Below are 72,089 nucleotides of genomic sequence, written 5' to 3' on the forward strand. Positions count from 1 at the left end.
AAAAGTCACATAAAATAAAATGTCATATTCTTGTTTTAAAAAAAATTCTTACAAGGCTCATTCCTCTCCAGTGTTTCATCAATCATCTGTGTTTTCCTTGCAGTCTGTTCTTGGCATTTGTCCTGTACACTGGAACTAAGATCTCTCGGGGACACATTCTCTGCATTATGACAAATAAACACTATCATAAGACAATGTCATAAAGAAATTGCTATATGATTTTTGGCTACAAAATTAAACACAACAGCATTTATCATTTACATGTACAAATCTCCCTGTTATCAGTGCCCTAGGGGCGCTGAAATATATGATTTGCATTGATGGCAATTACTGTAAGCACACATATAAAGTTAATGTCTTGAGTCAGAACTTAAAGGGCTGATGGACTTTATTTTGGGGTTAAATGAACAGCCAGAAATGATTACCACTTTCTGTCTCATGACTGACTAATAACAAACTTTGATCACCTGTCTTTGAAGTAACATAAAACTTTAAACTGTGCTAATCTAATTTAGGCTTATTAGCAGTTTATCCCCACAAAAGTTACACCATATCACAAGGATGATTAACAGATGCTAAGAACTTCTAACATAAACAGTGTGCTGAGCATTACAGCTCTCTAAACTAGTCTGGCACATCTGATTGGCAGTATAGCAATTTCAAGTCAACTTCAGTGCTTTTAGAATATAATCGCAGACAATGACCCAACACAAGAACAGTTCATTAAAGATAAAAACAGCTAGTAGTAACAAGCATTAGACATGCCAAACTGGAATAAAATAGTTTCAAAGAGAGCTCAGCTTAAATATGTGTGGAAACAGCCATTCATTTTCTTGAATTGTTTACACTGGAGTCCATGGAGAGAAGACTAAATTTTCAACCAGTATTGTACCAAAATTAATCCTTTCCAACTGAGAAAACTAAAATCAGCTCCACTACACAAATAAAGTGCTATACAATAAAATTATCTTGCCTACATTAACATATGGAATTAAGGGCTATGTGCCTTAACCATCCTGTATCTAATCCTTCTTACTGCTGTTTTTTTTCAAGAGGTAGGATGCTTCAAATGACTTTCTATTTGGACTTGTTAACAGTAATAAATTAGTTTGAATTTGATTTACCTAAAGAGACTGATGGTCTCTAATGACTGAAAACAATGGGTATGAATCCCAATAAGTGCATTTCTTTTTAACTTCCAAGTTTTGAAACTAAATCTGATATTATTGAAAAGCTTTGTTGCATGTGTCCAAGTGTGCATGAGTATCACGAATGGAAGATGACTGAATCTGCCTCTAATGCCATCAAGATATTTCCACATGCTACATCTGGTTAACATCCGTAACTACTAATTGTTTGATTTGTTGAATTCATAAGCCGTTTTAGTCCAAAAGCTCAAATTATGATATAGCTGAACTGACACTCGTTCAGTGTAATCTTAACATAAATCACAAAGCCAGGTTTGATAAAAATCCATGAATAAATGTTAGTGTTATCTACATTGACCTTGAAATCAGTGCCGGAGTGCTGATTACTAACTTGTTTATTGACATGCAGCAAAATTCAAAGTCGGGTCCATTAGTATGCTTTTTCGATTGTAGAGCTTTATCATTTTTATTCTGGACCTGTTTCATGACAAAAGAAGTCCTTCTGCAGACTTCTATGATGATATATTTCAACCTCCTAGATTTTTAAGACATCAACAATAACCCTGATGTTGGTTCATCAGATTTTCATCAAGGACCAACCACATATTGAAATATGCATTTCAGTAAAAACCAAACATCAATTCAACCATCATCAAAGGAAGTTGTGATAACATGATTTTCAAGATGGTTTCTGAAACCACAATGATGGAGATGAGATAAGCGCAGTGTTTATTTAGGACTTACTACAAATTGCAAGAACTGCTGAAGTGCAAACACCATGTCACGATGTTCATATATTTATGAATAGTCTCAATAAGATCTTAAAGACTACCTCAATGACACCCAAAATGGCAGTCAGATTGACATTATTTTCAGTTAGAATGAACAACCCTGTCAAAACAACCAAGTTACTCAAACCCCATGTCAACACGACAATCCATTTATCATTACTAGCAATACAAATATTTTAAGACGACTGTCACAGTGGTTATGTTGGAAGTCAATGTGGCATAACTTCCATTTAGGAATGGCTATAGATTGTAAGAAGTATTTCTATGAAAACATTTTGTCTAAACAGCAATTCACTCAGGTACAGTAACAATAACATGATTTTCAAGTGTGATAGCCATAATGTAGGTTCAAACAGCACCATTTTTTATTTGCACCAACAAAATCTAGTAAAAAAATAAGTATCTGCAAAAAATCCATGTTGAAAGGATCATTGTAATAATAACATTTTCAAGACTGCCACCAGGACTAAATGGCACCACTGTCATTTAGGAACAACTAAATCTCAGAATCATATTGTGTGCTATTAGTTTCAACTTACTTTTTTCATCAGAGCTGAAATAACAAAAAAAATGCCAAGAACACAGGTTGTCAGACACAGTACCATTGCATAAGTTTGACTGTTATGCAACCAATAAAGCTACAAATTAATTGTACTAATGTATCACGATTATATGACTGTATCAGAGTTTTCTTTGAAAACCATTTGAAAATAAAAGCTGCTGAAACTACAAGTAGAATCCAAGGTAAACTTCATATTATCATGCTTGGAGTACCTTTCAATTGCGGTTTTGCATTCATGGGCAGTGATTTGACATCGGTGTAAGTGTCATCAGCTGTGGTATCAGATGCTGTTGATTTCACATCAGTCAGAAAGCTCTGTATGCTACTGCTGGCTGCTGGCTTGGTTTTGGGACTTTTCTCATATTGGGGAAGAGGTCCAAACTGTGGATAGTTATGGAACCAGAAAGGGAACTGTTGATATGGATGATCACTTCCCTGACTGGGTTCACTGGTGTTTTGCATCTGGGCAACAGATGGTGGTGGCATCCAGTAAAACTGATCTTGTCCATCACTTGCTGGAGGATAGCCCATGCCCGGTGGGAAGCCTGGGGGTGGCATGTATCCATACCAAGGGTCTGGTGGAGGTGGTTGCAGATTGGGTTGATGTGGGTTCTGCTGGCTTCTATTTTGATCTGGCTTAGTGTTCTGGCCTGGGCCAGGCTGTTGGTATCCATATTGACCTTGATAGTCCTGACCTGGGTATGGGTACTGCTCCCATCCAGCACCATAAGGGCCTGGAGGTGGATGAATAGCACCAGTATCCTTAGGTTGCTGATCCTGATTTGGATTGTCTCCCCTACTCAATTCATATGTCTGTTGATATGCAGTGCCTTGGATACGATTTTGAGAATGGGGCCATTCAGCAGATGCAGTGTTGACATAAACTGTTTCCAAATGTTCTTTAACTGGCTTCTGTAATTATTAAACAAAAATACAAAAGTCAACAATTCATGATTGTCCAATAAAATTTGCCAATACATTTAAGATTGTTAGTTATTTAGTCAACTTTTAGACCACAATTTCAGACTTATGACTGAAACATTAAATATCTTCATGAAAAAAATGATAATACTTATGGGTAATCATAACAATAAAACCTTTCAAGATGTTAAAAGCACTTATCATTTATATTCTATGGTATTTTGTGAACCACTTTTTATGAGACTTCTGATATGCATAAAACTGTAAATCTGATCTTTCCTTTTATTTATATTCTCAACATCATCAATATTATTTGTAGCAGTCATAAATTATTATCAACAATACATTGGCCTTAATGAACACCTCCAAATAAAGCACACATATTAACTTTATGTTTTTAACCTCAAAATCAAGGACACCTGTTCACAAAGGCCAACATTTTATAATGAACAGAGTGTTCTGGATAGACATGTTTTGCTGTATGACAATCACCCAAGAAACTGTTTACTTTGAAAAATGGCTGTGAATATTAAAACCTGCAGTATGAAAATTACACAATTATTTATTTAGGTTCTATGCACAATTCAAAAAATGTTAAAAGCTCAAGTAAAGAGGGGCAAGAAAAATACATTTCAGGCACTAGCAACTCAGTAGTGGTCCATATATACCAAGAATTTAAATTTTCAGAAAAGGTGACCTGCCTAGTGCAAAGTGACTTGAAAATTGAATTTATCCTCGTGAAATCTGATCTTGCTCCAAACATAATATCCCAATATGAGTGAGTAAATAAGAAAAAATATGGAATAATTTAAAGAATTTACATTATATTTATTTTAACTTTTTCGTATTCTTTGAATGTAGATAATTAAATTTTAAAAAAATATAAATGTAAATAATATAAGTAGATAGATATGTAGATGAGAAAGGGTTGGAAGGTAGATAGAGTTAGAACAGCAAAAAAAGTTCAATTTTTAAGTCAGCTTGCCCAGAGCAAGTTGATTTTTATAAACTTGGTAAATCCCTGCATTAGAGTTAGCTAACTTTGTCAAGTTTCCTGCTCTTTTTCAGTTGATGAAACTGATTAACCATCATCAACTTCAACAACAATAATAAATGTAAGACCAGTGGTTCCATACTGTTTCAGGAATGAGGACCCTTTTTAACTTCAAAATATTTTAGCAACCACCACATGTTAACAGTCATAAATGTAGACTCCCTTAACACTATGACCTCACAGGGGTCTGCGGAATACAGGTTGAGAGCCACTGTGCTAAATTGTTTGTAATGATTTATTTATACTTGCAGGTGAAGGATTTGTAAACATCTCTTTCTCCATTTACTTAACAATTATCATCTAGTCACAATGCAATCAGTGACATACATCAAAGTATCTGACAAGCCAACTTTTGAGATTGAGAACACTTTTTTGTAACAATTTAATAAGTTTCCAAGCATTGAGTAGGTATTGGTATCCTGCAATTATGGCATAAAATATGCTTGTGGGTGCAACATTTTCAAGAACATGATCATGTTTTGAACAAAAAAATCCTCCGGGTGGTTAACTGTTAGAGACGAGTGCCTGTGATTTAAAAACACACCTGTCAAAGATATCTTATATTATTAACAATTAGCACTTCTCACCTTAAAATCAACAACATTTCTCAGAACAATATTTAACATTTAGCTGACTCTTTTGAGTCAGAAAGCTCACAAACTGCCTCAGGCTTGGTAAGGACCTGAAAGTTGGCAAATCCGAGATACATACAAATATTAGGATTAAAATATGTATTCCGTATTTGACAAACTTACTTTAAATTACTAAATATTTACATTATCACATTACAAGAAAATGCTTGACTGGCCATGACATTGGCTAAAAGATGGAAATGACAAACTGCATATGAATGAAACTGTAGCTATTCATGTAATTGAAGAAAGTGGTGCGTATACATATAAAGGTACTGATACATGTACTGTGGCAAGATTATAGGATACAACACTTGCAGAACATAAAGTATTATGAATGGAGCATGACCCCTTTCTCCCTCTATCTAAACTTTATGGACTTGCTCATGGGCAACTACCTTTAAAGCTTGAGCTTGTCCTGGAACAAGCCAGGATATTTTGATATCACCTGCATTACATGAATTCACACTCAGACAAACAGTAGTACCCTCTGGTGATTTGAGGCTGATGGCTGGAGTCTCCTGAAGCTGTAACATGGCAGCTGGAAAATAGAGGTTACTGTATTTCATGTATTTTTCGTACCCTTTAATTTTTCGTACAAAATCCAGTTATCAGAATCATAATCATAATTTTTTGTACATATCACTGTATTTTTTGAAAAATCCATTAAATTATCGTACATAAAATTTCTACTAAGAAGATTTACCTTTGCAAAAACGATCAATAACATTGTATTGCCATTTTGATTTTACAAAAATTAATAACTGTTGGTGAGAAAATATAATGATTGATGCATAAGCTCTCTTATTGTCATTACAATATCTAATGGTGTTTATTAACAAATGGACAAAGGACTTCATAGACCATACCTTTAAATATTATCATTAATTAGTTCTCTTTATTAATTCTATCACCATAACAAAACACCACGTGCATTTTAAAATGAGTTCAGAAGCCCTTTGATGTTTTCTTATACAACAAAAATTACATCTCAGTACATGCTAAAGTGAAGACCACAGAGCCTTGGTCAACTACTGGTAGTCTTATTGTTTCAGTATAGTCACACAAACATAAAATATAAAAACCTTGTCATTTTCTATCGTAAATTTGAAAGTCACGGACTCTGTTAACTCAATTAGTAAATATACATATACTACCTTTTAAGTGATTGTTCTGTTTTGACTTGGATATAATTAACCTTTAATTGCAAATCTATTCTACAATATATCCCTCCATTATCTTTATTGGTGAGTTCAAATAACAAGCAATGCGTATGATCGCTTTTCCTTATAACAAATTCTGTATGGACAATAGCTTCAATAGCACATTGACAGATTTTCATTTCCTTATAGACAGCCTCATTTCCCTATAGTGACAGCCTCGCTGATTTGACCTATTCTGTTGATTCTTGCCCTCAATCTGGTTTCAACTGGAATAATCAAAGCACTAAGCATGTTTAATTACCCTGTAAATAGCACTGCATAGCCATGTGGTTGTTGTGACAATGTACATCATAATTAAAATAAGAATGAATTGTTCATTTAGCAGTGTTTACTGATAATGGAATATAGTACGGTTGCAATACATGAGGATTATCACAATCATCAAGCAACTCAAAAATAGCAGTCTCTTTTCTCTTTGCAAAAGCTACAAATAAAATTGCCCTGAATAAATACGGTCTTGTACATGGACAAATTGTTATTCACCTCTCTCTCACATGCACACACACACATGAACACGCAGGCTCACGTGCATTAACTAAAACATGATTTCAAGATCTTTATTTTTTTTTATTGCAATCTGATAATGAGATTATTGCTGCTGTAAAATTACAAGTTGCACTTAATTTCTTGACAATGTGGACTCGTATCATTGCATACAATTTACCAATAAATAATACCTGTAACTAATACATGTTCAAACCATCTTAATTATTTTGCTAGTCCTGCATGTAAGACCTCAACCTCAATTTATGTTTTGACCTTTGTGCACACTAAAACATAATAACATGTGATATGTCTTACATGTAGGACTATCATTTTGCCAACATTACACAACATAACAGCTACATATGCTCTGAATGTAGATGAGCTTGCACACTGAGACATAATCCTCCCCCCCCCCCCGGTCACTAATAACAACAAAAATCTTTGCGAGTACTTTTCTTTTTAGTGTAGTTAGATTCTGGAGTTGAGAGCAGAATTAGACAGAAAATATATGTCTACTTTGTACATTTGTACTGTTAGGTTGTTGAGTAGTGTGTGTTCCATAGAATTTGTTCAGGTATGATCCCTTTATTTTTTGTACACGGTCAGAACCGCAAAAATGATAATTATTTATTTTACATATAATTTTTCATACACTGAAATCAATAAGTATTTTTTTATGTACGAAAAATTACATGATCTTAACAATGGACTATTATGTTAATTTTCTTTATTTCTCAAGGGCAACCAGCAATAAAAAGGTGAAATTAATGTCAGTATTTGACGAGGTGCTCACTACCACTTCTTCTGTCATATATGAGCTGCTGTTAATCTAGTCTGAAAGAAGCATTTATTTATCAACAAGTGTAAGGCACAAGTCAGAGTTCTCAACTGCATACTGTTTATCCATATTGTATATCCTTGTATCTGATTTGAACACACTTTTACACAAAACCTTTAAAAAGAAACCTTTAACTGAAAACTTAAACACAAAAACATTAATACAGAACATTGACAAAAGAATTAAACACAAAAATGTAATATGGAAGGCATATATAAACTAACTTTCAAGTCAAGTCCAAATGCAAAAAATGATATACCCTAATCTGCCATGGCATAATATGACTGCAAATCAGGATTCATATCATCTGTTCTGCTCCTCAGTCCTAACAAACTGCATAACCCAGATCTGCTGGCAAATTATGTACTGACAGATCTGCATCTCTGAAGTTTGCAACTGTACTCGACTTAAAAGCAAAACGAGAAAATGAAAACTCTAATAGCGCATATCTAAACAAATATGGAAGAAAATGTTACAAAAATAAGTATTCCAAGGATAGGTCTTCCTGACCTGAATTAGCCAGCTTAAAAACAGCTGTAAAATCCAAAAGTAATAAAACCATACATATAGGTCAGGTAAGTATTAAGATGAAAGCAAATTTCTTGAAGATGTCAGTAATGTTCCATGGAGTTTCATATCTATAGATGATGCTCTTGCTATATGGACCCAACTTTTAATACCGGTGGTTGATAAACATATACCTTTGAAAACACACAGTGTAAACCTTGACTTCCAATCTGATTGGTTGACCCTGGATTTCCAACCTGATTGGTATTTTAGATGCATGAAAACCCGATTATTCAAATCTGTAGGTCAACAAGCACATTACAAAATATGGAGAAATAAGTAATAAAAATGACCAATCAGGCAAAGAAAAATTACTTTCAGTAAGCTTTAAAAAAATAACTGCAATAAGAATTCTATGTGGAAAGTTTAAACAAGCTAGGTGAAGTAATCAATCCACAAGGTCATCCAAAATCTAGCCACATTATTGATGAGGATAGTGAAATAGCAAATATATTAGCATATAGCATCCATAATTAATGAACCAGTGGTAAACTCAAATCAAAGTGAATGAAGAAATTTCTCTTCAGAAAAATTCCACCATGAAAAAGGATTCAAATTTATGCAAACTATTGAAACAAGGAAATCAGCAGGTCTAGGTGAAATATTGGACCATGTCTCCAGAGAGCTGCTTCTATAATATTTGACAATCAGTTACCATGGGGCAATCAGTTATCATGGACCAACAATGGTACAGATCCTGATGATGGGTCTGGATTTGAACAGTGTGGATCAGCCAGACGTCAAAATACTGGAGAATTGGTATTCCCAGTAACTGGAGCTATCCCACCACTATTCCCATATTACTCGGGTCCAGTGCAAAAAAAATTCAGAATGGTGGGACCTGGAACTAAACAATTCATGGTCTAAGCAAAACTGGAGATATCTGCAGTGAGGAGGAAATATGAAGATGTGTAGATTAGCATCCTGAAGATTGATGGAGACTGCCAAATTGGATGGTCAAAGCACATTTTGGATTTAGAAGGTGGTCCCCATCTTGAAATGTTCTTCGAGAAGAAACTGGTTTAAAGAAGAGGGTGAATATAATGTGAAACTTTCCACTTTTCTTGGTGACCAGAAAGATACGGAATAGACGGTGGGTGACTTATTGTTCAGGATCCTCTTGACTGCCCCTCTCTGTAAAAGGATGTGCAATTCCTCCCTTAGTTTTCAAAAGATTGGATTGGTGAAGAAAGATGAGGGTCTGGGAAAGAGGAGGTACATGTAGTTCCAGAAACTGAAGTCAGTACCCCTTGTCCACTATTGCAAGGGCCCAAAAATCAACCATTATGCTTGACCAGACCATGTAAAAGATGCCTAAGCAAACTCCAATGGGAATGTCTGGGAGAGGGATGTGTGGCAGGAGAGGGCTCAAATCTCATGAGCTGTCCCCCACCACCTCCTGTGGGAATGGAAGGACACTGTGAAAATTGTCTCCTTCATTGGACAGGTCTGTTTTTCAATTTCTGGGAGCCAAATAGATGAGGAGGAGGTCCATTTTGAGGTTGCCTATTGAAATGGGGCTGTGCCTGCTTGAAGAACTTGTCAGCAGGCTCTTAAGGGTGTTTTTTATTTTACACTGACAGGCTTCCTGGCCCATTTTGATGGACCAAGATTGGATGCTAAGGATCCAACAAGTCATGAGATGCCATAGTAGGAATGAGACAGATTCTCAGCTTCAAGTGGAGCAGCCCTACGGATGTCTTTACTGTGATTGTGTAGTACCTTGAGGAATCCTAAACAACATCATGGTGGATGTGAAAAAGTTACACAGACAAAGCCATAGAAACAGAAAAGCATATGCTGAAGGGTGGCTGGGGTTAATGATGCTTCTCTCAGCATACGAAAAGAATCAGCTGAGAAGAGGTAAGCATATGAAGCACTCATGGTGACAAGCAGTTGAGATCTGAGATCTTTTCCAGACTGGAAAGGATCTTTTTGGACTGTGTGGCAGGTTTTCGGTAAAAAAATCATATCTCATCTTCCACATCTAATAGAGATGAAGAAGCGGATGTAAAAGCAGGCATCACTTGTGCTTCCTCCATGTAAAACTCTATTAGAGTCTACCATAATGGAGACAGCATCATCAAGGACATGCAGAATAGTGAGTGTACAATATTAAAATAATTGAAAAACTTAATAATAATAATAAGTGTGAACCTGCATATTGAGGTCACCTGTGTAAAAAGGTCAGTTTAGCTTTTTTTATATGGGTGGCTGTATTGATAAGTTAGCCTGTATCAGATATAGTTTGAAGCTTTGCCCTGGAAATAAGTGTAGTTAATGTATGGACAAATGGATGGACAAACAAAAAAAAAACAAATAGTGGAAGTAATAAACTGGGAATACATCAGGCATAACTACAGATCACCAGTCCAAAATGAGTATCAAATTCCTGACACACACACACACACACACACACACATATTGATGTGGATGGACAGACAAACACACAGGAACATTTTGAAAGTAAAGAACTGTCAATAGTAAAAAGAATATCTAGTCCACTAGTCCAATATGAGTTCCAAGTTCATGGGGTATATACCTTGAATGGCTGGAGAGTTAAGTCCTCAGTGTGAGTGGATAGATGGGTGGGTGGATGGATGGATTTTGATTGATACAAAATTCAGTGTGATCCCGCTGAATGGAATACTGTCCACTCATTGGTTAAAAGAAAATGACGCCCTGCATTTATTTATAAATTATTTTTAGTTGGCCAATGAGAAGGTAGTATTCCATCAGCATGTTGATCTTGTATATTTAAAATGGGTGCAATCATGGCCATGTCGAGCAGTAGCAAGGGAAAATGGTCTGACATTCCTTTAACGTATGATAGTAAGCTGAATTTTGGATATGTATACAAAGTCAAATGCCTGAGCTAAACATTGATACCAAATTTATTACACTACACAAAATATAGCTTGATAACAGCGTTCATTCTTAAATGGATCATGCGAGAAAGGAGAGAAGTGTCCTCCCTTGTAGTTATATAGTACATGCATGACAGATCAATTGTAAGTAACGATTATATGAGCCCCTGTGTGTGAAAGTGATACAGAAGATGCCATCAAGCTGACAATCACAAGTATAATATGGTTCATCCCTGTGTCTCAAACACCTTTCATAATATCAATCAGAAACAAAAGAAACCTCATCATATTTACCACAGACCATGACCTTGAGGATATGACCTCAAACATTGAATGCAACATATCTTTCAAGTCACAATAATTATACCAAGCTTTATCCATATTTCTTAGATAGCCCTTAGTTTACAAGGCAAATGGGCAAATGTGACCTTGATTCGATCGATGCAATATATAAAATATTCATCAGTGACCTTGACATTCAAATTAAAATCCCCAATGTGGTAAGTGACACACCTTCTAGTGATGATATAAAGCTAAACCAAGTTTCATCCCTTCATCTCGTATGGTTCTAGAATTACCAAATGAAAAGGAAAGTTTAACAGAGGAATTGAACACATAAGCCATCACATGGAGCCTGAAGACCCCAAAAGTGGTACACAACTCATCTGATAATGATGCCAAGCTGCTTCCCTTAACCTCAAACAGCTGCAAATTTATAAGTGGAAAAGAAAGTGTCATGGAAAATATAAGATACTGTAGCTTGACCTTGACTAACAATATGATATGTGAAAGAACTTTTAGTGATGATATACAAGTAGACCAAGTATCATATTTTAATCTCAAACTACCTTAAAATCATAAAGTGGATAAGGAGGTGTGATGAGAGCATAAGGCCAAAAAAAATATTTGAGTTTCCGTTCAGCTGATCATCTGCGTTTTTCATTGCCAACCCTAGCACATGTTTCCCCTAAATAAAAAAAAATTATAAATAAATAATTAAAAAATCCAGACATTGATTTGTGTGTCTAACTGAACTGGTTTAGCTCAGTACTTGGAGAACTTAGTACATTATAAATACTAATCATTATGATATATATAATGTTTTTAAAAAACCTACCTACCCTAATTTTAAAACTAGTGCAATAGGAAACACACAATGGAGGGGCCCTAAATATTTAACAACAACCTTGAAGATAATAGGATCCCTTATGTACCAGCATACCAAGTTTCATCCTTTAATCTCAAATTATTTTAAAGCAATAGCATAGATGGAAAAATTGATAGAAAATGCAAACAATTTAACCATAACCATGATCTTTAAAATAGCATTCACAATGTAGCATACAACACACCTTCTAGTTATGATGTATAAGAAACCTAGTTTCATCCCTTAATCTCAAATGGCTTTAAAGTTATAAAGCTGAAACAAAAGTGTGATGGACAGACTGATGGAAATTTGGATACCATCACTGTCTCTTTTGAAAAGAAATCAGGAGGCATAAACTGAATCTGAAGAAATTTTAAGTGGCAAAGGCACATATGTACCACTAATCCACAAGTTGCAAGATATTTCAAAAGAGATACCTTCGATGGATGGATGGATGGGTATACAAACACATTCTAAAATATTCAACTTGAAGAACTGTAATCACAAACGGCACATAAATCCCATCAGTTTACTTCAGGATACATTAAAATGATTCTATGTTAGGCTTCGGAAACAAAAATCTGCATGCATGTATGCATGTATAGAACAACAAATAAAAACATAACAATATTGAAAATGAAAAAGTGTGAGTAGCAAAAGTCACATCTTGGCTACCATACCAGTAGTCCAGTAAAGTGTAGCATGTTTCAGAGAGATACTTTGAATGGTTTCACAGTTAAGTTCCAACCATGAAAGTGTGGATGCACCAGGAAACATGCAAAAACATAAAGAATATCTAAACTGAATAACTGTGAATAGCAAAACGTACATCTGAAACATGGACCAATATATGCACCAAGTTTGACAGAAATATTTTGAGAGTAGGGCATAACCGACTTTTGATCCGGAAATCGGATTCCACCGGATAGTATGAACTTCCGATTAATCGGAGTCGGACAAGGCAGGAACGACCGATTCGGATAATAAAAATAATAAAGTTGAATTTCTATAGCACCGTGTCTAACACTGCGTGTCATTCGATAGTGCGTTAATAAAGTTAAATAAGAAGTCAGAAAAGTCCAATATGGTCAACACAACGGGGTGAAACGATAATACTTGAGTTAGACCAAAAGATTTAAATTTATTAAAATATATAATACAGTCCTACCCGTTTATGTCAACATCCTCAATAATGAAGGCATAATATTAATACATTGACACATGCTAATGAGGTATTAAAAGAAAATGATTCTTACAATCGTAAATATAAATAAAGTTAATAAGGAAACTTTCACAGCACAATAAACTTGTTTCAATCACCGATCACTTTGGAAAATGCAAGAATCGATCAGATTTCATTGCTTTTATTTAAGTCGCCGCAAGAGGCCAACTTTATAGGACCAAACAAAAGCCTGTTTTATTTTTATTTGACCGCGACATTAAAGCATGGCGGCAAGATCAACTAATTGTTGAATAAAGTACAGGATGGAACTGGCTGCTTGCCGACATAAATGATTAAGGCGGGAAAATTAAAGCCTGGCGGCAAGATCAACTAATTGTTGAACAAAGAATGGGTCGGCACTGTGGCTTTGAACTTCGTTGCATTTTGCTATAGTCCTGCCATATCCTTCCCCTTGTGACATCGGTGTGATATGCAAAACGTGTGTAACACGGTTTAAAAAGTTAATTTGAAAAACCTTTTAATTTAGCATTTCCGATTAATTGAATCGTATCCGGAATCGGAAAAATTTCATGCCCAAAATCCGGAATCGGAAATCAGTAGAAAAATGCTAATCGGTTATGCCCTATTTGAGAGGTTAAGTTTTTCCCACCCAAAATATCCCCTTGGCAGTGTAATTGTAACCTACATTTTTTTAACCAATTGTCCCATCCAAAGAAAATATTAAGAGCCAGAGTGGCACAAAGTGACAAATTAAAATGTTATCGTGTTATGTTCCAAATATGCAGTGAAATAGAAAATATTCCACATGGAAATGAGAAAAAGAAGACAATTTAGAAAAAAGTGTATTACTTACTGATACCACAGATCTACCAAGGGTTATAACAATGGGGCAACAGTGGTAGAGAAAGAAATGGATCACACTATTCACAGTGGATGAATTGGATCACATTATTCCCAACACAAAGTGAACTGAGTGAGGGGTTATCTGATATTCTAAAAGAAAAAAATATATTCCTACTTTTTCACCCCTTGCTCCAGGAAGTAATATGTCCTAAATTGGTGAACCCACTGTATGTGATGATGTTATATTCTAAATAGGAGGTGAATTAGCCCAGTGGTTATTGATATATAAATAATCAAAGAAAACCTTTTTCCTCAGCTTTTAAATGGAAGTGACTTCCTAATTACAATTCCTAACCCCAATCCTGGGGCAGGTGTGGCTAAGGTATTTCACTGATAGTGAAAAAATTCTGAAAAAATCCATTATTGTCCCAGAGCAACCAGCTTTGAAAAACTAGTTGTCCAGAAGATTTTTCTCATTGCCCAGTAAATCAGTCTGTCTAATACATGTAGAAAGTGTCACCTGTGCTGACACACACATTTAATGTGTTGGAGATAAGCAACAAAAGATAATTTAACAATTTCCCTTTTTGATGGTAGTCTGAAGTCCAACAAATCTGCCCCCAATCTTACATAATACTGATATGTAACCAAATGTGGTGTCTAGATGTCTATCAGCTTTCCATTAGTTGGCCATCTCATGGCTAGAAACTTACCTACCGGTATATTTTGTTTATCTAAGCATATATCACTTCAGTTCATGTTATCGTTAATCTGATACTATTATTCATTGTATCTGAACATGGAATTTTTGTTGCATCACTACCTTACAAACCAATATAGTACATGCAACAACAAAACTGATTCGTTGGATTCTTAAAACATGCCTAATAGCTCACGTTAGCCATTTAATGAAACAATCATATCATGCCAGCGCCCATTTCTTCCACTGAATGTTGGAAAAGCATCTTAGAAGATCACAGGCATTCAGTGTGTGTCAAGTCAAAGATGAAAAACATTACTACCATACACAAAAGACAAGCATTCACTAATTTGTGGGGCCCTGGATGGCCAAGTGGTAGGTCACATCTTTACAGATCTCTCACATATGTGACCTGCATGAGTTGGAGTCTCACACCATAGTCCAATGTAGGTATGACAGTAAGAAAAAAGCAGTTGTCAGTAGCTTTCTGTGGGTCAGTGACTAACGTTCTTCCTGGGTTATTTCCCCATGTTCTTCCTCCACCAGATCTACTGGCTGCCATGTATAGCCTATCATGTACTGAAAAATGACATTAAACCCACAAAACAACCACTAATTTTGTTTCTTTAAGGATTTACCCCATAGGGACAAGTAGTATTGACCTGTGATTACTTAATCAGATAATGAGAAACCAACTCATCTGGGTTGGTGTGGCATTCATACCAGAAGAAAGTACCGTATACTGTACCAAACAAAAAATTATATGGTGATATTTGTGAACTGCTAAAGGTATTCAGAAAGGCAATTTAATGACCAAATGGAAGCTGCCAAAAAAATAAAATAAATTCAATTACAATTTTTAGCATTATCATTTTTTTACAAATATTCTTTGGTTACCTGACCAGGATTTTTAACATTGGGAAAAATGGTTACCTAACAATAATATCTGGTTATTCCAGACTTCCAAGCAATGGATTTTTCTACCATTTCACTTTTCATGAATTAATCAAACAGACGGAGGATTAAGTAACTGACACTGAAATGAAGTTAAACCTTGACGAGAATTAGCTTAATTTTAACAGTGCTTTGACATAACAATTTTTCTTTACCTACTTTTTCATATCGCAGATGAGATGTGATATGATCAGAATAATTAGTGTTCATCCATTAAGAAACGAAATAAAATGGGCATCTGCAGGCAGGTAGACCAAGCACAGGACCTCAGGAGCAAGGGAAATCACCTATTTAACTGCCGTTCAGTCTCTGCTCCTTTTCCAGAAAAAGTGCTAACAATAAATTATGCAACTGTCATCCTGAGCAGAAAAATTAATATACAAGTTGCTTCAGAAATTGTGAATAAATTTTAGTTGTTTGTCCCATTATAATTTAATTTTTTTATTATTGAGAATTCATCTGAGACAGCTGATGCACATACAGGCACTCAATTTTGTCAGTAAAAAAGGAATAGCTATTTAAAGCCTCCTCACCTTCTACAAATTAGCAAATACAAGGTGATTAACTTGTGTGGTTTGAAATCTGCTCCACCCCCGATGCATGCCAATTCCATGCGGATTAGTTTTATCCAGTCGGCATGCTCAGCCATTGATCACATATATCAACAGAAAGAAGACATTCCAGCTTTGTTCACCATGTGTGATTCAAGTACTTTACTGAACATTAAACAACTTTTACACAATGTTTTGATATTGATTCACAACTTGTATATTTGTGCTCAACTTTAGGGCTATACTTCTGATGTGTTTTGCAGGTAAATATGTCACATTCAGTTCTTATTGGTGCTTATTGTTTGTTATGTCCAGAGTAAAGTGATAATCACAAATCAGGACTGTACATTTTATTCACTGTGCGACGCCAGAAGCATTGGCAAACTCAATCTAAATATACATGTCAATGGAAAAAGCAAAATAGAAACTTCATGCAAAAGTGGCTATTAAATGATCTGTAAAGTACCATAATCATCGTACGTGGGGAACAAGTTCGGAAGGTTTCCATTTCTGCTGAGATATGTAATCAGAAACTGAACATTCCAACACCACAACAAATTAGCACAGAATCAGCAAGGGGGCTGATTCTAAGCAGCACAAGTTATAATCTCTTGTTTAAATATGCAGAAGGGGAGTGATATTGTTGATAATTTCCTTTTTCCTTCATATAAATGAGTTTTTGTGTCCAGGGCAATGTTTTGCATCTGTAGAAAGTAAAATGTGATGAGTTTGGTTATTAATAACCTGTTTCCATACTCAGACTTTGTTCTAGATAAGATTTTCCATGCATAAGAAATTTGCAACATTTCCTTGTTTAGATAAAGCAGTAATACCTTCAAAATGTTACAGAAAATATTGAAAAATGTTAATAAAATGTTTTAAAAGCATTGATGCAGTGTGAATCAAAGGGCATACTGACCAAAATGAGTCTGATGTACCTTATTAATTGGAGCGCCCTGAAATGGTCTAAAGAATTGAATAAAAATCAGTGACACCTAACAGGCAGTTTGTTTGGAAGTATTGTCTTTTATCCTGTCAATGATAAAATGGCATATAGACAGATTATAAGTCTATGTCTGTTTGTAATCTGCGTTTTAGAAATACATCTGATATGTCAACACATAAAAATTGGCACCAGTCTACCAATGACAGACCTTCTAAAGATTAATAATAATAATGATAATGTGGACTTAGTACATTGTCCATATGTGACCCAGGTGCATGCTTGTTCTGAATGAGTGATCGATCAGTGCATGAGGCCCATGAACGGGACAATAACATCTAGCGCCTAACACCTAATAAAAGCCCTAGGCGCTCGCTGTATCATATTGGGACAAATGACAACTTACTCATTTTGTCTACGCCTATGGTGGCAAATACAATTCGTAAGAATTGTTGTATCTGAATGTTTAAGGTCTTCATGTCTGGTAAGCTGTCATTTATTTTATTGTGTTGCTAAATACTGAAATACCGGTGTGTGAGTTGTGTACTGTATTTGTCTCATTTGTAGTATATTGTATACCAAAGTATTTGTTCTATTTTAGTATCGTAAAAAAAGTATTTGTTCTGTCTCATTGCAGGTTGTCTCGTATCATTGATGCTAAATAAATCCCATGACCTGAGGGTGTTGTGTTCACTTCTTTCTTTGTACAACGCCAGGCTTACACTTCGAAGCTCTAAGAAGATCTTTGATCATGGCATGGAAAGTGACACATACTCGTTCTGATTCACATTATAAAAGTGCCATGGACTTTGTGAAATGTTTGTGAAAATAAACAGAAGAAATGTAATATTTTATACAAAACAAAAAGTAAGAAAGTAATAGTGTTTTCCATTTAAAAAATATATGAAAATGCTGTTTCAAACTTTACTGTTTTGTCATTTATGACATATTATAAAAAATGTTTTAGTCAAATTAGTACCTTTTTTTTAAATATTAAAATATAATATCTTTATCAGGTGTCTGACCTGAAAGCCTGTAATTATGAAAAGCTATTCTTTTGCTTTCAAATAAGCAGTCGTGCTATGCAAGATGTCCATCCTTTTTTTTTAAAACTCTGGACTATGATAAAGGATGAATGTGAAAGTGAAGTGTTGCATTAACATTAGGAAATGATTATGTTTCTAAATTCCGAGATTAAGGTCTTCCGAACTAAAGAAAAACAAAATCAACACTTAACTGTCTTAATCTGGGTAAGATCTTATGTAAATGCATCGAAAACATAGATACCTTGTTCATCTTCAAACAGAAATACGTGTTTTCCACTCTTCGCAACATGGAAGTCCAACACCCCTTTGAAGTACTCTAGAATTGCGTTGGGCAAAACATTTATTGGCACACCGTCTATACCAAGACACCGTCTTGCGACATCGTTAGGCTTCAAATCTGCCATAGTTCATGCAGTGTAAAACATAATTAAACACTGAAAGGCTTAATTTCAACAACGGTGCGACGATAAACCAATACTACGATCAGGTGACACCAACCAAGGAAGTAGTTAGACTTTATTTTATTGGTTCCCTTTTTTTACGCCACATTTCATTGGCCATTGCTTTACTTGAGGTAACACAGCACATACATGCGGAATTTCTACTTTCACTTTGATAAGCACACCGTTTCTGAAAACTAGTCACGTGTCGTGTCATTAGTAGAGGGATGAATTTCTTAAAATGACATAGTATAATAAATAAAGAGTCTATATATCTGGTCCTTTCGCTAATCGTACTTGAAGCACACAAAAATGTGTTTGCTATATATGAAGTACGCACTATTTTTTGGCCATTACTTAGCTTTTTAGATGTCGTAATGGCAATGGCATACAACAATTAAGAGCCAGCAATGAGGAAAAAGGAAAAATCAATAAAAAAAAATAAATTAGGTGTAAAGTTCACAAGAGAATTGACGAAAGTAAACATGAAGTGATTTAAAGCACTGGTATCAAGAGCACCACCCATAACAAGGGAGGTAGAGCCCAAAACCAGAGATATCTTCATATCCGGGCTCCCTCTCGATGTGGATAGCGAAGTATTAGTTGAAAAGATACTACACAAATTTAGAGTAAATATCAAGTGACAAAAAATGGCAACGGTATGGAGGTAACAGACCATTAAAATGGGAGTAAGAATTATTACCGTAGCAAAGGAAGACACGAGCAAAATCCCAACATTCTTTTATGTACTGAGATTTTTAGTCAAATCCTGGTATAAGGATTGTGAGAAGGAAAGAGCATGTACATGATGCAGAAAAGTGGGACATGCGCCTAAAGATTGACCAAACCCTATGTCCCGAAAACCTATGCTATCGTTGCAGCAGCAACGTTGGCACCAAATGAGGGGGAAATGACGAAGATCCAAAAACCCAAATCCCGATTGCAGATGATCAAACAACAACCCTAGGGACAAATGCCCAGATTACGACACAATCAGTAATTGATACAACGGGAGTTAGCAGCGCACAGGTGCAACCAAATGACATTACAAAGGGGGACAGATCTAGAGGGGGATGATTTCCAACCGCACCCCCCCCCCCAAAAAAAACCCCTCTAAACCAGAAGTGGATTTGAGGAGAATATCCTAGCAACAAATCCATACTTCTTGTTTCAAATTGAGGATGGCAATCCCATAGAGAACGACGAAACTAGAGATGAAGTAGGTCCGGTGGACTTAATGGGGGTTATACCCCTCACGTCCACCCCCACCCCACCCACCCACCCCCCCAAAAAAAAGAAGAAACACCAGACTGCCTCATTAGCTCCTCCCTGGAAGGAGAGTAGAGCTTGGATGACATTGGACAAAACAAAACCCAACAAACAGTAATTCCGCCAGTAAAGACCAAAATTGTGACAAGAACAAGAAAGAAAAATAGACAAATGGACGAAACGGAAAACGAAACAAGGACAGACAACAGCAATGATATGGAAGGAAACGGACTTAGACTCTGACCTAGACAAAGATACCAAAGAAGTATTGACAAAACAAAAGACGAAACAAGCTTAGGGGAAATAACCGAAGAGGAAGTACAAAAATCTAAAGAGGCTCTGGGAATAACCCAGAGGCTAGAGCCCTACTAATTTATAATAAATAAACTCTAATCCAACAATTTTAAGATAATGCATACATGTGAATATTATAAATTACAATGATGCGACCCCTGGTAAAGTGTAGCCATAAAAATGGAAGTGGTAAACTTCCGAATTGCGACTAACAATAGTAACGGAATAGATAAAGCAAAAGTAGAAAAACTTACCAAAGAAACAGACTTTGATGTGATCCTGATACAAGAAACGCACAATGGAATTTCACCAGAACTAAAATATTTATTAGAAGACAAGCTAAATGCAATTGTTATCTGCAACGATTATATAAATAAGGACACTAGGGTAGAGTAGTTACAACTGTACAAAAAAAAATTAAGAAAAGAAGAAAGAAAACAAATGGAATGAGTTGGGAACTTTTTGATGAGGGTATTTTTTTTAAAGGGTGTATAATGCATATTAAAATTTTAAAAAATGGCATATAATAAACGTATATATATATCAGCAAATAGAAGCAAAAAACAAACAATTTTTGAAAACCTATTTACTTATTTACAGGAATACTCAATGGAATTAAAAAGAACTTAATTCTAGGGGGTGATTTTAACTGGGTAAGAGATGAAATTGACAAAATATCTGATCTGACAACAAATGATAAGTTTTTCAGAAAAGAAATGATAAATCTAATAAACAAACATAAAATGTGCGATATATATTGGAAACTCAATCTAATAAGAAGGGAATATACCTATGAATACAAATATGGAATAGCAAGCAGACTAGATCAATTCGATGGGACAAATTTTAATCCAACAATATATAAAAATGCAAACATAACTGATTTTAAATTATCTGATCACAAAATGGTGTTTGCTGAACTAAAAATAAAAAATAAAACAGTTGTAAGTGGGGACCAGGACAGTGGAAAATAAACAATAAAAGTTTAAATGACGTAGAATTTACAAATATAATAAGAAATGAAACTGATGCCTTTAAAAATGTAAAGATTCCCGATATAATAAAGGAATGGGACATTTTAAAGAAGATAATAAAAAGAAACGCTATACAACATTCAAATACAGGGGCAGAGAAATTTAGAAAAAAGATAAGAATCAATTAAAAATAAATTTAGATAAAACAAGGAAAGTAGTGAATAGGGATACCCTAGGGACTAGGGCACTTCCATGTTAAATTAGAGAGTTGTACCCTGGGGACTATGTAAAATTTAACATTAGAGAAAAAAAGTTGTACCCTAAGGACAATGGGAATTAACATTGGGGAATAGTTCGTGGGACTGTCTAGGGACAATGGGAATTTAACATGGGGAAAAGATCGTGGGACTGTCTAGGGACAATGGGAAATTTAACATGGGGAATCAATCGTTGGACTGTCTAGGGACAATGGGAATTTAACATGGGAATAGATCGTGGGCCTGTTGAAAATTGAAACAGAGACGGTCTCTATTTTTTTGTTTTAAAAATATAAAAAAAAAAAAAATATTGCTAGGCAAAGAAAGTCAAGGTCTTTTCGAGAGATAGGAGTGGCCCTGAAAAGGGCCTTTGGTTTTATGTTAATATTAAGGTATATTAACATAAAGGGCATCTGTGACTTCTTCTTGTCCTTAGGCTTCGCCTAACTGTAGGACCATAGACTAAAACTCTTTTGAGGCATCCTTGCCTTTCCACATAGACTCTTCGTATCCATAGGCTGGTGTCGGTCCTATGGACAACTGCTCACTTGGATCGGACATACATTGGTATGTCCATCCGGAACATCATCGAAGACACAAGCGTGGAAGATTGTACGCCGGTCCACATGCTGAGGCGCCGAGAACAGATGAAGGAATGCAGTGAACTGCACTTATTTATAGGGAGAGGAAGGATTGAAACGGACTGAGTTCGTTGACCAATCCAAACACGCGTTACAAAATTCAGTCAGCCCACATCCAATCCGAAGAGAGCAGTCTGTGACGTCACGTGGTCTATATAGATTCGCTAGCGCCTGTGCGCAGTCAATTCATGCAACAGTTTTTTCTCAACATGACGGAAACTCAGAAAACGATAAATTGGGGTGCACCAGCCGTGGAGACCACCCAAGGGAACCCGGATTTACTTTCAGAAGAGGTGAATTGGGATTTTGTGGATTTTCTTACCTCGCAAGAATTTGTTCCGGAACCTTCGTCACCTTCTCCTTCATTACCGCACGTGGAGAATTTTAGACAGAGACAGAAAGAAGAATTGGAGAAATTTATACAACAGCAAAAGGAAGCGGAACAAGCTTTTCTCCTACAGCAACAACAGCAAGAAGAAGAGGTAAGAAAAAAAACAAGAAGAAGAAGAAGCAGCAGCAAAGAAACAAGGGTGTGAAAATCAAACGGTCACGGTACTGTTAGACATTTTAGCGGAGTTAAGAAGTCTGAAACAAATGTATCAGACTTCTTTATTACGACCGAAGAGAATACGACCTTCCCGAGCTAAACACTCCAACCCTGTGACTAAGCCTACCTTGCCACCCTTAGTGATTTCAACCAAATCATCATCATCATCATCATCAACAGTACGCAGTCCAGAAGTAGGCCTTGGCCGTGGCAAAGGCTTAAGACAGTTAAAGTTGATTGCTTAAACTCACCCCTACACCAAAAAAGGCCCTTTCCAGGGCCACCCACGTCTATCGAAAAGAGATAGACTTTCAATTCCCAACATCCATTCAAACTCAAAAGAAACATTTTACCCCTATAGTACGTGTGTATAAGTGTGTGAGTGTGGGTTCTTATTTTAAAATCAAAACCCAAAGACACTTACCTTTTCATACCTAATTTATTCTTTTATAAATATTTACAATCCAATTCACAATTCACAACAGAGCACTTTAAAAAGTTCATAAACTTCTTCTGTCTCATTGTTCACTCTCTCTGTTTTTTCAATTTCTTCACCGTTATAGTCTTTTCCTCCTCTTCCTCTTCACTTTCTTCCCTTCTTTTTTCTCCTGTTTCTTTTTCTTCACCTGTCTGCTTTCTTCCTCTGAAGAATCCCTCTCTTCTTCTGACTCCTCTTCAGAATCCCTCTCTTCTTCTGACTCCTCTTGCTTCTTTTTTGGGCAATCTGGAGACCAATGTCCTTTTTCTTGACAGTAATAACAGGTATCTTGACTTTTGTCTTTTCTAGCCCCTTTTTTCTTTTTTGACGGTCTGGACACTCTGAAGACCAATGCCCTTCCTTCTGACATATATAGCAAGTATCTTGACTTTTATCTCGAAAGAAAGGTGAGTAGTCCGACGACTGGTCTGAAGAGAATTTTCGGATGACCTCGCAAACTCTGATGAAACGTTCGATTTGTGTAGTCTCTTCCATTGTTGTGCTCGGTTTGAGAGTTAAACGAAGAGTGGAAGGACAAGACACACACCCTTTATATACGCTGGTCTGCTATGACTATAAATTAGTCCATGATGTTTAAACTTTAGTCATTTGACTTTTTGCTATTAAGATGAAACGATCCAATTCCTTTGAGAAGAAAGAAGAAGAAAGTAAGAGGCAGAAACGTGATCTATCGCCTCGTACCAGGGCTGAAGTCTTGGCACAAATTCATGCGTGATTTTGAAGAGGACATGAGTGAACCAGAATCCAAACCCTCTAAACAAAGTTCACCACCCTTAGTCAACCCTGAAAAGTACTATGACATTCGAGAGACGGAAAAGCGTTCTTCTAGAAAATTTAGAACCACGGCTTACAAATACACGGTGAAGTTTAAACATTTCAAGTCCGAAGTACCGTTAGAGAAAGCAGAAGGGTTCATTACCGACATGTGGGATTCTTTGCTCACCACACTCAAGCGACAATGTCAACCCAAAGAAGACGATCGCTTGAGACTTTCCATACAACACGACGGTTTGAAATCCCTTGTTTGGATCGAGTTTAGCAGCCCTGCAGAATTGACCGCTTCCAAAGTCATGGACAAGATTCAACACGTACAACAATCCAATGACCAATTTGACATCACCGATGGAAAAGCCACACTGGACATGACCCACGTCTCTCCTCCTGAAGGGACTGGACGCAAAAAGATGTTATTGGTGGACGAGCTTCGCAGCACCAAAACAAGTCTCGTCCGAATTAACAACCCGCAAGACCAGATGTGTTTAGCCAGGGCTATCGTGCTGGGACGAACCTATGTCGACAAATACGACACGGTAGAATGGAAAAGAGCCTGGGAGAACATTCGAAAATCGGACCGAGCCAAACAACGAAACGAAGCAGAACTCCTGTTGCAACAAGCCGACTTGCCCAAAGACAAACTCTGTGGCATTCCTGAGATGCAAAAATTTCAAGATATCATAGCTCCACGCTACACCTTGAAAGTGTACGCTCAAGAAGTGCGCGGGCCTCTGTTGTTTCAAGGCCAAGACTTTAAAGATGGAAAATACATTCACGTCTATCATCACGATGAACATTTCGATTCCATTACCAGTATCACCTCATTCCTGGGATACGGTTATTACTGTGAGAAATGTGACTATGGTTATAATAATCGAGAGCAACACAAACATTGCGGATCGAAATGCTCAGGATGTTTGGCCTCTCCACCCTGTCTAAGCGAAGGGCAAGAACCAGTGCATTGTCCAGCTTGTCTGCGCACGTTTGTCAGCCCTGCCTGTTACCAACAACATCTGAAGAGGCAAGGTTCACAGAAGAAATGGGCTTGTCAACTGCTCCGATTGTGCCCTACGTGTGGACAAGGTCTATGTACCAACAGTACTAAGGCACACGTATGTCGAGGAAAGAAAAAATGTCACATTTGTCACCGAATCGTGGACTTGGAATACCAATGCTACGTGCAAAAATATCAAGCCCAACCAGAGAAAGAGAATGGTCACATGAAGAAGAAAGGCAATTTCATCTTTTTCGATTTCGAATGCATGCAAGAGACCGGTATTCACATTCCTAATTTCTGCGTGGCTCATCGAGCGTGCGAGAAGTGCATTCAAGAACCTATCGTGAGTCATTGCCCTCACTGCAGTAAGATTCCTGGAGAACGTGAAAAAATCTTTCGGGGACCGAACACGCTAGCCGATTTCGCACAATGGGTCTTAGACCCCATCGACAAGACGCGAAGCCTAGAGGACATCGAACGTTACGGAGATTGTCATCGTCATGCCACGGTGATGGCTCACAATTTCTCCGGATACGATGGACAGTTTCTTCTCAGATACTATACAGAACATGGCACCTGGCGTCCTAAAGTCACTTTGAACGGAGCCAAAATCATTTTCATGCAAGTGGGACAAGTGCAGTTTAAAGATTCGATGAGCTACTTAGCCATGCCTTTGAGTCGAATGCCTAAAACGTTTGGAATGACAGAAATGGCTAAAGGGTGCTTTCCACACTTTTTCAATACGGAAGCCAATCAACATGCCGTTCTACCCCATTTGCCTGAGGCTCACTATTACGACCCCGACAACATGCGTACCAAACAACGAGAAGCTTTCTACGCTTGGTACCAGGCTCACGCCTCGGACCCTTTCGACTTTGAGGAAGAAATGCTAAAGTATTGTCGTTCCGACGTGGACATTTTACGGCGATGCTGTGGAAAATTTCGAGAACTGTTCATGGAACACGGAGGGGTCGATCCTTTGAAAGAAGCTTGCACCATTGCCAAAGCGTGTTCCTTAGTGTACCGGCAACGATTCATGCCTGAAAACACCGTGGCTGTCATCAGTCCTCAAACGACCAACTATGTCAAACGTCAATACTCGGTCAAAGCCCTACGCTGGTTACATTACTTGTGCGACAAGGAAGACAAATGTATTCAGCATGCCCGCAACGGAGGGGGCGAAAAGACCATTGGAACGTATTCGTCGATGGCTGGGATTTAGAAAACCCCAAGATCGTATACGAGTTTAACGGTTGCTTATTTCACGGATTTCCCGTCTGTTACCCTGATCGTGGCACTAAAAATCAGTTTTTACAACGAACCATGGAAGACTTGTACCAGGCCACTTGTCAGCGACGCCTAAAGTTAGAACAGGAAGCATACCAAGTGGTGGAAATGTGAAAACACGAGTACGATCACCGTTTGAAAACCGATCCCGAGTTTATACGCCTCGTGCAAAGTTACCAGTTCATGGACCACCTGAACCCGAGGGATAGTTTGTAGAGAGGAAGGACCAATGCCACCTATTTGCTGTACCAAGCTGACGCAGAGAAAGGAGAAGAAATCAAATACTTGGACGTGTGTTCGCTGTATCCCTACGTGTGCAAATATTGTCACTTTCCTGCAGGACACACGCAATTGCTAACGGAACACATCGACCTGAAAAACATTCGACAATACGAAGGCTTGATCAAGTGCAAAGTTTTGCCTCCCACGGACTTGTACCATCCCGTCTTACCTCACCATTGTCAAGGCAAACTGATGTTTCCTTTGTGCCGTACTTGTACCAAAACGTGCAACCAAGATCAAACTTGTCATCACACCCAGGAAGAACGGGCCTTGACGGGGACGTGGGTCAGCGTAGAATTGTTCAAAGCTTTGGACATGGGATACCAACTGTTAGAAGTGTACGAAATTTGCCACTTTCCCAAGACACAACAATACCACAAGGGTGACCCCACGCAGAAAGGCATTTTCGCAGACTACGTGGATGCCTTTTTGAAACTGAAGCAGGAAGCCAGTGGCTATCCTTCCTGGTGTCACACTCCTGAAGACGAAAAGGCATTCAAAGAGAAATATTATGAACAAGAAGGTATTCCTTTAGACCACATCGAGAAAAACGAAGGCAGGCGATCGTTTGCCAAAGTGATGTTAAATTGCTTGTGGGGTAAAATGGCACAACGCCCGTGTTTACCCAAGACGGAGTATTTGACAGAACCTTCCCGCTACTTCCAGATGATTCACGACAAAACCAAATTCATGAAACACGTGGACGTCGTTTGCGAGAATTTGATCTTGGTCAATTACGAAGAAGATCTGGACTTTGCAGAAACCGACCTCTTTGGAAATGACATCATTGCGGCTTACGTGAGAGCTCATGCTCGCTTAAAATTGTACGAAGCTTTAGAACTGTTAGGGGAACGTGTCCTGTACTTTGACACGGACAGTTGCATTTACATCGATCACCCGAGTCAACAGCACCCTGACATCGAAGGAGACCGTTTAGGAGCCTGATCAGCCGAGTACCCCGACGACAAGATTCTAAGTTTCGTCAGTGGTGGTCCAAAAAATTACGGCTACGAATACCGGGACAAACAAGGAGAAGTGCACACGAAGTGTAAAGTGAAAATATTGACTCTGAATTATCATTATCGTACCAGTCGAGTGGTGAACTTTGACGTATTGAAAGAAGCCTTGCAGTCTAGAGAAGATGAACACTTTAAAGTGACCACCTATCAGCCCAACAAGATTGTACGTTTACCCACTCACCACATCGTCAGTCGACCCTTGGAAAAAGTCTATCAAATCGTGTACCAGAAGCGAGTGCGATTCCCAATCATTTCACCTTACCGTATGGACATGTCGGTATAAAACATTGGTTGCAAGTGGATAGCCACTCACCGGAAGCATGACTTCGCCACAACAAGAATCGAGTGAGAAACCCGATGAGATCTCCAAGTTCAAACCCTACCATTTTCCAGTCTTCTTACCTGACTATTGTGATTGTGCCCGTCGATTGGACACATTTCAAAAATGGCCTACGGATAGGGAAAGACTCCCTTCTTCGCATGTTTTAGCTAGAACAGGATTTGTCTACTTGGGACCTGAGTCAGGATTGGGATACGAAGTACAGTGTTTCGCTTGTGGACTGATGTTACGAATGGATCTATGTATCTATAAAGATTCAGCTATTCTGGAACATACTCGATGGCCTCCGCGCTGCCCTTACCTTTCTATGGCCTTTCCCCCCATTACACTACGGTACAATTATAACGGCACCTTAGAGATGGTACCTTCCAAAACAAGACATAAAAAAGGAACGATGTACAAGCTTGAGACTGCATTGCGACTAGTATAAAAAGGGGCTATGGTCAAGATCGATAGTTCATTGTGACTAGCAAGACCAAGCGAACAAGATGAATACTTTCAGAGAAACACAAAACAAGTTCAGACAGGCACAATTCAAGTTTGGGGCCTCTGAAGTGCAATGCGATTGTGAGCCTTGCGATGGGAATGATGCTGTACGTTGTGACCTTAGCGATGCCATAAAGCATCATGGGAACTTTAGTGCCACTACCCCTATCATGGAAAGTGATGCTGTGTGTGTCAAACCTGAGGGATGCGAAAGCGATGCCGTTCGTCCTCTTGGACACTTTATTGGGTTTCGTTTTAAATGTGGATGTCCACCTTCACGTTTACCCCCCTACGGATGTCATCCAGCCCTGAGCAAACTCCTGTCCATGTCACCCAACCCTCATCGAAACGAACCTGTGAAAGACGAATACTGCGACTTTGAAAATCGTCTTCAATCGTTCAAAGGAAAATGGCCTAAGTATCTGGGAGGACCGACCCCCGAAGAATTAGTCAGAGCTGGATTTTTCTACCTGGGCGAAGGGGATAAAGTCAAGTGCTTCAGTTGCGGTGTGTCACTTCACCACTGGGCACTACAAGATTCGGCCTACCTAGAACATGCTCGATGGTCACCGAATTGTCATTACTTACCCTTAGTGGGACCGAGACATTGAAGTAACTTACCATGTCGTTGAAGAAGAAACCAAATTGGTTAGGAGTTAACTGTTGGACGTCACCGAGACCAGTATTTAAACTTCATTTCAACAACGATATTGAATCATTACATAAAGAACTGCAAGAGAAAATTTACAAGGAAGTTTGGCAGGGGCTTGCCAGAGTGAAATCTCAATGGGTGACTGTAGAACTTTTGTGCCCAGAAATTCACAAGAGGAAAGTGAAAAAAGTCAATCAATGTGTTAGATTTATCTGGGTCAAGGGTGCATTCATCCTATTATATTACTCTAAACCGTTTACATCAAAAGAGTTCAAAGAGATTCTTGGACGTTACCCTGAATGGCAGTGGTCAGAAAGTACTCACTATGTGGATTACTTTTGCTCTAGGAGAAGATTGTGAATTGTACGGACTGACCTATTCATGGATACTTTGCTAGAGAACATTCGTCAAAATACAAGTGAAACGTAAAGAACAATTGCATCCGTTACGTCACCGGTGTTTGAACCACTGGTACCTGAATGCTATACAAGGACTGATTCAGCTGAAAGTGTTCCATTGGACAGACATTGATCAACGACCCCTGGTTTTAAAAAGGATTGGTTTGCTATTGATGATTCTATCTAGTACATTGTAAACTTACTGCATGAATTCCAGAGGAAGAGTTAACGAATTACCAACATCTTTTACACAATGTCAACTTAGTGAAACAGGAAACTTCTGAACGAATTGTAATGTGTAAATTAGTGATTAAACGATTTAGATTTGACTATGAATTAAAACCATGTCTGTGCAAACGGTATATTTCTTGTGTCAGAAAGAGAATTTAGTATCACCTATTCATGGATACTTTACAAGAGCACATTCGTGCTTTGCCTGTGGAGTTGAGAAACGTAAAGAACAATTGCATCCGTTACGTCACCAGATGTTTAACTACTGGTACCTGAATGGTATAAGAGGACTGATTCGTCAGAAATTGTTTCAGTGGTCAGACCTTGTTCAACACTTTGAGTTAGTGAATGAACGAAATGTTTGTAATTTTGGTTACTTCGAGATTCACCTAGTGCAACGCATTGAGGAAGACGAGTTAAAGGATTACCAACATATTTTACGTGGAATCTGCTTAGCGGAAGAGGAAACTTCTAAACGAAGTTTGAACTGTAGGTTACAGTATGCAAGATTTAGATTCCCAACTGGAGAACGAAGATCTCTAGTTAGAAAGTACGTGTATTGCTTCCGAAACAAAAAGACTATAAAATCAGGAATCCATGCAACGACTTATGATACAAGTGATTGAACAGATTCCGTGGAAGGAACTTAGTGACCATATTCAAACCGTGGATCATTACCATCACTTATTACAAGAACTGTATCCATTCAATTTGGGACGACGCATAGTGTGTGTCTTAGTGACTTCTTTTCTGGGATTTCGTTTACCAGCCGATTCCTTGTGGACTCTTTACTAACAGTACTTACCACCCAAATGGCCTTAAATGGTCACGAAAGACTTCTTTTGCTCAAAGCCTTGCGTTTTCATCTGGTAACTTCTCGACCTCTACAGGTAAAAAAGATTCGTCAACTTTTAGCTACCAAAGACGTGTATGACGATGTGTGTGTAGCTTGTGACTTACACCCCCATTGGACAGATGTCCGTGAGTGGAAAAATTTGGGCTTTGAGGCTTGGACCCAAAAAGTGGCCCAGTATGCTCAAGAGTTGTGATCCTTCTTTTCAACGTCCAAAGAAAAAAGTCACTTTTCAACCTGTGTTGGTGACCGTACCAGAAGAAAAAAACCCGTCACCGAGAACAATCACTCCATTCAGGACAGGACTAAAATGGACATTCCTGAAAGACCCTTTCGGGAGGACACTTGTGTGACCTTACCCCATGTTGATCTGGTCAGAACATCACCCAAAACGTGTTGTACAGACACATGTTTGTATTCCACGTTGATCGTTTTGATGTGTTTTTTATTGCTGTACATAACCATTTGGCTTTTATGTATTTTTGTCTTTCGTATTCATATTTAAAACATTCAATAAACGTGTCCTGAAAAAAAGTATATAAACTCTTGTCTTGTCTGTCTTTCGTGTCACAAGTGACAATCCTAACACTATCTGCTGTCTCTGCTCCCTCTTCCTCCACTGTCAAAGTCATCGACGAACACTTAGATCGTGCCAGTTGGGAGGCTTTGTATCTTCGCCATCCCTTTAACATGCTCATTGCTGGACATAGCGGTTCAGGCAAAACCGAATTCGTCAAACATTTGATCGAACATAAACATCATTTAATCGATCGACCACCTCAGCACATCGTGTGATGTTACAAAGAGTGGCAATCGGCGTACAGCCTCTTGCGAGAAAGTCAAGGCGATTCCATCGTGTTTGTGGAAGGCATTCCTAAAGAAGACGACGGAATCGACTCTGACTCCCGTCAAACCCATTTGGTCATTTTCGACGACATGTTAGGAGAAGACGAAGAAGAAATTAAACTGTGGTTTACGCGCAAAGGGCATCACCATAATGCCAGTGTCGTTTACGTCCACAAAATATGTTTCAACAAAGTAAAGCCCATCGCACCATCAGGCTCAGTGCGCATTACGTGGTCTTGTTTAAAAGCCCTCGAGATAAATAGCAAGTGCAAGTCTTAGCCAAACAGTTAGGAACGCCTTGGCTGACTCAGGCGTACGACGATGCCACTCAAACTCCACACGCTTATTTACTCGTCGATTTGAAACCTACGACCCCCGATGATTTACGATTTCGTACCCAATTGTTTCACCACTGGTGCCAAGGCGGAGGGCCTGTCCTGTACACGTCTCCGTCCTCGACTTAACTTCACTCAACATAAAAATCTATAAAAACCTCAGACACTTTTCGTCTGTCTCACACAGTTTGAACATGACGTCCCTTCAGTCGCATCTTCCCGTCAAATTGATTCGTGCCTTGTATGGCATCAGTCGAGAAAAAAATCCACAAATAGGAGCTTGTGTCTTAGAAGCTAGTCTCAGAGAAGTCTTACGATGGTTCACGGTGACAGCACGTCAATTACTACAAGGGATCATTCAGATTCCTCATCAAACCAAACGCTTTTTTGATCGAAACAAAATCGCTTTGACCCAACTGGCCGATCCTCGTATCGACACTCAAACCAAAAAACAAATCATTTTGAAGCCTGGAGGGAGCGGTACTCTAGGAGGGGTCATCATTCGCTCTCTCTTAAGATGGGATCCTAATGCTCCCAAAGTTCTCCCCAAGAAAAAAGTCAAACGAAGCTCCAAGAAGAACAAAAAGAGCCATGGTGGCAAGACCAAGTCCCCAAGGAGACCCGTCTCTCCAAGAACTTCTCCAGTGGCGGGACCCTCCTCTTACCAGTCACCACCCCGGAAAAAGAAAAGCCCCCAGAAAAAGAAGCAGAGAAAAAAGTCCCCAGAAAAAGAAAAGTCCACAGAAGAAAACTAGTCGCAAGAGAGGCACATCGGCCAGGACGCAACCTTACACTCGCAAACCACGACCTGCAACGGCGGTGACCGCGTCTCCGCTAGCCTCAGGTTCATCCACTTCTCCGTTGATGACACCAACAACTGAAAAGTACTTGGAGACGTTGATCACACCAAGAACTTCTCCGTTGATGACCCCAAGAACTTCCCCAGTGGAAGGACCCTCCAATTTAGCAGCAGTGGCCGCTGCTCACAAAGTACCTTCTCCCAAAATCAAAGTCGAAGAAAGATCGGGCATGTTACAAAGTTTACTGGATTTGTCCAAGCTAAACTGGCCCGATTTAGTCGGTTGCGTACCCCTGCACGACGTGTCATGCCTGTCCTGAAGTTAATACGCCGTAAAGAAAATCAGTGGCGACGCGTTCCAGTATAAAAAAGGCCTGTGACCAATTGGGGGCATCAGTGTTTTCGGTGATGAAGACTCAAAGATGTCACCCTCCAGAAAACATCCTTCTTCTAAACAACCACAAGGAAAGAAAAGGAAAAGACTGCCTCCTCGTTTAGTCAAACATGGGGACATGTTATCTGTCCTGTGCAAAGCTTCTCCACCCCTGCGAAAAAAACTCATTCAATCAGCCTCCAAAGAAGTCATCGATACCGTGTGCGAATGTTGTTTGAACGTCTTGAAAGGCACGATCCCTTTGTCCAAACAACAGAAACAATGCTTAGGCAAACATCGTCACGTTCTTCGCCAAATGGTTCAAAACAAAATTCCCATTCGTCAAAAGAAGAAGATGTTGATCCAACGTGGAGGAATTTTACCCCTCTTGCTAGGCCCATTGCTGAAAGGAGTCTAGGGAACCATGTTGGGAGGACTCGTGGGAGCAAGATAAAAAGGCCCTCTGAAGTCCCAAGATCTCAGAATCGAGCCCTGACATCCCATGGAAGGACGAAAACTAGCTTTAGTGCCTTACAAACGATGGATGGAATACCATCGATGGCAAGAACAACGCACCCCGCATTTACCTCCCAATCTCAATTTGAGCGAGATGTCCCAGTTACAACACGAATTGCAAACCTTGATGGATCGCCAAGATTTGTCCGAAACAGAAAAATCGCAAAAGTACGGTCAACTCTTGCAACGACTGCAACTCTTTCACCAGAAAGCTTTAGACGAAACAGCTCTTCCCACTCTCAAAGATTTTAAGACCTTGATGAAAGGTCCAGCACCATCATCACTACCATCACCACTACTACCATCCCCAGGGGTCACGAGAGATGCTACCCAACGAAGACCTGAGGAAGAAGAGATACGAGAAGTGTTTCAAACACCGTCAGCAGCTCCCATTTCAAGTAAGATTGCAGCATCCTTGTTGACTCCGTCCCCAACACCCCAACGAGAAGAAATGAAAGCTTGGGTTAAAAAGATGATGTCCACTCCTCCTTCGACAGAAGTGAAAAAGAAAGAAAGGAAACCAGAAGTGAAAAAAAAAAGAAGACCAAAGCCATTCCATTGCCACCTCCACCACCACTACCTTCGACTTCTACTCCCGTAGCCCATCGGACACGCAAATCCGTTTCCAAACCACCCTTTCGTCCCACCCAAAGTAGCATCCTTGAAGAGTGGGTGCCTTATTAAGAAACAAAAAAATGGAGAAGGTGTTAGCCAGCATTTACTACGATCCCTCCCATCCTGCAGGTTATGCAGGAGTTCCAAAATTGTATCGTGCTGCCAAAACTCGACTGAAAAGTCTCCGTTTACCTCAAGTGCAACGATAGTTACAAGAACAAGCTACCTACACTTTACACAAACCCATTCGACGCAAGTTTTCCAGAAGTCGCACCCGAGTGGAAGGCATCGATCATCAATGGCAAGCCGATTTAGCCGATGTCTCTCATTTAGCCAGCTACAATCGCGGCTACAAATATTTGTTTTCTGTCATCGACGTCTTTTCTAAATTTGCCTGGGTCGTACCCTTGACTTCCAAATCGAGCAGTGAGTTAATGCGAGCCCTGCAACGAGTGTTGAAACAAAGCGGTCGCCACCCTCTTCGATGGCAAACGGACAAAGGCACCGAATTTCTGAACCAAGCTTTCCAAAAAGAATTAAAGAAACGTGACATTCATTTTTTACCACCGATAATCCTGAAACCAAAGAAAGCATCGTGGAGCGTTTTCAACGCACTTTGAAAGAACGCATGTGGAAATATTTTACACATCACCACACTCTGAAGTACATCGACATCTTACCGCACCTGGTGCAAGTGTACAACCAATCTTACCATCGAAGCATTGGACGTGCCCCGCAAGAGGTGACTCCCGAGAACGAAGTGCTGATGTTTGAGCGCCTGTTTGGTACGTCCCCGACGACGGCTGTCCCCAAGAAAAGTGGAGTGTTGGCCGTAGGAGATTGGGTACGCATTGGCAAAACCAAACGTACTTTCGACAAAGGTTACTTACCTAACTGGACTGCCGAATTCTTTCGTGTCACTGGACGAGTGCATGGCCGTGCTCCTGCCGTCTATAAATTGGAAGACATGAAGGGAGAAGTGCTCAAAGGAACGTTTTATTTGCCCGAGTTACAACGTGTCACCATAAAAGAAGACGACGTGTACGACATCGAAAGCATTCTCGAACGCAGAACCCGTAAAGTGGGCAAACGACGTGTCAAAAAAGTCAAAGTACGTTGGAAAGGATATCCACCCAGTTTTGATTCTTGGATCGACGCTTCGAAAGTCATCGACTATAAAAAGAAATGACCATCATGCCCTTTCACACAGACGCAGCTACTACTGCTACCACTCCTTCACCCAGGTCTTATCTGCAAGATTTACAAAAACAACCTTTGTGGGTGTGGTGTGGAGAACGTGTGCCTAAAACGCAAATCGTCTTTTTTTGCCAAATCTTCGTGGTGTATTGTGTCATCGGGGCAGCCATCGCCAATTTGAGTTTGCAACAAGGAGACAAACAATTGTGGACCATTTTATTGAGCAGTTGCATCGGTTACCTGCTTCCCAATGCCTCCCTGAAATTCTCCTCGAATGGGAACAACGGGAACCTTGTGTCCAGTGCCAGTGTCAGTCACCACTCTAAGAACAACAACAACAACAACCCTAATTTGGGCGGAGACACGCCTCTGACTTCCAGTAACCCCTCGGGCAGCCACAGAACTCTGGAATTATGAACAATAACAACCAATTTTACTTAACCTTACCCAGTGACAGTTCCATGGAGGTGTTTCCCAAGAACACGTTGTGCTGTTACACGGCCAAATTACCTCAGGCCATCCAATTAGATCACGAAGCCCATTGGGAAGTGGCTTTAGTAGAAATCGTTCACCCGACCCAAGTCCTCAATGTCCTTCCCAATCAAAATTTTTTTGATGTGGAAGTTCATGACGATCAATTGCAACTGTACTTGGATACCCATGGCAAATATAACATAAAAACCCCTGACACAAAAAATCAAAAGTACACCACCTATCACTTGTCCATTTCCGCAGGCTATTATTTTAGTGGTCAACATTTGGTGAGCACCATAGCCTCCAGGTTTAATGTCGTGTTTATGAAAGCTTTGGAAAATTTCAAAAAAAGTGTCACCATGGAATACCACAAAGCAGCTCGTCGCTTCTTGATGAAATTTGACTGGAGTAAAATCGTGTCCATTTTATTTTGTCCTGAATTGTTTGACATGTTGGGCGGAGACATGGACATGAGAATGGCCATGATCAAGAAAAACGAATTACAAATCATTTACGACAACGAGTCTTTTAGCAAGTTATTTCGTGCCCCGGTAGAACTGAACCAAGGACTGAATTTGATGTTTGTGTACTCCGATGTAGTGGAATACAACGTGGTGGGACACACCTCTGTGCCGTTACTGCGTGTAATTCCTTTCAAAGTGGATTCTGCCACGAACGCTGACGAGGAAGGTGGAAACACTTACCACGTTCACCGCGAATTTGTACATCCTCACTATTTGCCTGTCAGTAAGTCTTATTTGGACACGGTCAACATTGCTATAAAAGGAGATCTGGGACAAAATATTCCATTCACCAAAGGAAAAGTCACGGTGAAACTCCATTTTCAAAAACGGTTCTCTCACGACTCGTAAGTCATGTACCCAGTGTACCGAGGGGTTGCTCGACAGCGAGGACACGGTTTAGGAGATATGCTGAAATAGGCCTTTCGTTGAAAGATGCCGCACTGACGCAAGGCAAAGAATTTCTCCAAAATGTCATCATCGACAAACAAAACTCCAAAGAAGCTTTCTTGAGGGCAGGCAAAAATGTCTTGCTGCAAACGGGTAAAGACATTTTGGGCCGACGAGACACACCTATAAATGCCCTGAACGCTACCGAGTCAGGCATTCCTACTTCCTTGAAGCCATAGCAAGGACAAGGCAGAAAGAGACGACGAAGAAAACACCCTTTCACCAGACTTCACACTTCTAAAGCTAGAAAGACTAAGAAAAGAAGAACCGGTCGAGACTTAGACGTTTTCGATTATTGAGAAAAAGAAAAAAATGATGCACCGAGAATCTTGCGCCTGTTCCAAGTCGGAACTGGATCTGTTTGCCATGCCGCCCACCATGATGACCATGCAAGAATCCCAGTGGGTGGAATTTCACCCCGTCTCCTCTTTGACAGCCTCAGCTCCCATCGAGTTTGAAATCAAAGGACAGCCCGAAGATTACATCGATCTGAATAGCAGTTACTTGTACTTGAAAGTCAAAGTTGTCGATGATGACAATACATCCCTAGAAGGTGATGAGGTAATAGCTCCCGTCAACAATTTCATGCATTCCTTGTTTAGCGGAGTGGACTTGTACTTGAATAACAAACTAGTCAGTAGCAGCATGGATACTTACCCTTACCGTGACTACCTGGAAAATCTCTTGTACGGAATAGACGCCAAGAACACTCATCTCAATGCCTGTGTGGTATGGGAAGATGACGATGCAGGCCAGTTTGACATAATCGAAACTGATACAAAGAAAGACCACAATGAGGGACTTTTAGAACGAAGAAACAGAATCATGGGAGCCAACAAAAGTTTAGAACTGATGGATCGTTTGCATTTGGACATGTGGTTGCAAGAACGGGGTGAATGTCCGCCTGAGGCTGAATCGTAGTAGTACCGCTTTCCATTTGATAGGTAATGCTGCTGCTGCCAATTGCAAAACTGTCATCGAGGAAGCCAGGCTCTACGTACGAAGCGTGGAAGTGTTACCTAAAGTGGGTAACGACATCAGTCACACATTGAGCAGAACGACCGCCAAGTATCCAATACGACGCGTGGAAGTGAAAACCTTCACTATTCCCAAGGTGCAACGATCCATGATCGAAGATCATCTGTTCCAAGGACAGCTACCCAAACGTTTAATCGTTGGTATCGTGAGCAATGAAGCCTTCAACGGAGCTATCGCTAAAAATCCTTTCTACTTTCGACACTTTGGCGTGTCCAAGATCAAAGTCAGTCGTGGTGTACCCGACCCTTCGAACCTGACTTTAGTCCCACGAAGATGAATTACTTGAGGTCGTACTTGTCCTTGTTCGAAGCTACCGGTCAGTTAGGAACCAACACCAGTCACGGCATTACGTACGAAGATTATGCAGGAGGCTATGCTTTGTGGGCTTTTGCTTTCACTCCTGACCAGGGCAGCGACGAGGGACATTTCCATCCTATAAAATCCGTTCAGATTCGTGTGGAAATTCAGTTTGCAAACCGAGACCCTGATGAAACGGTGAACGTCATCCTGTATGCAGAATTTGACAATACGATATAAATCAACAGTTTGAGAGAAGTCATTCTAGATTATTAGAAACCATGGAAGACTGTTATCCCTCTTTACAAAGTAGAGAAACTTTAGACATGGAATGTGAGGAGACTGTGGAAGAAGAAGAAGAAGAAGAAGTTATCATGATGAAGTCGAGATGACCAGAACAAGAAGCCCATTTAGTCTCCTGTTTTGCCAAACACTTGGTCGAAAAAATTACGGAATTGATCAAGAAAGAATGCTATGGATATCAAAACGATCATCACAGTCAAATTCAGCACGATAAATGCTTGATGCTGAGTCAAGAAGAAAAATTGGACGAGTATCTGGACGAAGCTTGGAGTCTCATCTCGGACGAAGTCGTGTCGCATCAGTGGTATAAAGACTTGCGTGAACTTTCTTGTCCACCATTAACCACTCAAGAGATCCATCGTATCGAAGCTCTCCTAAATCAGAGTGGGGAGACGAAGCGAAGAAACGGTTTCTTTGTCAGACATTTTCAAGCAAAAAGTCATAATCGAATTGATCACTTATTATTTACCTGTGAAGAAGAAAAAGAAAAAAATCACACAAATCAATGGATACCTGGGAACTTTATTACCTTTTGAACCACAGTTCGTACACGGCTTCTTGGAATCCTGTCGTCTGTGCTAAAGATGAACTCCCTCATCGCAAACCTCAAGACCATCAAGCTTATGTGATCAACACGGACGACAGTCATCTCCCAGGAACCCACTGGGTAGCCGTCTACTTTCCTCAAGAAGGATGTGTGGAATATTTCGATTCGTATGGATTGCCTCCTTTGGAAAACGATATCATTGACTTTATGAGAAGAAATGCTCAGATCACCCGATTCAATAATGTGAAATTACAAGGCACAGATTCCTTGGTGTGTGGAAAATATTGTGTGTATTTTCTGCATCATCGCAGCCTGGGCTATTCCTTAGAACATTTAGTGACTCATTTTGATCCTCGTTCTTCTTCTAGAACGATGTGAAAGTAGATCAATGGTTTTGTGACCATTATGCTTATCTTTTGTCTCAAGCTAGGAAACGTAGTGTCCATCAATGGCCTAATGACTTCCAACAGTGGAAATCACAATTTCATTCACAACGTTGTCATCCTTCTCCAAAATAATGAGTTAGTTGAAAAAAATGTTTGTGATTTGAAAAAAATGTTTGATGTTATATTGTTGGATTATTGTTAAAAATGTTATAGTTGTTTGTTAGTGTTAAGTGATTTTGAATAAAAAAAATGTTGTGTTTTGAAAAAAAAATGCCTTTGTCGTTTATTTTGCTATAGGCATCTTGATTCATGCTCGTTGACTTCTTACTATCCCTCTCATGACACTCATTGAACGTTCTGGCTCGAAAACCGTGGAGGGATGTTTTCCTTCACGTCCGCGCTTTGACTTTAAAGCCGGGGTAGCCTCCAGTCTAACCATCCATTGTCGACTCATCCTCCTACGAAGATGTGCTCCAGACTAGCTACGCTAAACGAAGCCTATGTGAATTTGCATAGGGTCAGACACAGTTTGATACCGAATCCAGAAGAGATAGAGAATGTGAGAATGTTAAAAGTCACTGAAGATCTGATAGAAGAGCTCTTCAGAGAAGAAATGAACAGGGAGAAAGAAGAATGGACAGAGAAGTACAGACTTCAGAAACAGCAGAGAGAGCAGCAACAACAACAACAACAGCAGCAGCAACCTGAACCTGACAGAGACTTTGTCGATTGTCGTATCGACACCAAAGAGTTCTTCTTCTCTTTCCGAAGAAGCAGACCTTTCGTCAGAAAGTCTATCGTCAGAGGACGTCGCATTCTTAGAATATAAAAGAACGCCTTAGCTTCAACTTCGCACACAGAAAAACAGCCCTTTTCAGGGCTACCCCAATCTCCAGAAAATAAATAACAATCGATTGCCTATAATAAGTTAAAAAATAGAAGTGCGTGTATAAGCACATGAATTATTTATCTTGCTTAGAAAGTTTGTGATTGCAAGCGCTCACGTACGTTTGTGTGGATAGTAGATGATGATAATGTTTTTTGGTGTTTGAAGTGTGGAGATAGTAGATTTGGGTTTGATATGACTGCTTTACATGTGTGGATAGTATATTATTTTAAATGAAATTTTTTAAATTAGTAATGGGTAGTAAAAAAAAGTGAGTGAGTGTTTCTTTTAGGTCCGCGCGTTGTTTGGTCATGATCTAGGTAATATAAGTTTTGGGTTTTAGGGGATATTTTCCTTCACGTCTTCGCTTCTCGTATAAATTGAAAACTAATCGTTAGTTGGGTACCCATCGTCGACCTGTTAACAGCAAGACAATGAATACAAGGATTGTGAAACTTCTAGAGATGCACCTGGAATATGCCAGGCGCATAGTAAATGAACTGGCCGGGGAGGCCATAGTAGAAGAGGAAAGAATAAAGAAGGAAGAGGAGGAGAGAAGACAGAGGGAAGAGGAGGAAAAGAAAATAGGAGAGAGGATGGCTTACAAGATTCCAGAGACAGAGGATTGGGGTGATGAAGCCAATCATCCTCCCTCTGCGCTCCCAGTCAAAAGAGTCAACTGGAAAGATTGGAGTAGAAGATGTGTGTGTGGTGCCAGGCCTGGAAGGTGCCATCATTAACCAGGTGCCCTGGAGTTCTTAAAAAAACAGCCCTTTTCAGGGCTACCCAAACCTGTAGAAAAGAAATAGTAATCCATTTGCCAATGTGTGTATGTAGAGTAGTGTGAATATAAACACTGACTCTCTTTTTCCTAGTGTGAGTGTATGTGTTTGTGTTTGTAAGCGCTCACGTACGTTTGTGTGATTAGTAGATTATTGGGTTTTAGTAAGCGCTTAAGTTGGTTTGTGTGGATAGTAGATTTGGGTTTCATTTTAATGCTTTACGTGTGTGGATAGTAGATTTTGGATTTGTTTATTGTTGCTTCACGTATGTGGATAGTAGATAATATGAAATGAGAAAAGTAGGGGATGTTTTCCTTCACGTCCGCGCGTTTTAAGTGATGATCTAGGTAATATAAGTTTTGGGTCTTGGGGGATGTTTTCCTTCACGTACGCGCTTTTTCTATAAGAACCCACAACGTTTGTCATTCACACCATTCTACGGAATAACCGATACAAGATGGAAGTGTCAGCGCTGTTTAACAATTTAAGAAATGTTAACTTTTGGATGATGGACGGAGAATATGATATCGAAAGGATAGAAAGAGAATGGAAGTTAAGAAAGGTTTTCACTATGTGAATGAACTAAAATTAGCAAGGAAGATGATAGAGGAGGTGATAGAGGAAGAAGTTAAGAGATTGAGAGGATTGATTCAACCAGAGTATGTCAGAGCGGGGACAATAAAAGAGGCCATGAACAAGGTAACAGAAGTAAGAAGGTTTTTGGAACAGATAGAAGAAAGGTCAGACTGGTTCTTTGTGAAAAGGGGTAGTGAACAAATAAAGAAAGCGGAGGAACAGACGAAAAAGGTATTAGATAAAGAAGTGCAGAAAATCAAAGACAGGTGGGCAAAAGATAGGAAAGAACAAGAGAATAGAAATTAAAAGGAAGAATATGAGAGACTGAACAATAACTGAATAAAAATCCAACAGAAGTTTAGAGCGATGGGCCACCCTGACTGGATACCGGAAATTGAAAAGAGGAAGAAGAAAGGAATTTTGGAAAAGATAAGGGGGTGGATGAAGAACTGGAGGAAATAGAAGAAGAAGAACACCAAAGGCCCTTTTCAGGGCCACTCCATTCTCTCGAAAAGAGATAGACTTTCAATTGCCTACCCGTTTTTATTTTTTTTTATTTTTTAAAAAAATCCAATGTTAAATTCCCATTGTCCCTAGACAGTCCCACGATTTATTCCCCATGTTAAATTTCCCATTGTCCCTAGACAGTCCCACGAACTATTCCCCAATATTAATTCCCATTGTCCCTAGGGTACAACTTTTTTTCTCTAATGTTAAATTTTACATAGTCCCCAGGGTACAACTCTCTAATTTAACATGGAAGTGCCCTAGTCCCTAGGGTATCCCTATTCACTACTAAGGAATGAAGAAGAAAAGAAACAATTGATAAATAAAATAAATAAAATAAAGGAAATAGAAGAAGAATTCCAGGGAAGAACCATCAGGACGGACAAATCCACGGAAATATACAGAAGCACAGGGTCTATATAAACGGGAAGAATTGAGAAGAAAAAAAGTGGGGGTATAAAATCCTTGACAAAATAAGAGTAAATAATGTAATCTATACAGAAAAATCGGATATTTTAAATCGTATTTTCTCTTACTATAAAGATTTATATACCTCACAATGCTTCGATCATAACACAATTTAAAACTACCTAACAAATATTGAGTGTAAGATGATATCAACAGAACACAAAGACTTGTGTGATAATGTCATCTCGGACGAAGAAATCACGAGAACTATCGCTACACTTATGAAAAAGAAATCACCAGGGAAAAATGGGCTCACCGCGGAATTCTACCAAAGATTCCACGGTGAACTGACGCCGATCCTGAATGCTTTATACAATAATATTTTATAAGCAAAAAAACCCCCAAAAACATATGTATAAATCAATGAGGGAAGGGATTACTACAATTATCTATAAAGGGAAAGGTGAGATGGATGACATCAAGAAATGGAGACCAATATCGCTTTTGAATACGGATTATAAAATTTTAAGCAGGATACTAACAAATAGAGTAAAGAGCGGGTTAAGTAAAATAAATAATGTAAATCAGACCTGTGGGAGAAAAGGGAGAGACATTCAAAATAATATTTTAAAAATTAAAACTATAATAGACTATATTAATGAAACTGGTACAAGGGTGCTATGGTACTGTTTGACCAAGAAAAAGCCTTTGACTGATCAGAATACAACTATATACAGAAAGTATTAGAAAAATTTGGTTTCGGATCAAAGTTCCGAAAGTGGACTGAAATCCTATACACAGGAATAACCTAATGTGTACAGGCAAATGGAAAATGCACGAAAGAATTTGAATTTGCCCACTGTCAACGTTATTATACGTAATAGCAATCGAAATTCTAAGTCACAAAATACGCAAAAACCAAGAAATACAAGGTATCCATATACCAAATCTAAAAGAGGAATTAAAATATGCTGCAGCATGCTGATGATTGTACAGACTTTATAAGAGATGCAAAATCCTATAAATATCTAGAGAAAGAATTTGAACATTTCGGGAAAGCATCAGTTTCAAAAATCAACAATGACAAGACCTAAATCTTGAAAATAGGCAACTGGAAAGGGAACCACCCCGGGTTACCTCTCCCCTACTGAGAGATACAATGAAAGCTCTAGATGTATATTTTGGGGGAAAAGACACTATAGAAAACTACAAAAAAATAATCAATAAAATAAGAGAAATTGCGAAAATCTGGGCCCTAACGCCACTATGCATCATGGATCGGGCCCTAGTGGCAAAAACATATTTGTATTCAAATATTAATTATACAGTTAGATCAATATACATGGAAAATAAAATTCTGAATAAGATGGATAAGGAAATAATAAACTACATATGGAATTACAAAACCCATTATATTATTAAATAGATTCTGTATAGAGCACAACGTAGAGGGGGGTTGGGACTGCCAAGCCCACTGCACATAAAAGTAACTAATATATAGATTGAAAAAAGTACAACCCGAAACTAAGACAGCGTGGGAGGCACTATATATCTACCGGTTTGGCTTCACCATAAGGGGCCGATCGGAGATACACAGAAATAATAAAATTACGAAAAAACTCAAAGTGCCACGAAAATTCAGATATGTTAAGGAAATACTTTTAAAATATAGAGATTAAGCAGAATTATGGACATTGTATACAGTAAAAGCATATGATTGGATAAGAGAGGATGTAGCGAAATGAATAAGATTTAGAGTAGAACAAGACAACTGGGGAGGGTAAACTGGGAAAAAACTTGGAAAAATTGGGAGAAAAAAAGATCTGTCAAAATTCAAAGCATAATTTTAAATGTCTGCACAACGCCTGGCTTACAGGCGAAGAAGCTATCAGACGTCGTATGATCAGAACAATGCCGAAATGCCCTTTATGTAAAGTTGCCAATTCACAAAACTCCATCAGATCGCCCAATGCGACAAAAAATAAATAAAAAAATAGGATATTGCTAATTATGGAAATATGTAAAAAGGTACAAGTATCACAGAAACAATATTTTATATCTAGATGCAAATTTTGAAAATGAAGTGGTTTTAAAAATAATTGACTACATTACAACTACTATGCAATATTGTGGTCAAGTAATAAAAATAATTAAACAACCTTTCTTTTTTTTTTCTTTTTTTTTTATCTACTCTGTACTAGCTAAGAATCCTTTCTTTAACAACAAGTTTCAAGGTTGTGTGTCTTGGCCAGGGAGAGGGGGAAATGCGTGAGGGGCAACTGTTTACCGCCCAAATCAAATAATGTACCGGTAAATATCGGGTCACAAATACATGACAATAAATCTGGAATTTCTGCATCCAGTACTCATCCCATCACATGAATATCCAACAACTAGATTCCTTTTTTGTGAAACTGACACAGTTCAATGGGAATGTTAAACAATCTCATCAAAATTGATGAATATGGCTTGACTAACCTAAACAAACCAACAATGTGACATCACGCAGGAATTTCCATGTTGTCTATTGATGCTGTATGTGTCACAAGTTTTATTAATTTGGAAGTACAGATGCTCTTTGAATTTTAATTTGTAACAACTTATCTACTTTAAAATTTTACTGGTTATAGAACTGCACATTATTAATTCAACTAACGTCTGGGACTATTTTTTTACTTGCAACAAATGAAAGGTGCAACATCTAAGGCAGTATGAAAGAGATTTTTTCTTCTTTCTCTCTTAACTATTTCCAAGTAAATAAAAACTATGTGATAAACAGAATCTCAGATGGATAATTATTCAAGATTAAATCATGCTACTCGTTGAATAAGATCCAGCGAAGACTCACATAAGTTTGACATTGTATACCTGTTTTTATAATTTCAACATGAAATCATTACCCATTTAAGATCCTTTATATCTGCCATAGTAAAAATGCATGCTAGATGAGAGCAAATACATGTCAGAAGCAGCAGTCCATTTTAAACTAAAGCTGAATAGAATCCATTACAATTGTTTGTCACTATTTTCAGTTATTGATTGAAATGTGTCATGTATAATCATCTTATGGTGATAAAAACATGGACCAACCACATTGCTGCCACAAATTTTGTAATACTGTAGATAATTACTCTTTTGTAAATGCTGAGACTAAATTAAAATACAGTAACTACTGGTATATATTAATTTCCCTCACATGCACAAAAGTGAGATGTTGGATAAGTGGAGATTTATTTAAGATTGTAACTTGCACAAGATTTCTTAACTTGTTTTGCCAGCTTTGGTAACGATATGACACAGACCTTACTCATTCCATCTATAGTGATATTGTCTTCAACAGGTATAATGTTGGGCATAACATTTTATGTTTCAATACACTTCCCTAACTCTGCAGCAATTTGTGTCAGCTTTGGACTATAAAATAAGTAAGCATTTCCCTTTGTTGTCTACAAAACCCTTATTCTCCTTATGTTCCTGATGCAAGTTCAAGCTCATCTGAGAATCTTGAATAAATATTTTTAAAAATCAAATCCCAAACTGGAGTGGGGGGGGGGAGAGCGTCATATGCATCATTTTTTAATTTAAACACATGCCCACTTTTCCTTTGCTCTTTTGGTAAGGTCACAGTCAATATAAAATTCAAATAGATTTGTATCAAGCAGGGGCACCAGTGAGACATTTTCTTGATTGATCTGAATAACGTATTATTTCCTAAGTAACAAGTAATGCATTAAATGAATCAGCAATATACCTGAGTATGATAAGTGTGATATCAAATGTGTATGGTATATGTTGAATTACATCATCAGTCAGATGAAAAGCAGTTTTACCAGAAGATCAGCTTTCACATATTCCTTTAAAGTCATGTGCATAATGTATTTATTTGATTTTGCCCTTTTACTAATTTCATTCCAATTCCATTTTTCTAGGTACATCATTTTGACAAAGGTCACAACATACAAATTCAGCAGCCTCATATGGACTGTTGCAATAATCATTCAAATGTTGGTTTCTGCAGCCACCCTCCAGTGTTGGATATCCTTTCAGGTCCTTTTCGAGCATTTCTAAAAGAAAGTCACCATTCTTTCTAAAATGGAATAGCTCAAGCTCAAAGGCCACCCATCCCTGATTGATCAATTTCTTGAACATCCTCTGCAGTGAAAACATATTTTCTTTATTCTTCAAATAATTCACGACTCTTGACTTGGAATATACTAAAAAGAACACTTTATACAATGCATGGCTTCTTAGTTGATGACCCATGGATTAAAAGCCACATCGACTAGCAGATATATAAATGCAAAATCAAGCACACATAAAAACCAGTATTGGATTCATGTTTGAAACACAAATAATTTCTCTTATCCTAAAGGCAAGTGTAAAAGCAAGTCACATATGTTAGCATGGGTTATATTTGTGTATATACATTTAAATGAACGTAACTCTGAATTATTGCTTTTCGTATTCATTTATTCATACAAGGTTCAGTCATTGCTTTAATCTACTTCTAAGTGTGTTATATTTGTAATTTTATTTCAATGAAAAGACACATTTTGTTAAATTAAGAAAACACTTACGACATGTAGCTGGATGAATGATTGTGACAGTGAAAGCTATCAACATATGGTTCCATTCCATGTGCTACTTTGGTAACAGTAGTGAATGGTGGCACTCTAGCGACAATGGGACTTCCATGTTATAAAGTCCCGTGGCACTCTGGCAACATGGGGAAATTTAACATTGGTGGGCCTATAGAATGACAAGGGGACTTGAACATGCGACAAGGGATTGGGCCTGTCTAAAGATAGGGTTAGGCACAGGGTTAGATACATAGACATAAGACACAAACATAGATCTATCACATCAAAAATCTACTAAAAATTGTTTTAGGCAAGAGAGAATATATATATATATATATATATATATATATATATATATATATATATATATATATATATATATATATATATATATATATTTTCAAGGCAATGTTGTGGCCCTGAAAATGGCCTTTTAACATTCTTCTATTTTGTCACTACTCTTCTTTTCCTCCACCAACATCTTATTTTTTCCACTACATTCTCCTTTTTCTTCTCCTTTTCATCCTCCTCCTATCCTTTTCTTTTACACCTTAACATTGTATCTTCTTATCTCTTATTTTTTTCTCTTTCTCCTCCTTTTCTTCTTTTTCCTCTTTGATCAGCTCTCTCAGTCTGTCCTTTGCCTTCTTCAAATTACTAAGTTCCATCCTCACTCTATGGGGACTATAACACCCATACTCCACTTTCACCAACAGTTCCTCAATCATCCCCAGGAGTAGTGAATAGGGGCACCGTAGGGACTATGGGACTTACCATTAAAAACAGGGTCCCGGCACTAGGGGGACTATGTAAATTTAACATGGGGAACACTGTCCCGGCACTAGGGGGACAATGGGAATTTAACATGAGAATATATTTTGGGCCTGTCTAGGGACAATGGGAATTTAACATGGGAATATAGTTTGGGCCTGTCTAGGGACAAGGGGAATTGAACATGGTAATATAGTGTGGGCCTATCTAGGGACAAGGGGGAAATGGAACAGGGTCGGGACCCTATTTTAATAAGGTCCCAACCTGATGGGTCTATGGAAATGGAACATGGGAAATTGAAACAGGGAGGGGTCTCTATTTTTTAAAAAATAAAAAAAGGGGTAGGCAGTGAAAGTCAAGGTCTTTTCGAGACCTATCAAGGGGCCTTGAAAAGGGCCTTTGGTTTTCTTCTTCTTCTTCTAATTTCTTCTATTCTTCCACCAGCTTCTTATTTTCTCTCCTACACTTTTTCTCTTCTTTTCTTTTTTCTTCCTCCTTTTTCTTCTTTTTCTCCTCTTTCTGCTTCTCCTCCTCTTCTTCCTTCCTGTTCTCATTTTCTTCTTCCTTTTCAATTTTTTCATTCCAAGCTCTCATCCTTATCCTTTCCTCTTCATCCTCCTTCTCCTCCTTTACTTCTTTCAACAGATCACTGATGATTTCCTTTAGTTTTCCTAAGTTGTTAATCTCCATCTTTATTCTCTGTGGACTGTAAGAATAGCGATCCTCGTCCAGTCTTACTAACATCTGTTCCATTATCCCCAAATTGTCCAGAACGTCGTGCAATTTTTTCATTTTATCAAGGTGGTTCGAAGCCATCTTCTTTTTTATTCTTTGTAGAATGGTGGGAACGACGAACGTTGTGGGTTCTTATACGAAAAGCGCTGACGTGAAGGAAAACATCCCCCTAAGACCCAAAACTTATATTACCTAGATTATCACTTAAAATGCGTGGACGTGAAGGAAAACATCCCCTACTTTTGTCATCTCATATTATATACTATCCACATACAACAAGCAGCAAAATCAAACCCAAATTATACTATCCACACACGCCAAGCAACAAAAAATATATCCAGTATCTACTATCCACACAAACGTACGTGAGCGCTTACAAACAAACACACAAACAATCACACACAAACACATACATTCTTACTAGGAAATGAGTCAGTGTTTATATTCACATTACTATTTCTTTTCTAAAGGTTTGGGTAGCCCTGAAAAGGGCTGTTTTTTAAAACTCCAGGGTACCTGGTTAATGGTTACACCTCCCCGGCCTGGCACCGCAGACACATCTAAACCCCAAATCTTTCTCCCAGTTTACTCTTTTGACTGGGAGCGCAGAGGGAGGATGATTGGCTTCAGCACCCCAATCCTCTGTCTCTGGTATATTTATTAATTTGGAAGTACAGATGCTCTTTGAATTTTAATTTGTAACAACATATCAACTTTAAAATTTTACTGGTTATAGAACTGCACATTATTAATTCAACTAACGTCTGGGTCTATTTTTTTACTTGCAACAAATGAAAGGTGCAACATCTAAGGCAGTATGAAAGAGATTTTTTCTTCTTTCTCTCTTAACTATTTCCAAGTAAATAAAAACTATGTGATAAACCATTGTAGACCATTCTCTTTCCTATTTTGTTTTTTCTCCTCTTCTTTTTTCCTTTTTTGCTACTCTTCCTCTTTTATTCACCCTTCTTCAACAATGTCCTCCGCAGCCAGCTCATTCACTATACGCCTGGCATATTCCAGGTGCATCTGGAATTCTAGAAGTTTTACAATCCTTGTATTCATTGTCTTGCTGTTAACAGGTCAACGATGGGTAGCCCGACTGACGATTAGTTTCTTATTTATACGAAAAGCGCGGACGTGAAGGAAAACATCCCCTAAGACAAAACTTATGTTACCTAGATTATGACCAAACAACGCGCGGACCTAAAAGAAACACTCACTCACTTTTTTTTACTACCCATAACTAATTTAAAAATTTTCATTAAAGAAATAATATACTATCCACATACGTAAATCAGTCAAATCAAACCCAAATCTACCATCCCCACAATTCAAGCAACAAAAAAACATTATCATAATCTACTATCCACACAAACGTACGTGAGCGCTTACAATGACACACACACTTTCTAAGCAAGATAAATAATTCATGTGCTTATACAAGCACTTCTATTTTTTAACTTATTATAGGCATTCGATTGTCATTTCTTTTCTAAAGATTGGGGTAGCCCTGAAAAGGGCTGTTTTTTTGTTTGCTATGGCCATCATTTTTAGGTTCTAAGATTGCGGCCTCCTCTGACGATAGGCTTTCTCCCAGGATAAGGTCTGCTTCTTCGGAAAGAGAAAAAGAACTCTTTGGTGTCGATACGACAGTCGACAAAGCCTCTGTCAGGTTCAGGTTGCTATGGCTGCTGCAGCTGTTGCTGTTGTTGCTGCTCTCTCTGCTGTTTCTGAAGTCTGTACTTCACTGTCCATTCTTCTTTCTCCCGGTTAAGTTCTTCTCTGAAGAGCTGTTCTGTGAGGTCTTCAGTGACTTTTAACATTCTCACATTCTCTATCTCTTCTGGATTCGGTATCAGACTGTATCTGACCCTATGCAAATTCACGTAGGCTTCGTTTAGCTTAGCTAGTCTGGAGCACATCTTCGTAGGAGGATGAGTCGACAATGGATGGTTAGACTGGAGACTGCCCCCGGTTTGAAGTCAAAGCGCGGACGTGAAGGAAAACATCCCTACACGGTTTTCGAGCCGATACGTTCAATGAGTGTTATGGGAGGGATAGTAAGAAGTCAAAGAGCATGAATCAGCATTCCTATATCCATTAAATGGAAAGCGGTACTGCTACGACTCAGTCTCAGGCGGACATCCACCCCGTTCAGCAAATATTTCTCTTGCAACCACATGTCCAAATGCAAACGATCCATCAGTTCTAAACTTTTGTTGACTCCAATGATTCTCTTTCTTCGTTCTAAAAATCCCTCATTGTGGTCTTTCTTTGTATCACTTTCGATTATGTCAAACTGGCCTGCATCGTCATCTTCCCATACCACACAGGCATTGAGATGAGTGTTCTTGGCGTCTATTCCGTACAAGAGATTTTCCAGGTAGTCACGGTAAGGGTAAGTATCCATGCTGCTACTAAGTCCACTCACTGAACAAGGAATGCATGAAATTGTTGACGGGAGCTACTGCTTCATTTTCTATATCACCTCCTGTCTTATCTAGAACTTTGACTTTCAGGTACAAGTAACTGCTATTCAGATCTATGTAATCTTCAAACTGTCCTTTGATTTCAAACTCGATGGGAGCGGAATCCGTCAAAGAGGAGACAGGGTGAAATTCCACCCACTGAGATTCTTGCATGGTCATCATGGTGGGTGGCATGGCAAACAGATCCAGTTCCGACTTGGAACAAGCGCAAGACTCTAGGTGCATCATTTTTTCTCTTTGTCAATAATCGAAAACGTCTAAGTCTCGACCGGTTCTTCTTTTCTTAGTCTTTCTAGCTTTAGAAGTGTGAAGTCTGGTGAAAGGGTGTTTTCTTCGTCGTCTCTTTCTTCCTTGTCCTTGCTGTGGCTTCAAGGAAGTAGGAATGCCTGACTCAGTAGCGTGCAGGGCATTTATAGGTGTTTCCCGTCGGCCCAAAAGGTCTTTACCCGTTTGCAGCAAGACATTTTTGCCTGCCATCAAGAAGGCTTCTTTCGGGTTTTGTTTGTCGATGATGACATTTTGGAGAAATTCTTTGCCTTGCGTCAGTGCGGCATCTTTCAAGGCATGCAATCCTCGTGTCACCATCGGTTTCAAGACTGGGGCCACCGAACGAAAGGCTGATTTTATCAAATCTCCTAAACCGTGTCCTCGCTGTCGAGCAACCCCTCGGTACACTAGATTCATGACTTACGAGTCGTGAGAACCGTTTTCGAAAATGGAGTTTCACCGTGACGTTTCCTTTGGTGAATGGAATATTTTGTCCCAGATCTCCTTTTATAGCAATGTTGACCGTGTCCAAATACGACTTACTGACCGGCAAATAGTGAGAATGTACAAATTCGCGGTGAACGTGATAGGTGTTTCCACCTTCCTGGTCATTGGTTGAGGTACTATCCACTCTGAAAGGAATGACACGCAGTAACGGTACGGAGGTGTGTCCCACCACGTTATACTCCACCACATCGGAGTACACAAATATCAAATTCAGTCCTTGGTTCAGTTCTACAGGGAATCGAAAAAACTTGTAAAATTCCGTATTGCTGTTGATCTTCGGTTTAAAATTTGGAGCCATTTTTGTGTCTCCACCTAAAATATCAAACAAGTCACGATAAAACTGATGGACAACGTTTGGGTATCCTGTAATTTCATCAGTAAGCGACGAGCCACTTTATGGCACTCCAGGGTGACACTTTTATTGATTTTGTTCAGGACTTTGCCAAAGGCTAACTCGAACCTGTAAGCAATGGTATCCACCAAATGTTCGCCACTAAAATAAAACCCTGACGGAATTTTCAAGGTGTAGATACTGAAGGGTGGATTGTTGGCTGGTCTTACGTCACCTGAAAACCCGATTTCATTCATGGTTTGTTGCAATTGTTCGTTCATGATTTCGACCTCAAAAGTGTTTTGCTTTTCAGTGATGTTTTGGATCTGTGTAGGGTGAATCATTTCCACTAAAGCCACTTCCCAATGGGCTTCGTGATCTAATTGGATGGCCTGAGGTAATTTGGCCGTGTAACAGCACAACGTGTTCTTGGGAAACACCTCCATGGAACTGTCACTGGGTAAGGTTAAGTAAAATTGGTTAGTGTGACTCATAATTCCAGAGTTCTGTGGCTGTCCGAGGGGTTACTGGAAGTCAGAGGCGTGTCTCCGCCCAAAATAGGGTTGTTGTTGTTGTTGTTGTTGGAGTGGTGACTGACACTGGCACTGGACACAAGGTTCCCGTTGTTCCCGTTGGAAGAGAATTTCAGGGAGGCACTGGCAAGCAGGTAACCGATGCAACTGCTTAATAAAATGGTCCACAGTTGTTTGTCTCCTTGTTGCAAACACAAATTGGCGATGGCTGCCCCGATGACACAATACACCACAAACATTTGGCAGAAAAGACGATTTGCGTTTTAGGCACACGTTCTCCACACCACACCCACAAGGGTTGTTTTTGTAAATCTTGCAGAGAAGAACTGGGTGAAGGAGTGGTCGCAGTAGCTGCGTCTGTGTGAAAGGGCATGATGGTCACTTCTTTTTATAGTCGATGACTTGCGAAGCGTCGATCCAAAAATCAAAACTGGGTGGATATCCTTTCCAACGTACTTTGACTTCTTTGAAACGTCGTTTGCCCACTTTACGGGTTCTGCGTTCGAGAATGCTTTCGATGTCGTACACGTCGTCTTCTTTTATGGTGACACGTTGTAACTCGGGCAAATAAAACGCTCCTTTGAGCACTTCTCCCTTCATGTCTTCCAATTTATAGACGGCAGGAGCACGGCCATGCACTCGTCCAGTGACACGAAAGAATTCGGCAGTCCAGTTAGATAAGTAACCTTTGTCGAAAGTGCGTTTGGTTTTGCCAATGCGTACCCAATCTCCTACGGCCAACACTCCACTTTTCTTGGGGACAGCCCTCGTCGGGGGACGTACCAAACAGGCGCTCAAACACCAGCACTTCGTTCTCGGGAGTCACCTCTTGCGGGGCACGTCCAATGCTTCGATGGTAAGATTGGTTGCACGCTTGCACCAGGTGCGGTAAGATGTCGATGTACTTCAGAGTGTGGTGATGTGTAAAATATTTCCACATGCGTTCTTTCAAAGTGCGTTGAAAACGTTTCACAATGCTGGCTTTGGTTTCGGGATTCTCGGTGGTAAAAAATGAATGTCACGTTTCTATAATTCTTTTAGGAAAGCTTGGTTCAGAAATTCGGTACCTTTGTCCGTTTGCCATCGAAGAGGGTGACGACCACTTTGTTTCAACACTCGTTGCAGGGCTCGCACTAACTCGCTGCTCGATTTGGAAGTCAAGGGTACGACCCCGGCAAATTTGGAAAAGACGTCGATGACACAAAAACAAATATTTGTAGCCGCGATTGTAGCTGGCCAAATGAGAGACATCGCTAAATCGGCTTGCCATTGATGATCGATGCCTTCCACTCGGGTGCGACTTCTGGAAAACTTGCGTCGAATGGGTTTGTGTAAAGTGTAAGTAGCTTGTTCTTGTAACCGTTGTTGCACTTGAGGTAAACGGAGACTTTTCAGTCGCGTTTTGGCAGCACGATACAATGTTTGAACTCCTGCGTAACCTGCAGGATGGGAGGGATCGTGGTAAATGCTGGTAAACACTTTTTCCATTTTTTTGTGTTTGTTTGTTAATAAGGCACCCACTCTTGGACAATGCTACTCTTTTTCTCTTGGGGTATTTTCTTGGATTGCAATGCTTTGCGTGTGCGACCGGCAAAACGTGTGGCAGAGGAGGATGTCTGAACAGGGGATATCGGTTCTTGTTTCACTTCTGTCTTCACCTTCCTTTTCTCTTCTGATGAAGAAGGGTTGGTCATCATCTTTTTAATCCATCCAATTCTGGAGGTAGGTGATGTTGTTAACTTGCGTACTGTTTCTGTAGGAGTTTGAAACCCTTCTTCTTCTTCTTCTTTTTCTGTCTTGGTCACTGGCAGTGGTAGTGGTACTGGTGATGGTGCTGGACTTTTCATCAAGGTCTTAAAATCTTTCAGAGTGGGAAGAGCTGTTTCCTCTGAGGCTTTCTGGTGAAAGTGTTGCAGTCGTTGCAAGAGTTGACCGTACTTTTGCGATTTTTCTGTTTAGAACAAATCTTGGCGATCCATTAAGGACTGCAATTCGTGTTGTAACTGGGACATCTCGCTCAAATTGGGATTGGAAGGTAAATGCGGGGTTTGTTGTTCTTGCCAACGATCGTATTCCATCCATCTTTTGTAAGGCACTAAAGCTAGTTTTCGTCCTTCCATGGGATGTCAGGGGTCGATTCTGAGATCTTGGGACTTCAGAAGGCCTTTTTATCTTGCTCCCACTAGTCCTCCCAACACGGTTCCCATGACTCCTTTCCGTAATGGGCCTAGCAAGAGGGGTAAAATTCCTCCACGTTGGACCAACATCTTCTTCTTTTGACGAATGGGAATTTTCTTTTGAACCATTTGGCGAAGAACGTGACGATGTTTGCCTAAGCATTGTTTCTGGTGTTTGGACAAAGGGATCGTGCCTTTCAAGACGTTCAACAACATTCGCACACGGTATCGATGACCTCTTTGGAGGCTGATTGAATGAGTTTTTTTCGCAGGGGTGGAGAAGCTTTGGACAGGACAGATAACATGTCCCCATGTTTGACTAAACGTGGAGGCAGTCCTTTACTTTTCATTCCTTGGGGTTTAGAAGAGGAATGATTTCTGGAGGGTGACATCTTTGCTTGTGGGTTCCTGAACATTCACCAAACATACACTAACGTCGATGACTTAACACACGCCCTTTAATCATTTTTTTTTTGGGACTATCGCTTTGTAACAAAGGTGACAATGTTTTTTTTCAAAATCGCTAAGGAATCCTCCCCTTTGTTGACGCCTCTTTTTCTTTGAACGACTGTATTTTTTCTTAGGGTAACGTCGATGCTTGGCTAAGCGCCTTGTCGGATGACCAGTCTGCCTTTGTCTCTTTCTTTTTTGACGATAGTGACGGTGTGCACTTCTTGGAGGTGACATCTTTTGGAAGTTCACTGATACCCCTACTTGGTCACAGACCTTTTTTATACTGGAATGCGTCGCCACTGATTGTCTTTACGGCGTATCAACTTGAGGACAGGCATGACACGTCGTGCAGGGGTACGCAACGGACTAAATCGAGCCAGTTTAGCTTGTACAAATCCAGTAAACTTTGTAACATGCCCGATCTCTCCTGGACTTTGATTTTGGGAGAAGGTACTTTGTGAGCAGCGGCCACTGCTGCTAAATTGGAGAGTCCTGCCACTGGGGAAGTTCTTGGGGTCATTAACGGAGAAGTTCTTGGTGTGATCAACGTCTCCAAGTACTTTTCAGTTCTTGGTGTCATCACCGGAGAAGTGAATGAACCTGAGGCTACCGGAGACGCGGTCACCGCCGTTGCAGGTCGTGGTTTACGAGCGTAAGGTTGCGTCCTGGCCGATGTGCCTATCTTGCGACTAGTTTTCTGTGGGCTTTTCTTTTTCTGGGGACTTTTCTCTGCTTCTTTTTCTGGGGGCTTTTCTTTTTCCGGGGTGGTGACTGGTAAGAGGAGGGTCCCGCCACTGGAGAAGTTCTTGGAGACACGGGTCTCCTTGGGGACCTGGTCTTGACACCGTGGCTCTTTTTCTTCTTTGAGCTTCGTTTGACTTTTTTCTTGGGGAGAACTTTGGGAGCATTAGGATCCCATCTTAAGAGAGAGCGAATGATGACCTAGAGTACCGCTCCCTCCAGGCTTCAAAATGATTTGTTTTTTGGTTTGAGTGTCGAAGCGGGGTTCGGCCAGTTGGGTCAAAGCGATTTGTTTCGATCAAAAAAGCGTTTGGTTTGATGAGGAATCTGAATGATCCCTTGTAGTAATTGACGTGCTGTCACCGTGAACCATCGTAAGACTTCTTTGAGACTAGCTTCTAAGACACAAGCTCCTATTTGTGGATTTTTTTCTCGACTGATGCCATACAAGGCACGAATCAATTTGACGGGAAGATGCGACTGAAGGGACGTCATGTTCAAACTGTGTGAGACAGACGAAAAGTGTCTGAGGTTTTTATAGATTTTTTTGAGTGAACTTAAGTCGAGGACGCAGACTTGTACAGGACAGGCCCTCCGTCTTGGCACTAGTGTGAAACAATTGGGTACGAAATCGTAAATCATCGGGGGTCGTAGGTTTCAAATCGACGAGTAAATAAGCGTGTGGAGTTTGAGTGACATCGTCGTACGCCTGAGTCAGCCAAGGCGTTCCTAACTATTTGGCTAAGAGTTGCACTTGCGATTTATCTCGAGGGCTTTTAAACAAGACCACGTAATGCGCATTGAGGCTGATGGTGCGATGGGCTTTACTTTGTTGAAACAAATTTTGAGTGATGTAAACGACACTGGCATTACGATGATGCCCTTTGCGCGTAAACCACAGTTTAATTTCTTCTTCGTCTTCTCCTAAAATGTCGTCGAAAATGACCAAATGGGTTTGACGGGAGTCAGAGACGATTCCGTCGTCTTCTTTAGGAATGCCTTCCACAAACACGATGGAATCGCCTTGACTTTCTCGCAAGAGGCTGTACGCCGATTGCCACTCTTTGTAACACCACACGATGCGTTGAGGTGGCCGATCGATCAAATGATGTTTATGTTCGATCAAACGTTTGACGAATTCGGTTTTGCCTGAACCGCTAGGTCCAGCAATGAGCATGTTAAAGGGATGGCGAAGATACAAAGCCTCCCAACTGGCACGATCTAAGTGTCGTCGATGACTTTGACAGTGGAGGAAGAGGGAGCAGAGACAGCTGAGGTAGCCATAGTGTCAGGAATGTCACTTGTGACACGAAAACAGAGAAGACAAGAGTTTATATACTTTTTTCAGAACACGTTTATTGAATGTTTCAAACATGAACACGAAAGACAAAAATGCATAAAAGTCAAAGGCTTAAGTACAACGATAAAAGGCACATGAAAACCATTAACGTGAAATAAAAACAAGTTTCTATACAGCATGTTTTGGGTAATGTTCTGACCAGTTCTATAGGGGGTAAGGTCATACAAGTGTCCTCCCGAAAGGGTCTTTCAGGCATGTCCACGACAGTCTTGTCCTGAGTGACGAGTTCTTCTTATGGTACTGTCACTAACACAGGTTGAAAAGTAACTTTTTTCTTTGAACAACTCTCGTGCATACTGGGCCACTTCTTGGGTCCAAGCCTCAAAACCCCTTTTTTCCAGGCACGTACATCTGTCCAATGGGGGGTGTAAGTCACAAGCTACACACACGTCGTCATACACGTCTTCGGTAGGTAAATTTGACGAATCTTTTTTTCCTGCAGAGGTCGAGAAGTTACCAGATGAAAACGCAATGCTTTGAGCAAAAGGAGTCTTTCGTGACCATTTAAGGCCATTTGGGTGGTAAGTACTGTTCGTAAAGAGTCCACAAGGAATCGGCTGGTAAACGAAATCCCAGAAAGGAAGTCACTAAGACACACACTATGCGTCGTCCCAAATTGAATGGATACAGTTCTTGTAATAATTGATGGTAGTGATCCACGGTTTGAATATGGTCATTGAGTTCCTTCCACGGAATCTGTTCAATCACTTGTGACATAAGCCGTGGCATGGATTCCTGTTTTTATAGTCTCTTTATTTCGGAAGCAATAAAGGTACTTTGTAACTAAAGATCTTCGTTCTCCAGTTGGGAATCTAAATCTTGCATACTGTAACTTACACTTCAGAGTTCTTTTAGAAGTTTCCTCTTCCACTAAGCAGATTCCACGTAAAATATGTTGGTAATCCTTTAACTCGTCTTCCTCAATGTGGTGCTCTAGGTGAATCTCGAAGTAACCAACATGATGAACATTTCGTTGTTGTTGTTGTTTTGTATGGTTTAACGCCATTTTTCAGCACACGATAGGCTATACATGGCGGCCAGTATTAATGGTGGAGGAAGAACCCAGAAAAGCCCGGAAAGAACCACCTACCCACGAGAAGCTACTGGCAAGCTTTCTCACATATCCACATTAGCCGAATCCGAGACTCGAACCCACGCAGACAGAGGTGAGATGGCAGTGATCCGTAACGGAGAGCGCTATAGACCACTCGGCCACTCGGGGTCCCTGAACAATTCGTTCATTCACTAACTCAAAGTGTTGAACAAGGTCTGACCACTGAAACAATGTCTGACGAATCAGTCCTCTTATACCATTCAGGTACCAGTGGTTAAACATCTGGTGACGTAACGGATGAAATTGTTCTTTACGTTTCACTTGTACTTTGACCAGCTCTCGGTAAATGTGTTCTCTCAACTCCACAGGCAAACACAAATGTTCTCTTGTAAAGTATCCATGAATAGGTCATACTAAATCCTCTTTCTGACACAAGAAATGTACCATTTGCACAGACATGGTTTTAATTCATTGTCGAATCTAAATCGTTTAATCACTAATTTACACACTACAATTCGTACAGAAGTTTCCTCTTTCACTAAGTTGGCATTGTGTAAAAGATGTTGGTAATTCGTTAACTCTTCCCCTGGAATTCGATGCAGTAAGTTTACACTGTACTAGATAGAATCATCAATAGCTTCCTCTTGTGAATTTCACGGCACAAAAGTTCTACAGTTACTCACTGAGATTTCACTCTGGCAAGTCCCTGCCAAACTTCCTTGTAAATCTTCTCTTGAAGTTCTTTAGGTAATGATTCAATATCGTTTTTGAAATGGAGTTTAAATACTGGTCTCGGTGATGTCCAACATTTAACTCCTAACCAATTTGGTTTCTTCTTCAACGACATGGTAAGTTACTTTAATGTCTCCGTCCCACTAAGGGTAAGTAATGACAATTTGGTGACCATCGAGCATGTTCTAGGTAGGCCGAATCTTGTAGTGCCCAGTGGTGAAGTGACACACCGCAACTGAAGCACTTGACTTTATCCCCTTCGCCCAGGTAGAAAAATCCAGCTCTGACTAATTCTTCGGGGGTCGGTCCTCCCAGATACTTAGGCCATTTTCCTTTGAACGATTGAAGACGATTTTCAAAGTCGCAGTATTCCGACACACGCACAGGAAACGAATATTCGTCTTTCACAGGTTCGTTTCGATGAGGGTTGGGTGACATGGACAGGAGTTTGCTCAGGGCTGGATGACATCCGTAGAGGGGTAGACGTGAAGGTGGACATCCACCTTTAAAACGAAACCCAGTAAAGTGTCCAAGAGGACGAACGGCATCGCTTTCGCATCCCTCAGGTTTGACACGCACAGCATCACTTTCCATGATAGGGGTAGTGACACTAAAGTTCCCATGATGCTTTACGGTATCGCTAAGGTCACAACGTACAGCATCGTTCCCATCGCAAGGCTCACAATCGCATTGCACTTCAGAGGCCCCAAACTTGAATTGTGCCTGTCTGAACTTGTTTTGTGTTTCTCTGAAAGTATTCATCTTGTTCGCTTGGTCTTGCTAGTCACAATGAACTATCGATCTTGACCATAGCCCCTTTTTATATACAGACCAATACCGACGTGTCCATACGGTAAGGTGAAATGATTGGGAAGTCGCACTCGGTTCTGGTATACGATTTGATAGACTTTTTCCAAGGGTCGACTGACGATGTGGTGAGTGGGTAAACGTACAATCTTGTTGGGCTGATAGGTGGTCAGTTTAAAGTGTTCATCTTCTCTAGACTGCAAGGCGTCTTTCAATACGTCAAAGTTCACCACTCGACTGGTACGATAATTCAGAGTCAATCCTTTCACTTTACACTTCGTGTGCACTTCTCCTTGTTTGTCCCGGTATTCGTAGCCGTAAGTCTAAGTACCGCCACTTGCGAAACTTAGAATCTTGTCATCAGGATGTTCGTCTGTCCAGGCTCCTAATCGGTCTCCTTGGATGTCAGGGTGCTGTTAACTCGGGTGATCGATGTAAATGCAACTGTCTGTGTCAAAGTACAGGACGCGTTCCCCTAACAGTTCTAAGGCTTCGTACAATTTTAAGCGAGCATGAGCTGTCACGTAAGCCGCAATGATAACATTTCCAAAGGGGTCGGCTTCTACAAAGTCCAGATCTTCTTCGTAATTCACTAAGATCAAATCCTCGCGAACGACGTCCACGTGTTTCATGAATTTAGTTTTGTCGTGAATCATCTGGAAGTAGCGGGAAGGTTCTGTCATATATTCCGTCTTCGGTAAACACGGGCGTTGTGCCATTTTACCCCACAAACAATTTAACATCACTTTGGCAAACGATCGCCTGCCTTCGTTTTTCTCGATGTGATCTAAAGTAATGCCTTCTTGTGCCCAGTATTTCTCTTTGAATTTTAATTGGTCTTCGGGAGTGTGACACCAGGACATATAGCCGCTGGCTTCTTGCTTCAGTTTCAAAAAGGCATCCACGTAGTCTGCGAAAATGCCTTTCTGCGTGGCGTCACCCTTGTGGTAATGTTCTGTCTTGGGAAAGTGGCAAGTTTCGTACACTTCTAACAGTTGGTATCCCATGTCCAAAGCTTTGAACAATTCTACGCTGACCCACGTCCCCGTCAAGGCTCGTTCTTCCTGGGTGTGATGACAAGGTTGATCTTGGTTGCACGTTTCGGCACAAGTACGGCACAAAGGAAACATCAGTTTGTCTTGACAATGGTAAGGTAGCACGGGATGGTACAAGTCGGTGGGAGGCAAAACTTTGCACTTGATCAAGCCTTCGTATCGTCGAATACTGGCCAGGTCGATGTGCTCCGTCAACAACTGGTGGGGCCCTGGAGGAAAGCGACAATATTTGCACACGTAGGGATACAGCGAACACACGTCCAAGTATTTGATTTCTTCTTTCTCTTCGTCGGCTTGGTACAGCAAACAGGTGGCATTGGTCCTTCCTCCGTACAAACTATCCCTCGGGTTCAGGGGGTCCATGAACTGGTAACTTTCCACGAGGCGTATAAACTCGGGATCGGTTTTCAAACGGTGATCGTACTCGTGTTCGCACATTTCCACCACTTGGTATGCTTCCTGTTCTAACTTTAGGCGTCGCTGACAAGTGGCCTGGTACAAGTCTTCCATGGTTCGTTGTAAAAACTGATTTTTAGTGCCACGATTAGGGTAACAGGCGGGACATCCGTGAAATAAGCAACCGTTAAACTCGTACACGATCTTGGGGTTTTCTAAGTCCCAGCCATCGACCGAATGCATTCTGATGGTCTTTTCGCCCCCTCCGTTGCGAGCATGCTGAATCCATTTGTCTTCCTTGTCGCACAAGTAATGTAACCAGCGTAGGGCTTTGACCGAGTATTGACGTTTGACATAGTTAGTCGTTTGAGGACTGATGACAGCCACGGTGTTTTCAGGCATGAATCGTTGCCGGTACACTAAGGAACACTCTTTGGCTATGGTGCAAGCTTCTTTCAAAGGATCGACCCCTCCATGTTCCATGAACAGTTTTCGAAATTTTCCACAGCATCGCCGTAAAATGTCCACGTCGGAACGACAATACTTTAACATTTCTTCCTCAAAGTCGAAAGGGTCCGAGGCATGGACCTGGTACCAAGCGTAGAAAGCTTCTCGTTGTTCGGTACGCATGTTGTCGGGGTCGTAATAGTGAGCCTCAGGCAAATGGGGTAGAACGGCATGTTGATTGGCTTCTGTATTGAAAAAGTGTGGAAAGTACCCTTTAGCCATTTCTGCTATTCCAAATGTTTTAGGCATTCGACTCAAAGGCATGGCCACGTAACTCATCGAATCTTTAAACTGCGCTTGTCCCACTTGCATGAAAATGATTTTGGCTCCGTTCAAAGTCACCTTAGGACGTTCGGTACCATGTTCGGTATAGTATCTCAAAAGAAACTGTCCATCGTATCCGGAGAAATTGTGAGCCATCACCGTGGCATGACGATGGCAATCTCCGTAACGTTCGATGTCCTCTTGGCTCCACGTCTTGTCGATGGGGTCTAAGATCCACTGAGCGAAATCGGCTAGCGTGTTCGGTCCCCGAAAGATTTTTTCACGTCCTCCAGGAATCTTACTGCAGTGAGGGCAATGACTGAAAATAGGTTCTTGAATGCACTTTTCACACGCTCGATGAGCCATGCAGAAATTAGGAATGTCAATGACAGTCTCTTGCATGCATTCAAAATCGAAAAAGATGAAATTGCCTTTCTTCTTGTGACCGTCCTCTTTCTCTGGTTGGGCTTGGTATTATTGCACGTAGCATTGGTGTTCCAAGTCCACGATGTGGTGACAAATGTGACATCTTTTCTTTCCTCGACATATTGCCTTGGTAGTATTGGTACATAGGCCATGTCCACACGTAGGGCACAATCTCAGGAATTGACAAGCACATTTCTGCTGTGAACCTTGCCTCTTCAGATGTTGTTGGTAACAGGCAGGGCTGACAAACGTGCGCAGACAAGCTGGGCAATGCACTCGTTCTTGCCCTTCGTTCAGACAGGGTGGAGAGGCCAAACAACCTGAGCGTTTCGATCCACAATGCTTGTGTTGCTCTCGATTGTCATAGCCATAGTCACATTTCTCACAGTAATAACTGTATCCTAGGAATGCGGTGATACTGGTAATGGTATCGAAGTGTTCATCGTGATGATAGAGGTGAATGTATTTTCCATCCTTAAAGTCTTTCCCTCGAAACATCAGAGACCCGCGCACTTCTTGAGGGTACACTTTCAAGGTGTAGCGTGGAGCTAGGGCATCTTGCAATTTTTGCATTTCAGGAATGCCACAGGGTGTGTCTTTGGGCAAGCCGGCTTGTTGCAACAGGAGTTCTGCTTCGTTTCGTTGTTTGGCTCGGTTCGATTTTCGAATGTTCTTCCAGGCTCTTTTCCATTCTGTCGTGTCGTTTTTGTCGACATAGGTTCGTCCCACCACGATAGCCCTGGCTAAGCACATCTGGTCTTGAGAATTGTGAATTTGGACGAGGCTACGCTTAATGCTGCGAAGACCGTTCATCAATAACACCATTTTGCGTCCGGTCCCTTGAGGAGGAGAGACGTGGGTCACGTCCAGTGTGGCTTTTCCATCGGTGATGTCAAATTGGTCATTGGATTGTTGTACGTGTTGAATCTTGTCCATGACTTTGGAAGCGGTCAATTCTGCAGGGCTGCTAAACTCGATCCAAACAGGGGATTTCAAACCGTCGTGTTGCATGGAAAGTCTCAAGCGATCGTCTTCTTTGGGTTGACATTGTCGCTTGAGTGTGGTGAGCAAAGAATCCCACATCTCGGCGATGAATACTTCTGCTTTCTCCAACGGTACTTCGGACTTGAAATGTTTAAACTTCACCGTGTATTTGTAAGCCATGGTTCTAAATTTTCTAGAGGGACGCTTTTCCGTCTCTCGAATGGAATAGTACTTTTCAGGGTTGACTAAGGGTGGTGAACTTTGTTTGGAGGAAAACTCTCTGGGTTTGGATTCTGGTTCACTCGTGTCCTCTTCAAAATCACTGGCATGAATTTGTGCCAAAACTTCAGCCTTGGTACGAGACGATAGATCACGTTTCTGCCTCTTACTTTCTTCTTCTTTCTTCTTGAATGAATTGGATCGTTTCAACTTGATAGTAAAAAGTCAAATGACTAAAATTTAAACACCATGGGCTACTTTATAGTCATGGCAGAGCAACGTATATAAAGGGCATGTGTCTTCTCCTTTCATTATTCATTTCACTCTCAAACCGAGCACAACAATGGAAGAGACTACACAAATCCAACGTTTCATCAGAGCTTTGCGAGGGGTCATCCGAAAATTCTCTTCAGACCAGCCGTCGGACTACTCTCCTTCCTTTCGAGATAAAAGTCAAGATACTTGCTATATCTGTCAGAAGAAAGGGCATTGGTCTTCAGAGTGTCCAGGCCGTCAAAAAAGCAAAACAGGGGTTAAAACAGACAAAAGTCAAGATACCTGTTATCATTGTCAAGAAAAAGGACACTGGTCTCCAGATTGCTCTAAGAAACAAGAGAAGCAAGAAGAAGAAGAAGAGGAGAGTGATAGAGAGGAAGAAGAGAAAGAAAGCAGACAGGTGAAGAAAAAGAAACAGGAGAAGAAAAGAAGCAGGGAAGAAAGTGAAGAGGAAAAGGAGGGAAAGACTGTAACTGAAGAAATTAAAAAAAAAAAAACAGAGAGTGAACAATGAGACAGAAGAAGTCTATGGACTTTTTAAAGTGCTAAGTTGTGAATTGTGAATTGGATTGTAAATATTTATAAAAGAATAAATTAGATATAAAGGTAAGTGTCTTTGGGTTTTGATTTTAAAATAAGAACCTACACTCACGCACTCATACACAGACACGTACTATAGGGTAAATGGGTTGTTTGTTTGTTTTTGTTTTTTGAGTTATTGGCAATTGAAAGTCTATCTCGTTTCGAGAGACATGGGTGGCCCTGAAAAGGGCCTTTTTTGGTGTAGGGGTGAGTTTAAGCAATCAACTTTAACTGCCTTAAGCCTTTGCCACGGCCAAGGCCTACTTCTGGACTGCGTAATGTTGATGATGATGATGATGATTTGGTTGAAATCACTAAGGGTGGTACGGTAGGCTTAGAGTGGGTTGGAGTGTTTAGCTCGGGAAGGTCGTATTCTCTTCGGTCGTAATAAAGAAGTCTGATACATTTGTTTCAGACTTCTTAACTCTGCTAAAATGTCTAACAGTACCGCGACCGTTTGACTTTCACACCCTTGTTTCTTTGCTGCTGCTGTTTCTTCTTGTTGTTGTTTTTTTTTTCTTACCTCTTCTTCTTGCTGCTGTTGCTGTAGGAGAAAAGCTTGTTCCGCTTCCTTTTGCTGTTGTATAAATTTCTCCAATTCTTCTTTCTGTCTCTGTCTAAAATTCTCCACGTGCGGTAATGAAGGTTCCAGAACAAATTCTTGCGAGGTAAGAAAATCCACAAAATCCCAATTCACCTGTTCTGAAAGTAAGTCCGGGTTCCCTTGGGTGGTCTCCACGGCTGGTGCACCCCAATTTATCGTTTTCTGAGTTTCCGTCATGTTGAAAAACTGTCGCATGGATTGACTGCGCACAGGCGCTAGCGAATCTATATAGGACATGTGACGTCACAGACTGCTCTCTTCGGATTGGACGTGGGCTGACTGAATTTTGTAACGCGTGTTTGGATTGGTCAATGAACTCAATCCGTTTCGATCCTTCCTCTCTCTATAAATAAACGCAGTTCACTGCATTCCTTCACCTGTTCTCGGCACCCCCCAACATGTGGACCGACGTGCAATCATAAACTCTTGTATCTTCCATGTATGTCCGATCCAAGTGGACAGTTGTCCACAGGACAGACACCAGCCTGTAGATACGAAGAATATATGTGGAGAGGCAAGGATGCCAAAAGAGAGTACTAATATGTGGCCCTGCAGTCAGGCGAAGCTTGAGAAGAAGAATAAGATCTCACAGATGCCCTTTATGTTAATATTAAGGGTATATTAACATAAAACCAAAGGCCCTTTTCAGGGCCACTCCCATGCCTCGAAAAGAGATTACCTTTCATTGCCTACCCCTTTTTTTAAAAAAAAATGTCTGTTGTCTAGTGTGTGTGTGTGTGTGTGTATGTGTGTTCTATCCCTCTCCCCTGTTCCATTTTCATAGACCCATCAGGTCGGGACCTTATTAAAATAGGGTCCCGACCCTGTTCCATTTCCCCCCTTGTCCCTAGATAGGCCCACACTATATTCCCATGTTCAATTCCCCTTGTCCCTAGACAGGCCCAAACTATATTCCCATGTTAAATTCCCATTGTCCCTAGACAGGCCTAAAATATATTCCCATGTTAAATTCCCATTGTCCCCCTAGTGTCGGGCCAGTTTTCCCCATGTTAAATTTACATAGTCCCCCTAGTGCCGGGACCCTGTTTTTAATGGTAAGTCCCATAGTCCCTACGGTGCCCCTATTCACTACTCCCAGGTCATCTACTACCTATTGCAACTTCATCATTTTGTCTACAATATTGCTGCCCATTTTTTTTATTCAATGTCGAATGGCATGATTGATGAACGCTCCAATTTATATGTCTCAAGTACAGACGTGAAGGAAAACATCCCCTCTTATCAACTACCCAAATCACATAACAAACTATCCATAGTGATGAGAGTGCTAATCTAAAATAAATTTTTATACAAAACAACACACTAATACTAACAAAACCACTATACCTTCAATCATAATATAGTTGGAAAAGGACTTTTTAATGTACAAAACAAAACCATTACGTACAATTACATCAGCAAAGGAGTTAGTGTTTATAGTGACACTACTTCACATTTACACAAACAAATACTCACGAGTGTAGGGACAAGGGGTTTGTTAACGGAGAAAAGACACACACACACACACACACACACACAAATACACGTGCATGTACACAAACAAAATTACGTACACGCACGCACGCAAACACGAATATGCACATGTACACACATGCACACAAACACACAAACAAAACCACACACACACACACACACACACTAATCGTTTTGTGCAACTTGGTTAGTCTCTCTTTTGTAGAGATCTGGTTAGCCCTGAGAAGGGCATTTTTTTCTAACTCCAAATGTACCTGGTTAATGCTGACACCTCCCAGGTCAGGTATCACACACACATTACCTACTCCAATCTTGCTCCCAATTCAGTGTTGTTCTTGGGAGTGCAGAGGGTGCTTGAGTTGCATCACCATCCCATTTATCCATTTAGCGGATAGTGAAGACTTGTTCTTGCCTCCTTCTTCTATCCTGCACATGCGGATGATGTTGTTGCCGTGGCTGCTCTCCCTGCAGCTCCCACTCTTGCTGCTGTCTTTCCATCTCGGGGACAGTGGCTCTTGGTACTGGTGGTAGTGGCTGTGGCTATGGTACTTGGTGCTGTGAATGCGTCCTAACCTCCGGCTTGACCTCACACAGAGGCTTAAGTATGAGGTGAGGCAAGCTCTGTCTTTCTTTTCCTTCTCCTCTTCTCTCTTCTTCTCCTCCTCTTCTTCCAGGTGAGCTGCTTCTGCCATCATCTCCATGGCATACTCCAGGTGCATTTGGAGTTCAAGAAGTTTGGCTAGTCTACTCATGTTGATACGTCAACGATGGGTAGCCAGACTTACTTACTTTGGATTAAAGTGGTTTTCGCACAGCCATGCGTGTACCACTGTTTTATGCCTGCACAGAAGAATGTTTAATTACTCATGGGGAAAGGAATTCGAGCCACTTCCCCCAGGCTTTTATGTGCTCAAGAAACACTGTTTAATTGAAGCCATCAGGCAGTGGGACTAAGAGTAGTCCCTAACTGTGTGAATGGAGGGCTTTATAGAAGAGTGGGAATAGACCCAGCACACACTTAATTTTTCAGTCAGTATCTACTGAGAAACCTACAGTGTGTATATACATACTTATGTAGGTAGCGCAAAGGGCGTTAGTGTTATTGTTGAGGATGGATGAAATCACACTAGCGAGTCACTTATTATTACTGCTTGTTTAATGTTAATTTCTTTAATCCATCTTAGGGTTTCCAAGATGACACAAAATTCCACTGTGTAGATGGAGCAGTGGTCAGATAGCCGATTTCCCATTTTAATGTTCAATTCAGGAATTACTACTGCTGCTGCTGTTGGGGGGGTCTGATATTTTTGACCCATCAGTGAATATTTTATTGAACAAGTTAGGACATATGGCCATTATTTCTACTTTGGTAATTGTTTTTATCTTAAGCTCTTGTTCATTTTTGTTGCCAAGTTTCGTTAATTGAGCAGCAGAGGGGGCGAATCGGACATTTTGTCCAATCGTTATTTTGCTTAATTATTACTTTCTGCACTCAACGATCTAGTGTCGTCAGCGCCTGGTAAAAAAAAAACGACGTCGGTCCATCCTACACGATGGTGACGTCATTTGGTTTAATTAACACCTTCTGCGCGCCGATCCCCAGCGTCGTCAGCGTCCGGTAAGCACATCGACGACCGCGTCGATGTCATCGCCCCCTCTGCTGCTATGATCTTACAAACAGAGTGATCACTAACTCCTCCTCTTGCAGATCGATTAGGTTATTTGACTGATCGGTAATTCTAAAATTAATTCTCGTTAAAAACCGATCATGGCATCGCATATAGACCGGATTAATTGGACTCTCAATGATCAAAAATCCCGGAGGGGCTGTTGGTGAAAACGAATAAAGGATATATCCCTGTTGAGCTTGATTTGATTGCTTGGTATCCACCTGGTAACTCCCTTCGATAACATCACACACTAGATTGATCGCTATCACCGATGCGATATTTACGTTGTATGGAGCAATATGCCTACCACCATCTCCGTTATCGTGTTTGAGGATATAAGTTGATGGACCGAGAAAATCATTAAGAGACTTTCTTAGTTCTGGCGCGTTGTATCCTGGAAACTTGAAATAGGGTAAATCGGCTTCTGTGATATTATACTCGGTTAGGAATTTTTGTTTATTATCATCGCCGTTAGCGAATATTGTCCCGACGATTCGTTCATTGATATATTCCATGTCTGATATAAGTTGATTTAACACCTCAACGTGTTTTTGTGTTTTTGTTTCCCGTAGCTGTTCTAGTTGTGATTGGTAAATACGATTAATCTCGGCAAAATACCTATTAATATCATTTAAACTAACTGTGACCACGGCGGATGATTCAGGAGTTTTCTTATACGGAAAATACCATTGTATGGTATTCCTGTCTTGAAATATAAACCAACTGGGTTATAACGTGTTTTTCATAATAGACAAATCATCTCGATAACTGGGATTAATTTCATGATACGATTGCGCATTTGTGTGCAAGTCCGCGGGTGGATTCTTGGGCCATCCTAGTATGGTTCTTATTGAACTGTTATAAATATCAACCATATACCCCGGTGTGCTTATTTCAATCGTCGACGATAATGTCGGTTCATGAACCGTAATAGCTATTTTTGATTCCTTTCCTGTGATCAATTTTATCCTGCGCTGAAATTCTCCATTGATTTGTTCTATTTGGTATGACCCAGTTGGTATTGTAACCTCATTCCAGTCTGGGGTTCCATCGGGCTTATTTGTCCATGCAAAAACCAGCGAGTTATTAGGTTGTTGTCCGTTAAATGCGTCTGCTCGGATATTAGGCCAACTGTGATATACTCGCAATTTTGCCAGCGCTATTTCCTTCACTGGAACCGGCGACGGGAAGTTCACACTGAATTCGGGTTTCGTTGACGTTATTGATATCATATTTGTTTGTACCGGAGTGGTATTCTCCGCGATCCGCTGAAGTAATTGAGACCCTTCGGGGTTCAGCGACATTATTATTATTCGTTGTTTTTAGTGTCTAATTTCAACAACCAGGTGGTTCCGGCTTCCAGTTGAAAATCCTCGATTTTTGACATCGCGGAGCTATACAACTGGACCATCGTGGAGAATTCAACATCGGATATGAACAAATTATCAATCGATAACGAGATCAACCCGGATAATTTCGAGTACGCGTCGGATACTATTTGATGTTTTACTGTATACTCGTCGAGTTTTTTCTGAAAACACGATGATATCTTCCTAGTGATTGCGTTGGCGACTCCAGCAACTGTTGTCATCGCGGAGACGGCGATTGGAACAGCGATCGGGGCTATCGTGGTCACCGTGGATAAAACGACGCCGGTACCGGCCACTATACCCGACACCGAGTACACGACCGCGTCGATGGTGGTTATTTTTCTGCGGTATTTTTTTATTTTTGCGCGGTATTGTTCGGAAAGCGTTTTCAAATTCGCGGAGAACTCTTTTGCGGTATCGAATCGATATTGATGTGACGTCGGTGATACCTCTGATTCAATTACCCTGGTGGTCATTTTTATTTTAAAAGAGCTAGTGTTTTTAATTACTTAGATTCGCTACAAATTCCACATACCATGTGATGTTTGTCCTAAATAGACTGCTATCAACGGCCTTAATCACAAACCGTTCAATTGTGTCCTTGTCAATGATTGTTGACATTGTATTGTTAAACCCAGATGAACTCGACGATGATATACTAAACTGCATCGCCGAAATCAATGTCAATCGATAAATGCCCTTAACAGTTGCGGTGATATCTACTGTATTCTGTGTAGGAGTCCAATCGAATGATCCATGCTGAATTGTGTATACTGTGTTGATGATGTTCTCATGAGGGATTTTTATTTTTTCGAATTGCTCTTCTCTCGATAGTCCGTTTTTAATCGCTTCAACAATAAATTTGATTATTCCTATTTCCCGTGTATGCCCGTCTATACTTTTTTTGTTCGCTGTAACCTTAGTAATGAGTGTATTTATTTCCTGTGTGTGCTCGTCGATATTTTGTCTGTTCACTGTAGTATTAACAGCGAGTATTTCTATTTCCTGTCCATGCGAGTCTATACTTTTTTTGTTCGCTTCAACCTCGGTTTTGAGCGTTACTATTTCCTGTCCATACGCAGTGATATCATTTATAGTTGTTGTAATCTCATCCAGCTTGGTATTTTTTTTACCAAAGAATTTATCAAAGTTGTTATCAACCCTGTTAAAATTTTTTCGCAACGTGTAAAATTGACCCGACAGCGTTGTAAACTCCGAAATAGTAGTTTTTATCCCCGCAAGATTCGGTTCGGTTACCGTCGGGGTCCCGAAAAAACTAGCGGTAGTGAGCTGTATATTGGTGATAGATTTTTTCACCTGCGCGTCAAGTTCGGTCACCGATTTATCCAACCTTGTAAAACCGTCTCGGATTAATGTTATCGTCGATAGATGTTCACCCGGTTTGAGTCGTCCGTCGACGGTATACAACGCGATAGTGTCTTCGGCGGCATCACGCTGTCGTATTAAAACATCATCCAGCGACACATTACTGGATTTCAATTTATCCTGGCGGTCTTGAAATACAACTATTTCACCTGGGTCAACACTTGTTAAATTCAACGTATCAGCGATTTCATCCTCGATTAGTTTTTTATGTCGGCGGCGGCCGTTTCCGTGGGTTTTTTCAGCGCCGAAACCGGTCGTCCCCAAATATTAATCATCGTTATTGTAGAAAAAAACGACGTTTCTAATTAACCCGCCGGGCCTCTACGATCCCACTAGTGTATTCGTTTACAACCACATGAGGTGGTTTCCGCGATGATGAAATCGCCGCGAGTACGTTCAATACCTCACGGCCACATATCGGTGGGTCACTTAATCGCTGTGTTGGCAGCGTGGAATAAAACGCCCGGGCTGAACACGCCCGGATATACCGCATGAACTCTTTCGGCGGAGCTAACCCGTATAAATCAAAATAGACGATCGCACGCGGATCAATCGCGTATGCAACCCAATCAGTTCCCGCTCCGGAGGACCCATCGAGGTTAATTATACCGGTTTCAATATTCCTTGGTGCCGCCGGTAATTGATCCCTCATAAAAACACCTCTGAAGTTTTTTATCGCTAACGCGTTTGCGGCGTCTATTAAATCAAAATTAGACATTGGAGTCATTGACTCAGGAGTCATTGACTCCCGAGTCAATAAACGG

At 40.2% G+C, this 72,089-nt stretch overlaps 1 protein-coding gene across 1 annotated transcript; it reads right to left on the reverse strand.

Annotated features, from left to right (window-relative positions):
• Window positions 1-52: 52 nt before the first annotated feature.
• Window positions 53-18,943, reverse strand: LOC149771851 (uncharacterized; the record flags this gene model as incomplete). The annotated part of the gene is made up of 4 exons (XM_089948135.1): window positions 18,698-18,943; window positions 5,507-5,649; window positions 2,714-3,413; window positions 53-160 (listed from the first exon to the last, which is right to left on the reverse strand). Coding segments are annotated over exons 1-4 (1,114 nt in total), but the record flags the coding sequence as incomplete, so codon positions are not given.
• Window positions 18,944-72,089: the final 53,146 nt, after the last annotated feature.

Source organism: Sinohyriopsis cumingii, unplaced genomic scaffold (assembly GCF_028554795.1).
Source record: "Sinohyriopsis cumingii isolate HCF-2022 unplaced genomic scaffold, ASM2855479v2 utg001633l, whole genome shotgun sequence".
Lineage (NCBI taxonomy): Eukaryota > Metazoa > Mollusca > Bivalvia > Unionida > Unionidae > Sinohyriopsis > Sinohyriopsis cumingii.